Here is a 72,089-nt window from a genome sequence, read left to right on the forward strand (position 1 = left end):
ATCCCACCAACCAAGCTTTACATATTAACCTACAATAGAACAAAAGGGAAACACTACAGAGGAAGACCCCGTGTGAGATGACAAGACGACATCACAAAAACAGCGGGCCCAATTTGGCTACAAATAGTCGAAGACAGAGTCCGTTGGGATACATCAGAAGATACAGAAGATACATCAGAAGATACTCTTCGCAAAATACTGCAAACCATTTAAAAGGTCAGAAAATTTCCCTAAATGAGGGTAAGATCGACTTGAGAAACTCTTACCTTTCAACCGACATAATATATAGACACTCCCAGATGATGTGATCGGCCTGCTCCAATTTGCCACATAAGCAATTCGGAGTTTCTTTTAGGATAATATGACCTCTGTTTCTCTCCATGTAAAATTAATTAGTTTTTCTTTTAATCTTTACGCGTTGTGCCCAGCATGCACTAATTTAAAAATAAATAGTGACGACTTCTTTACGTATGTATCATATTATGTTTATTTATCTCAGATTTGCCAGATCAAAATAATAATCCATCAATTTCAAACATTACTATTTACTATGAAGTCTAGACATAATTTCGAACTACTTTGTAACAGTATGATTATAATCGTAACGACTACTATTGTTAATAATTCAAAAGATTAACGTTTCAAAAACGCAAAAGAAAATAAAAACAAAGATTGATTTAAAATGCCACTTACAATAATAACTCTCAACATGTATGGCCTTCGCAGCGACCATTTCCAGATTTGAATACACTGGGACAAGAGTGACCTAGATTTTGGTTAATTTAACCAAACATTACATAAATCCGATCGGATCAGTAAATAATTGTTGATAGGTTGTTCTCTAATAATAGCTGATAGTTACACATTGCACAAAAACACGTAATTATATTAAAATAGCCGTGGAAATTAATTGCAAGTTGATATGCAGCTTACATGACTACGTAGAATTGATTACAGCAGAGGTTTTCAAAAAAGCTCAAATAATACTGAATAGGCAGGCTGTATCAAATAAATCATAGTATCCATTCTAAATAGTAGAAGAGTAAGTTTTGATAGTATATAAGCTATTGAAATCATAATGTACAGGCAATACTTACGGTAATTAGATGAAATACTACTAAATGATAATATTACTATAGGTACTTATTTTTTGTCTGTTATATTTATTTTACGTTAATGTTATTATTATAGTATCTTTTAGTGACACCAAGCCATTATTCGAAATTACCTAGTTGTCATGGTAACAGTAATCTGGTAATCGATGGTTTTTAATAAACAATAATTTGAAAGGTAATAAAACTTCATTTACAGACCTACAAACTTATCTATGGCCACAAATGGAACTACCAACTAAAATAGGACGCCATTTTTTAAATTTCATTCGAATGTCAGATTGACTGGGTAGTTTTCGACAGTGGCTCCCCCATCCCATTCTTCAGATAAATTTGTATGTCTGTATAATAATTGGGATACTTAATATGTTTATTTTTATTATTACATTTACCTACATAGTTATAGCTAATAGATAGAAAATTAAAAACTGGAGTTTTTTTATTACTATTTATCAATATAATAACAATAATTAATTATATAAATTAGAGGAAGTTGTTTTTTCGTTAAAGATTATATTCTATAGCCATATTATAAGCAAGTATAATTATACCTAACCATATATTCTTCTAATAAATTAATATTATATTCCTTAATTTCATCGCCAATTGTCAGGTTCACGTTGTTCCCTGTAACACAAAAAAATAAGATAAATAATAATAGTTGAATTATTAGGCTTGAAAATGTTATACAAAATGACCGAAAAACCCATATATTTGTTAAATTATAATAACTGTAGGTGTACAAATAAAAAATGGTAAATTACTGATTTTACTACTAGAAGAACAATATTTGCATACATAGAGTGGAGGTTATACCTACTCCTTATTATATTTTTTGGTTGGTAGTCGAATATACAAAATAAATGTAGATTTTCCATTTGTTGAAAACGAAAAACTGCTCCGTATTACGACTTTTGTAGGAGAAATTTTTAAAGCAAGAAATATTGTTTTTGTTTCGTTTCATTTAAATATTCGATACACGTCATGTTTCACAGACTGATCTTGACTGGTTTTGTCAATTAGCAGGATATTGTCAAGTGCTGAATTGGAGTATTCAGTTTTCCAAAATTTATATATTTAATAATAAGAGCCAATCAACAATAAAAAAAAACAATTTAATCAATAAAGTCCAAAACCATTATAAATATTTTTTATAACTTTTGATGCCAATTATAAATCATATTATCATTAGCATGTTTTAAGTTACAAAGCATATTATGAGCATATTTTTTTTTATTCGATACTGACTTATTGAAAATATACAAATACTTGAAAAAAACTAACCACGTGGGACTCAAATTACACATTTTTTTTCTCTATCTGGGTGACGGGTCTCCCAATTGAGCTATCAGTCTATCTACGACTCGTGAGAATTAAATCAATTATGTTATTTTCTGAGGTTTTCAAGAGTTTTAGTGTATTTAAAGATATTGTCAATTAATGAAATATTTAAATGGATTAAAAACTCCAATCAATTTAAATGAATAAAATTTTAATTACAATGTTATTGCTGTTAATACTTTATTGCCGACATGATAAAATAAAACTAATCGATTCAAAACAAAGTTTATTGCTTTTAGAAGATAACGAATGTGTGTGATTTCAGATTTGATATTTCAAAATGTATCTACAGTAATATAGATATTTTACGACTCGAATTAAATGAATCGAGTCATGCGGTGTCAATGGTTTCTTACGCGTGGGAAGCCATGCATATTTAAGAGGAACAGGTGGTAATTTTAATACACGTAGGTAACCATATCCAACTGCAAGAAATTGGGAGGTTATAAATTCCAACAATAGATCCAAATCCTACATATTTGTTATGAAGAATTGGACATTACACCAGCCAGATTCTGTGACAGTGATTCTATCCTGTTAAAAAATAAAAAGTGTTGCGTAAAAAATCGTACATAAATATTTTTACATAAATTTAATTGTAATGTTGGTAAATCGGACGAATTAATTCATTTGTTTGTTAGTAAATATATTAAGGAGCTATAATTTTGACGCGTAATCATACAGTTCAACCTTTACGTAAAACAATAATAATTTAAATTGTGAATAATGGAAATTATGTAACAAAAAGGGCCTACTTACATAAAACGTAATCTAATGTATTTTTGTATAAGACTGTCCAATAGTTGCAAAATGATGCGTAATGCGCGGGCGACCACACGAATGTCAGAATGTATACTATTCTAAAATTCAAATGTCCAAGCCTGAAAGATCATATGGATCTCCACAGAGTGGAGGTTTGTATTAACAGATTTCTGTTTTTACGAGAAATGGATATCAGCCACTTGCTCAACCTATTTGGTCCATACAACTCATACAAAAATTGAAAAACAATATGTGCATTTGTCAGACTCAGGATTCGAACTTGGGACCCACGACCTATAGGCCTGTAGGGCTGACGCTTAAGCCGCGCAGCCATCGTGGGTATTAACATTTACCTTGTAAAATTCAAATTTATTGAATAGGTACCTCTGTATAAAGATTAAGCCTAAATGTATGAAATTGAAGCAAAGAAGGACCACTGTTCCAATGATTAAGTTAGCTACAATTAACATCGCATTGCAAGTTCATTTGCAAAGAACTTCACACCACTTCTATGATATTTATTTGGTAATTTGTAGGGCGTATAAAAACAGTGGCGCGTTTAGTGACATAAAGGACCGACGCACTGACTGATTTAGAGCCCCCCTACAATAAAAAATAACAATCTATTTTTAATTTTCCAAACAATAAATCCAAAAACTTTCGTGTGGTTTGGGTTTCACATTCAGTTTGAGGGTAATACTCATCTTTTTTTAAATTAAAAAATATTTTAATAACTTAGTGACTAGTTTTAACTTTTCGAAGGCCCCTTTATAATTTTTCTAACGAATCGGTTGCGTCAAAGAAACGCGTCGCTGTATAAAAAGATAATCCATTACGATGGGTAGATGCAGTTAATAATACTACACTTCGGCATTATTATTTAGTTGAAAAATCCTGTAAAACCATTTATAACTACACTAGAGTAACTTTACTGCTCATAATGAACATAAAAAAATAGCCGCCATATTATTATGTGAATAAGAAAATCAGAATGTTAACTGAACGATAATATTATTTTGTACTATTTATCAACTTAACCACGCTTCAGGTTATGCTAAATAATTTTAAATAACATAATATTATAAGGTTACTTCTATTTACAGCATGGGTGGCCAACCTTTTCAGCAGCCGGGCCAGATTCTAAAAATGAGATTTCCTTCCGGGCCGCACAACCGATTTTTTTATTATACAAAATAAAACATAAATGAGAATCAAACATATTTATTAGATTAGATTTTTTTAAATATTAAAAAATAAACAAAATAATATAAACATAAGAAATTTTAGTGAGAAGTTTGATTTGGTGTCGCAGAACTAAGTGCATCAATATCGATATCGAGTGAGGTTGTTCCTACATGCAAACTATGCTTCATCCGAGTACAAAGCTATTCACACGTGTAAGTATTTCCAAATAGCGAAATTATCATTATAGCATGTTTGTAAAATGCAGGATATTTCTCCTTGTCCAAATATGTTTTGTAAAACTCTTCCAAACCAACCTGATGGATTTTTCTTTTAACACAATGCTTACGGGCCCTTTTAGTTAATTTTGTAATTAACGTGTTAATTTGCATTTGAAAAGTAATTAGCAAAAACACAATTTTGTGTGGCCCATAAGCTATGGGTTAACTGTTCATCGCAATATATTTCACAAATGTCCCATTTGTAAATTTCCCGGTAATAAATTCACGTCTACGGAGAATGGCGTTGCAAATGCGGCAAAAAGCACACGGTGCTTTTTAAAATCTTGAGCCAATATTTGATCCCAATTTGCGAAATTAGCACATCTAGCGGTAGCATTTGATTTATTATTATTTTTATTTTCTCACTGCTCCACGGGCCACAAGTTGACACCCAGTGGGCCGCATGGGGCCCGCGGGCCGCGGGTTGGCCACCCATGATTTACAGTCAAAATTCTTTGGGAAAATTTCAAACTCAAGCAGTTAAAACATTTTAACACCAGCAAAAAAAGATTACCAGTAGTTAATCCGCGAGACGTTTTACGTAAAATTTGAATTTTTTGAGTCGTTGTTTTTTTGATAAAGTTCACTTTTGATTGATATAGATTGGTGTCAATATGGCCTGATTATAGTTTTATAAAACATTAGTTGAAGCGTTTTACAATGTAGGACAGTTATTCTTCTCCCTACTTCTTGTAGAGTATATGCTCCATAACTTTGCACTCCGGCTCTAGGATGAAAATATGTAATACATTCTAAAAATATTTTTTTACATATATTATTTGTCTATTTATTTATTACTACATATATTAATACACGTAAATATCATTTGATCCAATTTTATGCGAGGTAATCTGGCATAGAGTAGTATTAGTATAGTAGAGAGTGCACAAAAGTGCAAAGTTATAAAACGTATACACTACGTAGGTGGATGACATTATTCAACAAGAATGGTTGAAAAGCAATTATTTTATTGTGAAAACATAATTATTAGTTATTAATTAATTACCCAGGAGTTGACCAAGCGCTTTGTTCAGATATTGCTGCATTTTCTGATGAATTTCTGCGCGTCCACCAGATACCGGTAATAGAAAAATAAACAAATTTAACATTCATAATTTAGTTTTAGAATTATCTTAATTTTATTCTTGTCTCCAATAATTGATTCTGTTTATGTATATAACGTACAATTTTGAAGGACTGAATCCAATGCTAATGGTTATTTGATCTGAAACAATGGATAATCGATTATAATAAAATTTGACTTTCATTTATTTAGACTAGGTAGTAAGTACTTACCTACTTACGTACATTTTGAAGTGTCAATGTTACTATTGACTAGTAAGTAAAGTGTATTTTTTTTAAATATAGGTATCTGTTTCTAAGAGCCAGTGTATGTCAAGTTCAAACATAACACTTAGGATTGCAAAAACGCAATTAATGATTTTCAGGCGCTTAATGTGAATTGGTGATGACAAATAAGTAATTAACGCATTTTTGTTAAATTTAAACTTAGGAAACACTGGCTCTCAGGTATAAATATTATATAGGTGTGAAATAGACATGGTGCAAATTATTATGTGGAATATTTCTAATTAAGATACTAGTAAAAATTGACATCTTTTGATGGTTCTAACAACTAGGCTATCGACCGAAGTATCTGACATGCAAACATTTACCAATATCTACAAAATATATACTGGAGTCCAACCTAAGAGCTTTAAGATTAAAGTTTCAAACATTTTTTCTGAGATGAATTCTATATCTGAGTTATGGAAGGTCTGAATGTATGTTATACTATGTATTTGCTAATCTTATTGTTTATTATTATTTATTAAGACCATGTCTGATCCTAATAGGATCATATGGGCCTCCACAGAGTAGAGGTTTGTATTAACAGATTTTGTTTTTTACGAGAAATGGATGTCAGCCACTTGCTCAATATATTAGGTCCATACACTGGCTCACACATAAATTGAAAAACAATATGTGTACCTACTTGCCAGACCCAGGATTCGAAACTGTGACCTACGGCGTGATAGTCCAACGCTTAGGCCGCGCGGCCACCGTGGGTGTATTAATTATTTAATTGAACAGATTTTAACAAGTGAAAGTATATAGGTACGTTTCAAGTAATATTTTGACACTTCCAATTGCCATATAAGCGTCGAAGTTATGATTTGATTTTAAATTACTAAAAATGGTCGCCGATGTTAACGGGATTCAAAACAATACCTCAAATGCATAGTTGTTAGAAAATGTCCGCATGATTAATACTTGTATCGGTAGAGATCACCGCTCGGAATGCGATGCAATGATTTTTTAATAGGTATGTGCTTATGTTTCTGAATTTATTTCAAATACTGTAAGGGAAACTCGAAGAAAATAGTGTCTCGGGGTAAAACTATAATGATTATTGCAACTCCATATATAACGGAAACCTGCAGTTTAAATACTTTCATTCGACTTGATACCTAATAATAATTATTACAAATTATCCGAATGGGCGTATGAAATTATATTATGAAACATTTTTTTACTGTTTTTGTAAATAATGTAGAGAAAATATTGACTATACAGTAGGTACCTATTGATTAGTTTTTTGTAGTCCATTAAATTCCATCCGGAGTAAGTCCATATTTGACAGTCTGTCGATTAAAATAAATTTTGACATAAAAAAATCTCAATCAATATATTTTCAGTTGGCGGCTCTCGTGGTGCAGTACGTAACGCGCTTGCCTTCCACCCGAGAGTTCTGGGCTCGATTCCCGGTCAAGACACGATATTTATGTGTTTTTCTCAAAGCCTGGGTGTTTGTGATTGTTCAAATTACTAACAACCACCTTGTACGAAAAAGCAAGGACATGGTTATTCATAATTCAAAAAAAAAAAAAATATATTTTCAGTTTACTATTTAGTTGGAGATATTTTATAAATCACATCGCAGCTCATGGATTGGGAATGAGAAGCCCCTTACACTTAACCAGCCTCCACAGAACAAGAAGCAGAGATGCAGAGGACTGTGAGGGGTAGAGACTTTTAGTCGCTTACAAGATGACTGAAATTCAGGTTGGTCACGATCCTCAGCCATGAGATATTTATTATACCAAGAAGATATTTTCAGTGTATTATTTAGTTGGCGATTCTTTATAAAAGACTTCGCGACCCATATGCCCAGAACCAGTATTACAGAAAAATATCTCATATCTAATTTTGTAGATGTTTCACTAATATTATAATATCGTTAGATTTCTTACTGGTGAGAAATGGTCCTCAATAGTAGTCCACTGCGCTTGGACCTTACGGCACGGCAGGCGCGCCGCAGTTTGAGAGCCAGCGGCGCTGCACCTATCCAGATGAAAAGACACCCGCACAAGCCGAGCCAAAAACCGTTCTGAAAAATAATCGTAAATTATAACTTATCAAAACGACCTGTAAACAACTATAAAATCTAGACTGCTAATATAATTATTGCGAAATAATTTGATTTGAAACAGTTGATTTTTTTGCAATCGTAAACCACGAATTTAAATTATTGCATCTAGATTATTAATCACACCAACTAATGAGTACTGTAACAAATAAGCTATATTTAAATATTTTTTTCTTTAATTATATTTTTATGATGTATTAATTTTGTATAATATTCTAATTGTCAAAACTAAATTGTTATCAATGATTTCCATTAGCCTAGTAAAGTTTTTACACGTGATGGTCCTCCAAGGTTGTGAGCAGAAATTTGGCATGAACCTCCTTATTGACCAAATTGATTAAATTTTTCAGCAGGAGGATATTTTTTGGCGATGTTACTGGGTATTATCGAGCGTGAAGAGCTTTTGTTTAATTGTGGATTATGCTGAATGAGCTATATGGAATTAGGCTTCCACGCAAATATAGCATGTGCCTGAAACGAACCTAGTGTAGGTACTCCAGGTATGCTTATATGATGCATAGTGAGGCTTAAAAGAATTCCCATTTTGCGAGTGTGGTGAAATCATGGATAACATTAGGTATATGCCTTCCCCGAAGGAGTTTCTGCCATACGCCATACAACAGGCTAAACCGGAATCAGTTGCATGGATTGATTCTTTGGTGGTTCAACTGTGAACCATTATGGGTAGTTCTGTGATTTTGTTTTTATTTTGTTACCAATAAGTTTTACTGAACATACATAACTTTAAAACACTTCAGATATATACTTACCCATTAGAAAAAATCACATTTGAAAAAAATACGACGCCCGAAGGGATAAGTATTTCATGTAGGACCTTCTTCTACTTCTTCTTCTTCCATGGCGCTACATCCCGGGGTGGAATTTGGTCTCCTCCACAACCGCTCTCCGCTCACTCCGGTCTCTCGCCACACTTCTCCAGTTACCGGGTCTTCCTATATGAAGCCAGTCCATTTCTACGGCGTCAGCCCATCTCCTTCTTGGACGGCCTCTGGGTCTCTTCCGTTGGGGTAGCCACTTCGTCATGATCCTTGGCGCTCTCATGTACGACCTACTTTTTTCAAATGTGATTTTTTTCTAGTGGGTATATATCTGAGGTCATTTCAAGTTATGTATGTTCAATTCTCAAATCTTCTGAATTATTCGTTGAATAAAAGAAATGGTTTTTTGTAAGTTTTACTTATTTATTTTTTAACATCGCCGTATGATTAAAGTTAGTTTTAGATTATAGTTAGTATACTTAGCTTTAATTGTGTAAATGGTAATATGTTATTATACATACCAAAGAATCAATATAGTGACGGCAGACTAGGGTTCTCGCAGCATCATAAACGTCCCATACAGGCCCACAGGGGGCGGCGTGGCGTTCTACCTCATCCAACACGTGACCTCTGTACTGCTCCAGGTAACCTGACAATCTGCCGACGTACTCTCTAGTTTTCTATAATATTAAAAAAACTATGTGAGTTGTAAGTGAATCAGAAGAGAGAGAGAAACTAAGTAATATATTATCTTGTTGGCATTAGTCGAATAAACGTTATATTTTCAGGAGGTTTTTAAAAATTTTCACAATAATTTAATTTTTTTTTTTGTATTATTAATAACGATGTCCTTGCTTTTTCGTACAAGGTGGTTGTACAGCATCCAGGCTTTAATTGACCTGTCCTGACCGGGAATCGAACCCAGGAACTCTCGGGTGGAAGGCAAGCACCTTACGCACTGCACCACGAGAGCCGCCTATAATTTAATATTCCAGCCATATGATGTGACGAGTTCGTGATTACATCCTTCATCGAGAGCTGACACGTCAGCTCACAGATTGTTTATAACGCGGCTATACCGATATACCTAGGTATACCATTTTAATTTGGCGAAGACTTTGATTTTCACAGCAATGTCGGCAGTCGAGACCATGGCCCGCCCTCACAACTTGAAACGGGCCCCCAAGCCAGGATATTTGGCAGACCCTCTGCCTATCACTAAAGTTAAGGGTAGTGTCACGCTATACAGCTGTATTTCACAAGTGGAGAGGTAAATCTTTACACTAGCATTATTGTGATATCGAGTATTATTAATTGATACACAATAATTAAAAGACTGCATTGTAACCATAAGCACATGGCTTAAAATCTTAATATTTTCGAAGTAAAATAGTACCCTTTTTATACTATTAAAGCAAATCTGTGAAGTGTGTTTATCTTAGTAAACCCAGGCCGCCAGGGTAGAGCCTTATCAGCCCATCCTTATGGGGGCCATGGTTGAGACCCTACGTGCTGCATGTCTCTTACAGGAAGACGCATGGGGCATGGTGCCGGACCTAGACAAATAGCGAGACCTTTTCAGCAATGACGGATCCTTGGTTGTCAATATAATATTGAATCGTCTTCAGGTGACTTAGGGATTGGTTCATCTGCCGCTGGAAAGGCTGCATATGAAGCTCTAATTCAGTCAATTTGAAAACCAATTCGGTCCTCAACTGGTCCAGTGGTTGAATTGTACTTGTGGCGAGACGGCGGGTTCTTGCGGCTGAAATCAATGAATAGAAGATATTGGATTATATATAGAGTGCGGTCCCTATTCTAATGAATTTATTAAATTAAAACACTTTGTAGCAATTCTAAAATGTGTTTAGAAAGCCTTAGAAAAATATTAAAATTATGTAGGTTAACTCGTAGAAAATAACTGTTTTGAAATATGATTATAATGTGATTGTTCATTTAGATCTAGATATTGAATGTATAGTTTTGCACGTTTATATGTTCTTAAGATGGTTCGGATTGATTGAAAAATATTTATAAATCATGTATGTAAATGCTATTTGAACGTACACTACCATCGATAGTCTTCTGTATAATAACGCAAATATCTATACTGCGTGTACTAGCCCAAAGATATTCTGATGATAGGTCATATAGTTAGTTAACAAATTCGTTTTACGTTTTTAATACGAATGTATTCAAACGTATCACAGTGACAAATAAATATTAACGTAGAGACAATAGTATAATATATAGTACTAATGAGTTTGAAATGTTAATGGCCATACAGTTAAATTAATCACATGGTAACCTTATTAACATTCTGGATCTATCTCTGTATAACAAGCGTGTCTTAAACGCCTTTAAATAAAAGCATAACAAGTATACATAAGTACGAAATTATCGTTTTTCAAAGATGTTGCGTATATAGAAAACAGAGCCTTCTTTGGTACCCTCAGGATGCCCTCAGGTACCCTTCACAAGATAACAGCAAAATAAATGTCAGTTTATCAAATTTTCCAGTTGCTAAGCAACAAACACACCACATTGTTTTGAAATTTTAAGTGTTTTATCAAAAGGGACAAGGGCGAACTAATAATTATTGGCGAAACTATTGGCACTTTAATAAAATACATATTATAATTATTTACTATGTGTAAAGTCCAAATATACCGTAAGATGAATTCTTGTTGAGTGAAACCATTTTAATTACCATCAAATACCTCTTTATAAAATATTTGAAATTTAGATTATAATGATAATATTGTTTTGTTTGTTAATTTGAAATTGAAAAGTTTTTTTTTTAATTCAACGTCCTTATTTATTGCAAACATCATAAACAAGATGGCCAAGTTTTAATTTGTAAATTGTTTTCGTAACTTGGTGCTAATTTAATAAAGTAGAATATGTGTTCCATTTTTGTTTCAATATAATATAATATTTAGGCTTCATCACTGTAAAATAATGTTTTTTTAAAAATTCTTGTTTTTTTTACATTTAGTGGAAATGCAAAAAAATAAATAAATTATATAAATTATCATACCTAACGTTTCAATCCTCGATGAAGTTGTCAGGTCGCTTATTTGATTGGCAATACTTTCAAGTTGATTTGCGAGCGAGTTCAGATCTTTTCCTGTCAATGGCCCATTTAACTGCATTCTGCAAAAAAAAAAAACAAAACCACGTCATGTAATAAAGTGATTGTACATAAAGTAGGTGGTTGGGTGATTTATGAATGTATTTGTGGAACGAAAAAATACCATTTCCTCTCAGTCATGGCATGTCAAAACCGCATAATAATGTTTATATTTGACACTAATAAAATAAATTTATATTGGTAATTATTCGTCTGACCACTCTATTTATTAAACATCCTTCAAAATTTATTGCAACTGGATGCAAATGACCTTAACAAAGAAACCGCACGCATCATTTTAGCGCCTTATGGATTATTTCAGATCCAAAGAGAGAAAAGGTAAGTCTACATTTTCATTCTATATCGAATTCATATAAATGTAGGTCTTGAACAAAATGAACGATTTTTTTACGATGAATTATTGTTAGTAGCTGTTCGTTGAAGCCATTGGGGCGCCTTGCTCTTAATCAAGCATACATTGGATACATAAGAATAAGTGACACTATGTAGGTATTTTCTTGTTTTTGGCCATTCCCTTGTGGCTGATGATCGTAACCACCCTGAAATAGGATGCCAAATGAAATCCCGAATGCCGAAATACCGGAAAATACGTGTTTTAAATAATGTAAAAAAATGCATTCAATTACTAAGTCAAATTTTGTCGACAATTTAAAAATGGTTATCTGGATACTTACGTAATTATTAACTATTTTAGAAGTCTGTAAATAAATATTTGCTGTTTATTTTCAATAGTATTACAAAAAATGTATCCCTGATTTGAAATTGTAATCGAGTGCACTTTAGTTCTATTTGTACGGGATTTTGACATTCAGGATTTCGGTTTCGGGATTTTGGCCATTCGCGATTTTTACATTAGGGGTTTTGGGCAGTTTTCTGTTGCAAGACTAAGGCTCTCCACCCCTAACGGTAGTCTGTCTCTCTCAGGGCAGAGTAACTGCTGCCGCTGGTAAGCTTCTTCACTTGGTCGATCCATCGTGCTGACTGCCTTCCCTGCAGCCCACTCAAAACCACCAGTCTCTCCAGTAGTAATAAAATTGTATAAAAATAAATCTTAAAATATGAAAAATGTCTTTTATTATTAATTATCCGTATTACTGAATCAAAATACAACATAACAAAGAATAACATATTATTGTAATATTATTTATGCCTTGAATCAAAATGCACACTTTTGAGAATTTTTATTTTTTTTTATTTATCAATTAGATACAAAATGATGATCCTGCGATTGTATTTAGAGTTTTCCATACCTATAGTCTGTCAGATTCATGCTAGTTTTTCTGACCACTTCAAGCAGCGCTCGGTGAACCAGTGGCGCCGCTTTTGCTGCAGCTGGAGTGGGAGAAAGCGCTTCCAGCTCCCTGGAAGCTTCAGCAAAACGCGACCAGCTAAAGTGGGCGGTCTGAAAGTCCAGATCTAAGATGCGGCGAAGCCCAAAGACTGGATAAGCTGGGTGGTCGGTCTCACATTCTCTGAAATTTGTTACATGTCGTCAGTACCTATTCTCCAAAATTCGTTACTTAATGGACATACAGCATTGAACGAAGAAAATAAGTGGAAGATTTAGTGATGTAGTGCAGCAGGATGATGCTCTAAATTGTTTGGTCGGCTAAGGAAACGTATGGTTGTACTTTTAAAGAAAATGCACATGAAGGATAGGCTCTACAGTGTTTTTGGTAATTTAAGAAAATATATGTGTACATGGTAAACGAGGCAGAGGGCCAATAAACATCGATTAGGTGGAGAGACCAAGTGAACGAATTCATTGATAAACTACATACTGAACACGGCTAGCTGAGGATAAAGAAAATTGTAGAAAGCTAATGTAAAACTCCACGGTACCATTTAAAGTTTAAAGAATAATTACGACGAATGGGAATATCGCCTAAAGAAGATTGTATCGTTTTATTAATCATTGTCATTTATAATTATTTTTGGATATGTCATTCGATTTATAAATCTATTTTAATTAATTTCTTTATATCTCTTTTATAGTGTTAACTGTCAATTCGTGGTGGAACTGCATTGTGTTATTTGATTAATTATTTGTTTTATTTAATTAAGCAAATAATTAATCAAATAATAATTTCTTTATAATTATTTGGCAGCGTACCTAAGTTATAATAACAAGAATAGAGTTGAAAAGATCCTACCGTAAGACGTCCCTCATAGGCACGTCGATCGTGATGTTACCAAGGTCTTTGAAAAGTTCTTGGAAAAATCCACTGCCATCATTGTATAGGAGACCAGGTCTATCGAAAAGCTTGCCGATTGCCTTGTAGTCTGGTTTGTCGTACAATGGACGACATAGGAACACCTACAAATAAACATACTTAACTGAGTGATATATTATTCGAATTTTATATTTCTTTATTTGTAAAATACATATTCTATAATATTATAAATACAATAAACTTTAACTTAGATTATTGACCATTGTTTTGCATACCTCCCCATGTCCTCCCGCTACGAATACAACGATAGCCAACCCCCAAAGAGGAATTGAGAAAAGGCACATTAATACCACGGATCTGAAAAAGGCACAAAATTAATGTCAACGTCTATGATTCTACAATATTAGTGTGATTTCATTAAGCATACTACAGTGACATCCCGTGGGGGTAGGCAGATTGAGTGTCGATTAGGGGCGGAAGTTACTTGAAGGGCGGCAAACTGAGGATAATCATTTGGTGTATATAGAAATAGCTATCTAAACTTAGTAATACCGAAAATATTTTTACATTTAAAAATTAAGCTCACTGGTTCAGTATTTCTGATTTTTGTGTAATCTCACGCTGTATGCCTTATGGTCAAAACATGTTATACCTACTGAAAAGAGCTAAATGAAAACAAAATAATGTCGAGGACTTCTTCAAGGACGAGAAGTTTTTTGATATAAATCAATAAGTATCCCTACCTACCTAGTTCCTATTAATTTCTTGTTTAATCTTACTTCTACGTAGGTACCAAAATTATGTATTGTTAAATAATCACCAAATTTAGAATTTATATAATACATAAATTTAGATTAACAATCAACGACCCATGTCCTATTCATACCTACCATAACAACGTTTGAAAATGATCTTAAGAAAGTGCACCTAAAAATATTGTCGGGAAAGATTTATGATTTATGACTTTAACCCTTAAATTCATTCGGCTGTTTTCGGGTGTATAAAACATTGACACATAATATTATTATTGTTGTAGAGTACTTTGAAACAAGTTTGAAACATTGAATTTACCTACATAAGATTAGTTTAAACATCAACCCTCATTTAAGAGGTTGTTTAAATCGTCGCAGTGTTTATAAAACTATAAAACCTAATAACAAAAAAAAAAACTACATGCTTATTCGTCTAAATCATGGGTGGCCAACCCGCGGCCAGCGGCAGCCAGGCGCATGCGGCCCACTGGGTGTCAACTTGTGACCCGTGGAGCAGTGCGAACATAAAAATAATATCAAATGCTGCCGCAAGATGTGCTAATTTCGCAAATTGAGATTCAATATTGGCTCAAGATTTTAAAAAGCACCGTGTGCTTTTTGCTGCATTTGCAACGCCATTTTCCGTGAATTTATTACCGGGAAATTTACAAATGGAACATTGTGAAATATGTTGCGATGAACAGTTGAAGGAGAAATTCCATCAGGTTGGTTTGGAAGAGTTTTATAAAACATATTTGGACAAGGAGAAAACATATCCTTCATCCTTCACAAACATGCTCTAATGATGACTTCGCTATTTGGAAACACCTACACGTGTGAACAGCTTTTTAGTCAAATGAAGCATATCAAATCCCGAGTGAGAACACGAATCACTGATGTGCATTTGGAAAACTGTTTGCGTGTTGGAACTACCTCACTCGATATCGATATTGATGCACTTAGTTCTGCCACACAAAATCAAACTTCTCACTAAAATATATTATTTTGTTTATTCTTTATTATTTAAAAAAAGTCTAATCTAATAAATATGTTGGATTCTCATTTTTGTTTAATTTTATTAGTATATAATATATATATATGTATTTCTTTTTTGTTTTGTATAATAAAAAAAAATGTTGTGCGGCCCGGTAGGAAGTCTCATTTTTAGAATCTGGCCCAGCTGCTGAAAAGGTTGGCCACCCATGGTCTAAATCAAATAGGCACCATAATAATTGTTTTGTATGTGATCTATGGATAGCTCTGCTATCCCATTGTCTTATTTATGTGATGACATAGTTACTTACTTTGCAACATTACACTTTAGCGGTCGATAGGTATAGAATAGACCCACTGACCGGAACAATTCTGGTGTAGGTACTTACCTTACTAATTTGTACATTGACAAACAATTTCATTTATAGCAACAAAAAATGTCTGCACTAAATAAGAAACAAAACGTGGTGGAGCTAGTAGTAGTAATTCTCGTAGACAGTTTTAAAATTGGAGCAAAATGTATGGCATAATTATTGAAGCTATAATATTATTATGTGCTATGTTCTATGAGTGGTATCTAGAACATCAACATTTTAAAAATAGAATTCTTAAAAAGTGTTTTTGCCCCTATAAAAAACTGCTCGGCACGTCAGACAGTTGAACAATAATATTAGGGAAATTTTGGCACGCGTACATAAAAAGGTTCGCCAACCCTGGTATAATCGATCAGTTTAATCCCACGGCAGGTGTAACGTAATAATTCTCACAATTGAAATGATTTATATTATTAATAATTCAATTATCAAAAGGAAAAATGTTATCCGTGTATATACGATAGTGTTTCTGTATCAACACACCGCTATGATGGCGATACCGCTCATCGTCACATCGCTATTTTAAATACTATTTCTTTGCTATGTTTATCAGTCACGGTGATGTCCCGATTCACTCCCTTTACCAATTGCTTTGCACGTGTTAAAAATCAAATTAAACAACTTCTAAAATGTATAAGATTGCACCTAAACGAATAAACTAGATGCTAAAGTAAACTATTGTGCTTAATTGATTTTATTTGTTACTAATATTACAATATACAACACATTATTGTAATTTAATCAACGAACAAATGTATATTATGCTTACGATTGTAGTATAGGGCTGGCATGAATTTCAGCGCCGCAGCAACCACAGCACACAGCAAGCAGGAGTAACAATATCACCAAACAGACGATCACTACAGCGACTAGAATATAACATAATGGTGATTGTTTTAAAAACTATATTCCTTATTACAGCAATATCTGTAAGCAGATTTATTATATAATTACTATAATATAATTATTAAGAAGAAGAACATTTTTTTTTATCTCGGAGTTGGTAGCTCTGTCTAAAAATCTCTGGCAGAGAGAGAGAGAGTATTAAAATTTACTAGTAAAGATTACTGACATCGAAAACTATCCAAAGGCAAAGTTGCGTCAACAATAATACGCAGGATCAGATTTATCATAAGGCTAAAGAGGCTAATGGTCCAAGGTCTCCGAATTGGTAGGGGCCCCAGAGCCTGAAAAAAAATCTATGAAGAAATCTTGAAGAGGTCGAAGCAACAGCTACCCTCGCGCCGTCTTGAAAGAAATGTAATTTCATTAAAATATTATATTATTGAAATCAAATATTTGCTACTCAAATACTTTATAGGTACAATGCAGAAATATATCAGATGCTTCCCTTGTTAATATATCATAATAAAATCAGTAACAGCTAAAAAATACACACATTTTTTGAGTGAATAAAATATCTTTATTATTGAGGAAGGCTCGTATTGCGTTTCAGTTTGTCATTTTTGTAACGTGAGCATTCATAATAAAAACTCAGGGCATCCTCTAAATTATCGCTCCGTTTCGAAGAAAAATTAATTCGACCATCTGACCTTAATTAATACGCCATATTACAAAAAAAAACAAACTTATTTTCATAAAATATACTTTAATAATATTAGGCAACTACTAAGTTCATATATTCGGAAAAATATTTAACGCTCCTGTTTTAGTGGCAATTAAAATTATTCAACCGGAATAAGTTGAGTTTTTGGGCCCCCAATATGTGTTAGCACACGACCCTTCAAAAGTAAATCCAGCACTGACGATACGGCTGTGGAAATAGCATCGAGACCTCAGAATATTCTTGAAAAATTACAAGGTGCTCTCCATAGAAACAGAAAATGGTATGTCTGCAGGAATACCGTAATATGGAGACAGAGGTATCCAACCTCCTAAGAGCAGATGTATACTGAAGACAGTAGTGGCGAACGGTGTGGTAGGCTAATTTTTTGACTATTATTTACTATAGATTGGATTACGCAGGGTCTAATTGAATTTTAAAAACTAGCCAACATTATCTACACAATATAGTCTTAGTTCAATGAAAACATATAAGTACTTTAGTGTGCACTATTTTTGTCGAATCTTAACAGTCTACCTCCACCCTTCGGTACTGGAAGACAGATGTACACCAAGAAAAGAAAAAAAATCTTTTGTAAATTTTTAGATAATACCTATATAATTAGTCGAATAGTATTTTATTCTCTCCAATATAATATTATTATTATAACATTAATTTATAACGTAAGTATTTGTGGAATAATCACGTTGTATTAAATTTACTGTGAATTGAATATTTTTTATATAATTATGGAAATATTGTCAGTCAGTACCTACATAATAATATTATGTTGTTTCAAAATTTATAATTCAAATTATTCTAATAATACCCACCTAAAAATATCAACCAGCGCCAAAACTCTACGGCGTCAATCGCTCGAACTACGTCTTCGATGTGTCTCGATGCGCTTGAAGCAGCTGCCGTTAGATGTCTCGTAGTTTTCGAAAGTGACCGCTCTGCCATTCGCAATTCTGCCCGCTTGTCCGCTAGCGCTAGCCTGATATCTAGCGGTGGAAATCCAAACTTTTATTAACACACGATGAAAAGCGTAAATGCAATTTTGTAGGAACGATACTTTGGGCAAGTGAAAATATAATTAATAGAGGCCATTATATAGGTATTATTTAGATATATTATCTACACTATCAAACTAATTGATATTATTTTTTTGCTAAATATCAGTGTTTTCCTCAAAATAAAAAAAACACTCAATTAATATATTTACAAAGCAGTGATTTGATTTGACACAATATATGGCACAATATATTCGTCAGAAGATTTTAAAATAGGTCTTAAATGACTTAAAACTAGCCATACAATTAATAATTAGAATAAAATCTTAAAAAGATAAATATTTCTGACAAATCTGTACACAATAGTATTCAAATCATAACACAATTCGTGCAACCGACGTCAAAGTATAACATATAAACGACATAAAAAATAAAACACTAAAATATTTATTGTCATTTCACATTTGTGTCATTTTCAATAATAATTGAATATAAAAGAGACATATTCTTATTTTTACTATGTAGGTAAGTAGGCGTTGTTTGGTATTTGGAATTTATGGTTTCTATTCAATTGTTTATCGATGGTGCCCGCAAAATCAGTCAGTGCCATGTGTTTCCAAGACCCTAAGCCCACAACTCGTGGTTCTTCAAAGAATCTGTGTCTTTCGCCAATCTTCTTGTATTTTCCCAGGTTATGTACAGCATACTGTAACTTCGAGCGTTGAACGGTCACAAGAGAACAGAACTATAAGAAAAATAATATAATACCTTCGCATACCTTCAACAATGAAGCTGGTTTGATTGGCAACATACTGTGGCACCATAGCAAACTGTTCCTTGGCAATGTCTGTTGCAATGCTAAGATTTCTGGCATTCAGGACTTCGGCGAGTGGTTCTAACTTCGCTTCAGTTATCTAAAATATAATGGAGTTGTGTTAAGTAAGTAAATACTATATACTGTAGGTATCAATAAGGGAATGGGGCAACTGGATGCCAGGACAATTGGACGCCGTACTGTTCGTAGACACGTATACAGAAAGTAGACGAAGAATTTTAATCAGTTTCTATCTACTACTTAGTAGTTTTAATTCATTTTACTCTTAACATAGTGTTTTTTTTTATTACGGATTGAGAATTACCATGCCTAAATCATTATGCGTGCACATTTAAATTCTCACCAACTATTATTAAATCATAATATACTAATTTAAATATAAATAATATTATTAAATATATTTTTTAAAAGTACCTATAAGTACCTAACGTCTATTTAATTTCGAACTGGGTGGCGTCCAGTTGTCCGGCGTCAAATCGTCCTAGACCCATTAATAATGGTAACGGTAATGATGCGACACCGATTGGAGACAATCGGCATTAATTTAGCGCCATTTTAATAAGTAGATTAATAAAAAAATGGCAAAATAAGCCACTTAATACACCTTTCAATGTAGGCACTAATGTACCTACAGCATATTATTATTCTTCTATGACTATCAATTTTATTCATTCACACTAGAATCGCCATGTAAATGTAAATTGTACGTATTATACCTATCACCGTATCACAATTCGCCGTGAATAGTTGAACCGGAAAAAGATGGCTGTACCGCATTGAGATAAAGTGTTGTTGGTCAAGCATTGCAGACAGTAATGTTAAAATTAGATTCAATAAGGTCATTAATTTGATAATAATTGGTTTCAAATGTCTGATAATAACGCAGTCATTATCAAATTTGTGACAGCTGCTACGACTTGATAATTATGAGCACCTACTTGCTAACCTACGTTTGAATCATTCAGAATTATTTTAAATACATCATCATCATCAGCCTGAAGTATGAAGGCCTCTTCAAGCTGTTTCCACTTCTCTCGGTTCTGTGTAATGCGTTGCCACGTACTTCCGCAGAACTTTATCATTTCATCGATGCAGCGCCCTCTAGGTCTACCTTGCGGACGTTTTGTACCTTCTGGATACCACTGGATGACTAAATTTGTACAAATATTGTCTCTTCTTCGAGCTATGTGTCCAGCCTATCTCCATTTGAGGCTTTTAATGAGGTCTATCACATCGCAAACCCTTGTCTGCTTCCTTTTCTACTCGTTCTTCCTTTTGTCCAGCATGTACCTCTCCATACCACGTTGTGCTACTCTAAGTTTCTGAATCTCTCTTTTACTTAGAGTCCTTGTTTCACACGCATATGTGAATACGGGAAGCACACACTGGTTGAACACTTCAAAAGAACGAGTGAGTTTTAACCTAATTTTAATTAATGAGCTAGGAAAAAGCTGATAATGTAGAACGCAGAGAATGCGCTTTAGGCACAGTGGAAGGTCACTACATATTGTGAACAAAATGGTGAACTGTGATACGGCCAAGTGTATAGGTAGGTACAAATAATGTCCGGACACGAATATGATAGTTCTAGTTACACAGTACTTCAAACCCTTTCATCTCGTTATTTATTAAATAAGAATATACACAGGCTGCAAAAAGTGATAGGTGACTATGTATATAATTAGTATTATTCTGTGTTGTACGAAAAATTTATAATTCGAAACCTGACGTAAAAAATGTTGAAAACCACTGAACTAAATACTCATATGGCACATTAAACTTACAGCCTGGGAACACACAATAATTAGAGCAATGTTTTGTTAATAATTATATCGGCTAAGTATACTTTAACGATTAAATACGTTCGTATTTTGTTGAGCAATTTGTTGGTGTATATAATAATATTATTAGGAAAGTTTTGAACTGTACACTTGTCTGGTAGTTGATATCGTAAAACTTGTACTTCCTTTGAATAAACTGAAGCTTCCGGTGTAATACTAAGAGAAACTTTCGTAACGACTTCCGGTTATTTTTTATTATCTATACGTTACTCATAAACGAACGTTGTTCGACTAATAAAATAATAAAAACAGACAAAAAAATTAACGCATAATATACAATTATGTAAGTACAGTTATTAAGAATATTTTGGTGTGTTTAAATATTATTTTTCTATTTGAATACGTCAATACCCGAGTGGTAAGGAAAGTGCCTGAATCCGTGTGAAAATTGTACTAGATATTATCATTAAATCCCGGCGACTGCAATTTTGTCCCCCATTTATTTGGATAATATTAAAAAGGTGGGACCTCCGCGTGACACCGTCTAAGATACGGGCGACCCATTCAATTTGTTTACTATCTCGGTGAAATAAAATCTTTCAAGCACTCAGCGATAAGATTCAAAATGATATTTTTCGATCGGGCCAGACGGTTGGTTTAAAGGTGTCGGATCTGCAAGTGTAAAAATCCAAAGGAGCGAAATATTTAACATAGGTACTCACTTATGATTTAAATATTGAGATATAATACTATTAATGCAATTAAGAAAATGCATGCAGGTAAACTAATATATTATATTATTCATTAAACTATTTTATTTTATGTAACGAATAATTTACAATATTTAAGAATGTAACATTCTTTATACTACATAATATATAGATATGTTGTTGAAAAATCTTTGAAAAAAATACGACGTCCGACGGGACTCGAACTAGTATCCCCTAGATTCACGCCAATGTGCTTTACAAATTGAGCCACGTGTGTCTTATCTAATTATTATGAAATTTGTTAATAGTTCATACAACTGAAGCGCATCATCTGGCATCGAATTTATTTTAAAGATCGTTTCTAGTAGGTAACTTAGGTGTTTTCATATTGACTGTTGAAAGGAAAAAGGACGTAACCCTCAGTTTTTTTCAAAATAGGTTTTATTTGATAATAACATTGTACAATACTAAATACACCGTTGTATCTAAAGAATTAAACTTGCAAATGCCGATTTATTATCTAAATTTAGTGAAGTGGGAAAAAACGACTTAACCACAATTTTTGTTAGTTGTTCTTTAATATCAGATTAGGAATATAAAAACCATATTTATAACTATCATGTACTTCGCCGTTATGTCTATTTTGTATTTTGACCGAAAACCATAATAAAAACGTTTTTGTCCCTCCTGTAAAATTTGATGTGTGTGGATTACGTCCTTTTCTAAAGTCGATATTATGCATGTAACATAATATGATATTGTTTTATCGTTTTCTTGGGACACTAAAAAAAGAGTATTATTTATACTTCAATAGATTAAAATGTACGTAAAACACTTTATCAGCTGAATAGTTACATCGGTATAATATTGAAACTATTGTCGAATCCTTTTCTAATCTGTGAGGCAAACGAATCCAAAAATATTTTCCATTTCCAGGCGAACGACTACTTGCCCTTCATATGCGATTACCTTTACGCTTCGATACGAGGCCATAGGGTCGCGCCTATACTATATCTTAGACGTCTGGAAGCAGTCGTATTCAAGCCGAGCTATGAAACAAGTATTAAAGTACAAAATAATTAGATTTTAGTCGAAAAATATTTGGAAAGTGTTTTATTGTTTGAAAAACATGTAGTCATCGAATCATTTTTTTTTCCATCGAGTTGCTTAACACTAACTGTAACTTCCACGTTTGATGTTCCCAATTTCATGTCTCTTAAGGACACATTATAATATCGTGTGTGACTAACGGTTTACTGTAATTCATGATTAGAGCTTGCGATTTCTCGACTTTCAAGATTCTCGAATTCAATAATATTTGATTATCGAGAACTCAAGATCGGCTTATTGATTTCTCCTTAAAATCGAGAACTATTTTCATCTACGAATTTCACAAATTCTGTTTATAACGAGAATCCAGATCTATTTAGGTTAATTAGTTAGGTTCGGTAATTGTTTAAAAAATTCCACCCAGAATCAAAATCAGCGGCTTTTTTCAATTTTCAGCTTTACCGACGAAAGTTTTACCGACAAATTACTCTAAAACGCTGGATCATGGCAACAAGAACGCTACTTCCGGATTTTTTTTTTTAATATTCCAAGTAAAAAATTCCAAATTCTTGAGGTTAACATTGATAAATTCTCGAGAAATGAGAATAAACTTTTCGCATTATTCTTTGAGAATTCTCGAGACGTGAAATTCTCTCTAGTCATGTTGAAGCAAAAGGTAAGGATAGCAGGTAAAAAATATCCTCTTGGATACGCAACCTCCATTATATTCGTTTGATATGACTTGCCTATTATATGGAGGAGTACTGGTCGCGAATCTGATGTCAAAGTGGTGAAAGGTGCCAACAAGAAAACAAATAGAAAATTCAAATTAAAAAAAAAAACTAAAACGAAATATAATAATTATTATTGAAAGCCTCTGATTTTCCATAAAAGCCTCGAGCGCCTATTTCTCAGCGAGCTTAGTGGAGAGGCCAGATTAGAAGAGGCCTGGCGAAGGCGTCGAAGCAATTGCGTGCCCAGCTGGGGGGCTTATGAGTACAATGCCTTTAAAGCTCCCAAATCAAGCTTACGCGGTGCATCCAGAGCTTTTGTAATATTAATGCTATTAATATAGACTGTGAAACTGTTGACTTAATATTAAAAACATCATTATTTTGAAGAAAGTTGAATTGATGATTGAAATCAAAATTATATAAGTACACTTTTAATAAGAAAATAATATTACACTGTCAGAATAGGTAGTATCATTATTTATTAAAACAAACTTATACGTACTTTCAAGAATTATATTGGTACTTAAAATACATTGTTTGAAATAAACCGACATCATAGATAGGTAGGTAAAGAATTATTCTTTTTCATTCTACTGGAGGTGTAAACCATCGGGAATTATGATGCGGGAGCACGGATTTGATTTCAGGTGGCTGGTGCTATCCATTTTGTATTATCAAATCAATCGTATCTAGAAAATTCCACTGGAAGATAATAAAAATTATAATCCACTCACTTTTCATACTTTTCAATCAGCAACACGAACGGCGCGAACTTTCAAAATTATAAATATCAAAAAATCTGTTTAGGCCAAGTTATATCCTTGATACTAGTATGAATCGGTTTATAAACGTCGACAACGCACTATCATAATATTAACGGAAATGAAATTTCTATATTTAAAAAAAAAATATTGTTTTAATTTTTCTTAATTTTAATTTGAAAACTAAGCGTAGTGTTACTATAGTAATTATAATAACTCAATAAGACGCGTGATCCGATAGATGTTTGTAATAATGTTTTATTATTTATCAAAGCAGATTCAGTTTGATTTTTGTTTGAAATACGCGCCATTTTAAGAAGACGCGTAAGTATAAAGAAGAAGAATAATGCTTTTTGAGTTTGTATGCTCGAGAAACGACGTGAGTTCAGTAGTTGTTCCTAACAAGATGCAGCTTTGCAAGGCTTGTTTATTTTTAGGCCGAGAGCGCGTATTGCAATATAAAACCCCGATAATAAGTTAAAAATCAATTCTGTAACCATGTATAATTACCATTTAAATGTGCTTTGACGTAAATTAGTATCAAAATAAATATTTTGTCGGAACTGGCCATAAATGACGTCGTACCTATTGTCAATTACTTATCTCTCTAATCGAAATATATTAAGTTTCTTACTATTTCCCGTAAAGTACCATAATTTATCACAGTATATAGTACCATAATAATTTATTCGATATAGGCCAAACCCACAACACTTTCAGTGACTTCCTTTTGACTCTTCACAATATTGAAACTTCGTCATGGTAAAACTACTAACATCCACTAAATTGCCCCCCATTCAGAGATTATATCTTATATTTAAATTTATATTAAAAACTGGCTTTTGGTGGTCTTTTAACAAGGAATTAGCTGTAATATTCAAAAAAAGTTGTAAGGTGAGTAACAAACATTTTACCTGGTTCCATATTCCGAGAGATCATTGTTCAGAAATCATCGTACGGTGGGAATGGCAAATAAGGGCAGTCAGTCAGACGTGGTCATTTACTAGGACAAGTCATTCGATTTTAATTCTCAAAAAATTATCATCAATTATTTTATTGATGTTAACTGTACGCTGGCGATGTCTGTCTTTATCTATTAAATATAAACCGTTTTATCAGTTAAGTTCTTGTTTATTAGATTCACAACCCCCAACCTTAACACCAGTATCGTACTTATAAAGAAGGTCAAATGAGTCAAAGTTCAAACATTTGATAAACGGTAAATTTGATAACCCTGCCACTGTGGAGTTATTGGTAAATTAATATATACAATATAATACGATGTACGTGGTAGAGCGGCAGACTAACTACTACAATATGTCTTATTTAGAAGCGCAGCCCTGTTAAACGATATTATCAAGTCATAGAGTAAGTCAGACGATGACAGAATTTACTAAACACAATGATAAAGCCTTTCACAAATTGAATGTCGTCCACGCTTTGTGCGCACTTTGTTAAGAGAGATTGCAAGTTGCAAGATAATATTATATACTTGAGCGTCTTGTCACTCAGTCTAAATGCTTTCCGTTGTTTAAACTATTGTTATCTAAACGTGGCTTTATCTAGAGATCCACCAGAGAAGCAGGAGGGAGAGTTTTTTATTGATTAGCTTTATCAATAAAAAAACGGTAAACTACCAACTATAATCTTAGGGGTAAAAAAACCTCCGAACGTGTCCGATCCTAATAGGATCATATGGGCCTCCACAGAGTGGAGGTTTGTATTAACAGATTTTGTTTTTACGAGAAATGGATGTCAGCTACTTGCTCAACCTATTAAGACCATACTTTGATTCATACACAAATAATTGAAACACAATATGTGTACTTGCCGAACCCAGGATTCGAACCAGGGACCCACGACGCGATAGGCCGATGCTTAAGCCGCGCGGCCATCGTAGGTATAAGGGGTAAAAAACCTAAATTTAATTAGATTTAAGCTAATACTGATTTTATAGAATACCAATGTCAAATTTTAAAATGAATGTTTATGAAACTTATAAACTTTTGGCAGTAGTCCCACGATATGTGCTTCCATAGAGTACTTAGAGGTTAGATTAACATATATTTTTATGAAGACCGATTGTTAGTTTTTCGAAAATATCTTTAGGTACCTGCACTGGAAACACGTAGTCACGGGATCGAACCGTGACCTACAATTTCATAAACGGCAGCTCTACCAACTCGGTTGCGGTGGCTACAGATAAATGCCAGCTTTAGATTGAAAAATAGCATTTATTACATAAAAAACATCTTATAAGTGTACTTATAAATGTTTTGCATACCATTTTTGGATGAATGCTATAATATTTTGACACTGGGTTTTATTCATTCAAGAATTTCGTAAATGATCTTACAAACTTTTTGGTGTACAGATATTTGTTAAAGCTTCAACAATTGAACCTAAAAAAAATGGTAAGTGTCGACTAACAAACTTTTCCTATGATCACATATTGAAAAAATATATGACTACTTGCAAAAGTACGTTTCTGTGGTCGAATCTGATAAAATTAACTCAAAATACCTTAAATATCGACTTAACAATAATTGGCAGCAACCCCACCGTTTATAATGATGAAATTAGCTGTAAATATGTACTATCAAAGTATTTTATATGAGATTTCATTTTATCTGGCTGAAATAAATATGGGCAAGTCTCCTCGGCATACAAATTAAATGGTCCTATGTACAAGAGACGTGTATAATAAACGATTATGGCTTTAGAGAAATTGGATAGTAAGTTAATAGCGAGCCTTAACAAGCAAGCTCAAGACAACGTAAGCAATTGTGGCGCGAAAGCCTCGGGGGAAATAGGCTGTGAAATTATTTAGACTTGATAGTGGTAATAAAAGCTTTAAAATCCGCGTAACATAAAGTGCGAAAGGCAGGTAATTCAGAAAATTCAATTTTCTGTAACATCTTAATTACCCTGATGGGATAGTTGGGATTGGGAATTTTGCGGAATGTTTGGTGGTGTAAATTCTGCCCAATGACATAATTAAGCCGAACCAGATCTCAATTGATTACTCCATTCAGAGTGTTTTGCTAGAGAATTAATTTTATGTTTACAATTTAGCCTTTGCCAGTGACGTCCCGTGAGGGTAGGCAGATTGTTCGTCGCTTGGGGGCGGCAGTTACCCAAAGGGCGTCAAATCGAGGAGAATCATTAGGTAGATATAGAAAGCTACATAAATTTAGTAATAACGGAAATCTTTCCATTAAAAAAATCAGCTCACTAGTTGGAAACAAAATATATTAATTTAGTACTATAAAAGTTTTAACAGGACTTTATTTTTTGTCGGATTCGCGATGTCTAGTTTACTTCCGTTGTCTTTGGACGTCGCGTTCTTGGTGAACAGCAATGAAATGTGCACACTTAATTTAAAATTTATCCAAGTATGTTTGCTAGTCACTCACAAGTTTGGAAGTTGTCAGGTGTATTTTTAAATGTATCAAACTGAAACCGTAGACTCGCAATATTGTCTATTGAAACAGAGATGGCATTTAATGGTATACCTATATATTGTTAGTAATGTATCCATACAACACATTAATCAGTGGGTCTATTCTATGCTTATCGACCGCTAAAGTGATAAAGTGAAAAATATTATCACACTCAGGGTAGGTTTGTATCAAAATATTAGCACTTATTGTAACAATTACACGAAGCCGGTTTTTATTGTTGCAATAAGTGCGATATTTTAACAGCAGCAAGATAGGTGCTATATTTTAACAGCACCTATCTTGCTGCTGTTAAAATATCGCACTTATTGCAACAATAAAAACCGGCTTCGTGTAATTGTTACAATAAGTGCTAATATTTTGATACAAACCTACCCTAAGTTTGATACTATTTATCAATTTAGTGTTCGATAAGTATAGAATAGACCCACAGATATTTAAGTCATTAAAGGATGATAAAAAGTACTGTATGAAAAAATGTGGCGGCATTTTCGCACTGCCTAGGGGCGGCATTTTTTCTAGGAACATCATAGGCCTTTGCATTGGTGTTAAAACTGAAATAACAGCAAATACCAGATTTAATATATCACACAATGATTATAATATACTCATATTATTATTTTACAATTTTTCGGTTCTGTTAAAATTTAAATGTAAGTACTTACCTAAAGCCGCTAGTTTCGTATTAATGAAAACACATAATTCTAAAAAACCCAAGAAGCATAGACATCGTTACGGAGAGATTGGAGCTCAAGCTCACACACATATATATATATATAATATTAACGATGTTATTTAAAAAATAAAGATTAACACCGGAGACGCCATCTATAATTTTATTATGGTAGTTTTAATTAATAATTAATAAGTTGGCTGCCGTTCCATTGGGAGAATTTCGAAACACCTAAGATAACTTTACTCATTAGAACTAATTCACGTGACTTATAGTGGATCGGTAGCTAGCTGATAAAATAAGAGCACTAATAATTATAATTTATGGGGTTATTCAAAAATATATATTTTTATTATCACTTATTTAAATTTTGTTTATTATTATGATAATAAAATCATAATTCGAGCTTAATACAAAACGTAGACTAGGTGGAAAGGTAAAAAAATGATGTTGTTTTTCCAATGTGTGTTTCATCCAGTGCAAGGACCCACTGGGCTAAGGTAATGGCTAACAAGCATTTATCGTTAGAATAGTGAATATAATAATTTGTTTTGATGTACTTACAACACGTTTAGGAAGCGATGTAAATATTTAAAGATATCATAGTTTAAAAAATTGCAAAAATACTACCTATTGTATAAATATAATACTAATTCTACTGGTCAATATGTTCGCAAAAACACAGTATTTTGCTCCAACTCACATCTACATAATATAAAAAATTCAAAGTATGTTTGTTCAAATTACCTTTCCTGCCAATTCGAATTTTGAATTTTTGCTACAGATCAAGATGCAGTTTGAATAAATTTTGGGTTCGATTTTAATTAGATATTCACTTGTTTGACTTATGTAGCTGTCAGAATTATTTTCATTTTGACGTGTTGTATGCCCAGATGCAGATAGTTTAATGTCGAAGAATGTAATTATTATTGTTTTGTTAAATAAGATTAATAATAAATAAAATAAGAAGAAACGACTTAAGCTAGTTTAAAAAATATACAGTTAGACTCTCCAACGGAAAGAGATTTAAAATTAGTTTTTTTTTGTAACATGTAAATTTATGTAATAACGCTCTGAATATAAACCAATATAATATATAGGTCCGTTATCTATGATACGAACATATAAATATTGTTTTTTACATTGATGTAATCTATCAAAATAATATGTTGGTCACCGATTTGTAGTCCTATTATATGCGAGAGGTGTTATTTATTGAAAGATCTCCTTATAAATATTCCGGATGTTGAGCTACTTCTACGGTTACATTGCCAATACATATATCTTACATAAGTTTAACACTAGTTTTATCAATAATATTGCATCGGTTTCTCTTGATCGATGCCTCTCCGAGTATGTCTAGTGTTTTATCAAAATCATCGAATCTCAAGCTCACCGTAAAAATAAGTATTTATAGTAGCTCGGACTTATAACGAAAAAAGACGAAAACTATATATAAAAAAATAAGAAAGAATCAAAGTGAACACTCTTTTAATTTAATTTAACCTTTAATTCTTGTTTGATATTGATTGCCTTATAGCTATAACAAATTACTGACCAAAATAAATAAATAATATTGGCAATAATTTTTGCACAGAATTTATGCAAGGTCCATCCATATTTCTATTTACAATTTCATAATATTTATTGATGTTTTCTTGCTTTATATAAGATATATCATGTCACAATATGATTTTTTTCCCAGCTCATATTTCTTATAATGCGAGAAGCTACCCTTAATCGAATCCATAAATCATATGATCTAGAAGTCCGAGATTCCGTAAAAGGCACATACCATTTCCTCACAGAAATATGCTCTTCTTAAAAATAACACATCACTTCAACTAGGGTCTGCCATCCAAAACAGAAATTTCAATTCCGGGATTTCGGGAATAGCATCTTTTATTTTCATATCCTGGGATTCGTCTAAAACACAGATTAAGTTAAATAAATAGATATAGCGAGTTCATAAATTAGAACAACACAAACACGCCCTCCAAACCAAACCCGCCCCGTACCACACTCGGTCTTAATCGAGCGTATCACGCGGCACATTACGTTTGTGATGTAAGGCAGCTGTACAGTTGTTATAATAGTAATGTCTGGTTATGTCCCGGGAGCAGATACCCAAGACTGAGGTTGCCACGCTCTAAGTGAGCTTTGACTGAGTTTATCGGTGCTTCAGTGGTAAAATGCTCGCCTGCCATAAATTGGAACAGGAAATAATAATGACCCAGTGTTATTCCTCTATATACCAGCTGAATATATTATATTTAAAAATAAATACGCCCAGTTCATGATATCAGCCAATGAATGGTTTGCTTGTAATATGTTATATTATCTTCTCGGTTACGCGAAAAAAATGTGACATCATTCAAAGGGAATTCGAGTCCCACTCCGTCCAACTATTTTTCTAACACCTAGTAAGATTATTAAAATTAGTGTCGTTATAAGTATTCCTGCAAAATCAAATTTTTGTGCTACCGAATTTTTTGTAAAACATGTAGGTACACTTTTGAAATCTATCGAGATCCTGGTGTTGCAACCCCTAACTTCAACACGGAATGAGAGGGAAAAAATACTGCATTGATTCATTTTATAATGTATGGTCGCTGCGTAAATTAAAGCCCAGACTGCTTTTAAGTTTTTATTTATCGTCGCCTACTACGCACGCCTATTTCGCCTCGTTTGACCCATTTCTCTGCGAAATCTTTCCTCTCCGCGGGCTATATATTTTTCCATTTGATATTCACGCCGTATTTCCGGGCCATGGGAGTATAGAAAATATTGTATGCGAAAATCTTGCATTGAAAAGTTCTTTGCCCTCCTCGTGACGATATTTATATGAGATTATTTTTTTTCGACGAACGGAATGACTTTTGTGATAGTTTTTTTTATGGCGGGTTAAAAGTAAACATTCTTTGTCAGTATTATTGAAAAAATATTAAGACATATTTTCAATAAAAAGCATTGAAGATATTTTATGATGCTTTGTACATTACTTTTGAGTAAAAAATCACCGACGTCCCTAAGCAAAGTGTCGCCGTTAAACAGGCTTAGAATAATGTCCCTTTTCATTTTTAGTCTAAACTTTCTTACCTATTATTTTATTATTTATTTTAAGCTATCTTAAACAGAAAAATACAACAAAAATATTTAAATTGACGTACACGCAATCTACTAACTAGCGAATTTTTACGGAACCTACTCGCAAAGAGCGGTGATTTTAAATACGTAGATGTCTGAGGCGCTGAAAAGTATGGAAGCTCTCCTGTGATGTTCTAAAACTAAATTGTCGGTGCTCTAACGAAGCGACCGCACCGTCCCCTTCATGAAAAACCGCCGCTGCTTCCAAAAGCTGTAATGATAGTATTCGTTCTTTTATTTACCGCTCTTTATATTTTGCCCCCCCCCCTATGCAATGAATAACCAGCCTATCCCTACGGGATGTTACTGTGCTCTAAAATAATTATAATATATGAAATTACTTATCAATGAAGAACAAAAAGGATCAGTCGAATCGTCACCGATGAATCGGTTGATTTCATGTAGGAACTGTTTCCATACAACGTTCTCTAAAACATAATCTTCTTTTAGCTCTCATAGACTTTTCTGTTTTTATTTCAAACACAGATTGGTGTGGATTGAAGTGAACCGTTTCTAAATTTGATACTGGATAAACCTAAGTTACAAACAATACATTTATATTCATATTATAATTACAAACTTGGAGAAGCTATTTGGAGTTAAGATCAATTTGACGATTGCCATTTTTAGTGTCATCATAATGTGGCGATAGTAAGAGCTATAAGCCGGCTCGCACATCACAACTCGCCTCGTGTGCCTTACCGCCATAAATCAAATTTTCCGAGAACAGGCGGCCAGTGTTGCATGACACAACCTCGCACATCTATCTAGCGACAGTCGCGTGTAGCCTTCGAAACGTATTGATATTTCAATGCGGCGATCGGCGAGCCGGTATAGGCTCGACCAATTCGTATGTGTTTCTTTGTGACTTCGACCCTCCGACTCGGAGCCCGAGAAGGATGCAACATGTCGAATGCAACAGCCAGATGTTTTTTTCAGACGAAACAGTTGCATTCGGTCGATCTGCGAAGCTCCATTTGGCAACACGTGTTATGTTGTTTCGTTAAATAACGGTGACGTCACATCGACGTATTCGACACGTTTTTAGGCGAGACGAGTTCCAATGTGCGAGCCGACTAAAGCTCACAACATTCCTTCTCTCTATACACCGTGAATAGCATACACTCCTCCGGGAAGTTCCCACAATCGCTATGGCAGAAGGGTCAACAGACGTACTGGGGGCTGATCGCAGCGATTCTCTTTAAACCATTCTGCCGTAGCGATTGTCGGAATCACTCGGAGGAGTATGCCTGGAAAAAAATTTACAACATGATAAAAAAAGCATTCAAAAACAAAATAACATATTACTAGTCATATAACAAGTCACAAAAAATCAGAAAAGCATCAATTCACATAAAAGCCTCCGGTGCGGTTTAAGTGTAGAAAGAGAAACAAGAAAAGAGAAATAAAGAAGAGTCCAGAAACCCATCCGAGGTAAGGATAAACGTTACAAGACTCCATGATGTATTAGATGATCTGATTATTACTACACTCATAAAATTGTCACTTATAATTGGGTTCAGACATACTCTATAATATTAACGCAAAAGCCTTAAGCCAGTAAGTAATAAATAAGGTAAATGTATGAAAAAGTACACATATGTCACGACTTAAAATACCTTCGATTTTATCAATCAGTCTCGGTCGAATGTGTTCATATTATCAAATCGAATATGAATGATGGTGGGAGTATATTATTTATTACCATATCAAAGTGAATGATCAACTCGACCCCTGAAGAGTCGATGGTCTCGCAGAGAGGCCTGTCTCTCTGGGAGCAGTGTCTTCTGGCCACGTCCAGCTGTCGTCTGAGCTCCCTCAGCCTGTCCCGAGCGCTGCTTGCGAGGCTCTCTGCAGTAGATCCACTGGATGCCAAGGAAGATGCTTTAAGTGACAAGTCGACACTTACTGAAATAAAAAATGCTATTATATTGCATACTATATAATGTGTTTCGCAATGTTCCGTAATTTGTTTAGTAGATACATAATTTCCGGTTACTCGTGTAGTTATGTGCAAACTATAGGATGATAATCACATATTATTGGTGTGCCCTATATGTTTGATGAAAGGGAGAAAATACTGACGTTTGTCAAACCATGGAGCCTTATCCGGGTCGCCTACATACATATTTCATTCGTCTTTTTAATTCCTACGGCCCGGTGAACATAGGAGAAATATTTCGCGGACTGGTATTAGCCAGAAATAATAACCATTATAGATATAATCTTATTTATTAAATGTTATGTTTTAAATTTACAACTTTTGGTTAGTGCCACATCTGATGCTGCTTCTTTATAAGCAAATTTGATATACGTGGTTGCTGCATTAACATCCCATTCGATTTCTCTATTTGTTTTTTATTAGCGACGTAGATGAAAAATTCTTTTCACATACCTAAATAGGAAGTCGAAAAAATTACCAATAATCTGATCTCTATATAATTCAGAGATGGATATTCTTTATCAAGAGATATCAAAAATTCAGACAATAATTGTATTTTATGTTTGGACATCAGAATGACATCAGAAGATAGCTCGATTAGCTTTTCTTTCTCACGAGGATAAAGTTGCCCATAATTTAATATCTTCCAAAAAGGAATTATTAATTCAAAGGTTAGAGGTCCGCCTTTATGTAGATCGTAATTTTCAGAGAAATATTTATTAAAGTTTTCAGTTAACGCTTTTAAATGTTGGCTTATGATGCTGAATATGACTTTCTGGTAAATATCAGCGGCATTCAAAAATTCTCCTAGCATTCCATCTAGTGCGAATTCCCCGAATCGTGTAGCGATATTATAGTCGATTGATAGCATGGGGAAAGTTTTCCCGGACCGGCCCCCTTCCCCGGACTACCGGTTGAAGAACACTGGTCTAGACTGCAACCGTCAAATAATTTATTGTCGATGTGATTATGTCGGCGTTCACAAAACAAATGTAAATTAATGTATTGCCGCACATTGCGTGAATTTAACATTTTCGGTTAAAAAGAATCTGTTGTTGCATGCAACACATTTCAAAGCACACAATATCATGAATGTCGCTTATCTGTAGTAGTGTATTCAAAAAGTCGCATATAGTGCATACTATTTTACAGCGCATGAGTCACCTTTCAAGCTAGAACAGCAGTACACCATGATCGCCGCATGTGCATGTCAGTGTCAGATCACGAGAGAGCAAACATGTCAATAATTAATGGCGGTGTTCATAATGAAATGACATTTCAGGATAAGAAATACTCTTCAAACAATTGAATCACAGTGCGTTCGCCCATTTCTAAATGATAATGAATGTACTCAATATTTCCACTAATACAAATCACTATTTCTTTGTCGGATGTACAATGACGTTTATCTGTCTTGACGGGAGGTTGCGTCGCGTCACTCAAATCGATGTGGGTCATAGAGAAAGATAAAAAGATGGAGCGGAAGTACGATGACTTTAGAATACAATGAAATAAAACTGAATTTAATGTATAATATAATCGTTTACACTTTACAGAATTAATGTTGTAAATGTCAATAATTGCAACGTAAAACAATAATAATTATTTATTAGTTTAAAATTAGTCCATGTAAATACACATTATAGAGATGACCTAATGCAGCGATTTCCAAACTGGGGAGCGCGCCTCCCTGGAGAGGCGCGGACTGTTGCAAAGAGAGGTGCGAAAAGTTTAACACAATAATGTAGACACAGGTTTGCAGTGTGCAAATGCATAGTTTATAAAATGGCAGCTAGTTATAAACTACATAAAAAAACAGTCCTATAAAAGTTAGGTTGTTTGCAAACCTGTATGAATTATGGAGACTAATTTTACCTCATTTCTATACTATTGTGCATGGCCCCCACAAGAAGGGGGCTGACAGGGCTCCAGTCTGGGGGCCCGGTGTTGCGGATTGACCAGTTAAGTGAGATAAACACACACCACAAATTCGTTCTATTAGTAAAAAAAGTCGCCTGCGGCGTTATTTCGGTTATGGCATATTAACATTGTATAATATACCTATGTGTTTGTGTGATACCATTTGATGTGATTGTGTGGTGTGTGTGATTGATGATAATTCAGACGTAGAATTTTATTTTATAATTATTTCTGGTGTATTTCCTGACTAATAAAAATGGCTATATGGAAACAAAAACCTTTGTTCAATTTTCGTTGAATCGAACTGAAGAATAATATAATACTTTGTCAAGAAAAGCAATGCAAGTAGGAACTGCTACCATTCGTAACATAATATTTATGCGAAACGGAATTTTCTGCATTAGATGCAATGAAATCCATATATCGAGCCCGCGAAGTAGAAAAAAAGCACTTTGTGTAAAAATGTATTTAATGAAATTAAAGGGGGGAGGCGCCAAGATTAGATTGTTTTACGATTGTTCTGAATACCATACTTTCATATATAATTTTCTACTTATATTGAGAGCATTTTTGGTGATTTGTGGACGATCAGTAATTCCTAGAAGACTAAAAACAATTCATCAATCATTATTGTCGTAGTATGTGCAATCTGAACGAGATTAAAATATCACTTCAATGTTAATTATTTGAAAGAATATATGTTTTATTGAACATATATAATTCTGAAAACACTTATGAGAAAATATAGCGAATAGAAAAAGTCTTTTTCGAAAAACGTAAGACACTCGGCAGGAATCGAACCTACGTCTCTTGGGTTTTGCGCCCTGTGCATTACCACTATGCTACGATTGCCATGCTTAATTATTGAGCCAAATTTGAACTATTGTCTTTATTAATACCTGCCCATAAGCGCTCCGTAAATTGTGTTACGGTAGGCAATCGATTTTCGAGTATTAATAAGGCCAATAATTAAAATGTGTCGCAATTAAGCATGCCAATCGTAGCATAGTTGTAACACACAGGGCGCGAAACCCAAGAGACGTATGTTCGATTCGGGCCGAGTGTCTTACTTTTTTCGAAAAAGATTTTTTCTATTGGCTATATTTTCTCATAAGTTTTTTCAGAATTATGTATGGTATGTCCAATAATTAGAATGGTACATTCTTAAATCCTGTGTATTATTTGTTGAATAAAAGAAATAGTTAATTATTAAAAATAAATGTTATTATTTAGCGTTCACACGTTCCATTTTTTCTATTTTATTATTTATATTGAATTACTATGTTCGATGTTGACACGGTGTTATTTCTTTTTGCCAACAATCGACACTGACAAAAGTTTACGAGTGGCTTTTCTTTTTAGATATCAATGCTCACATACAATAAAGATATAAATGGCATATCAACACAAGGAAATTGGAGAAATAAATAGAAAATATTACGTATTAGGAATACATAATTTGGAATTACAATAAAGTATTAAAAAATAGTTTAAATTTTAAAATATATTTAGACATTAAAATGAAGAGTTTTTACCCGAAATTTCGTGAAAATTGAATTACGGTTAGGGGCTCGTTTGCTTTCTGTTTTACTACTTTTTTTTTACGAAAAATATAAAAAGTTTTTACTATAAGTAGGCAGGTATTTAAAAAAAATTATATATGGACGAAACCGATCCTGATGGTTATTATATGAATTAAAAAAAATGGCGAAGTTTTGAATAAATACGGGACTCGAACCTTCATCCTTCGGATTCCGGTTAATGTGGTTTACCAATTAAGCAATCTGTACCATAATAATCGCCTCGAAAACCAACAAATATGCGTCAGGGTTTGATTTTGTTATTAAATGATTCAAATAGTATTAATTAAATATCGCATTTCGTTTAATTGATCATCTAAATCTAAATATTGAAATAGATAATTAATTGTATAGGTTCTTACATAATTCGAAATAGGTACCATATCACACATATGTATTTGAAAAAATTATTGTTGTCGGGTGGGATTCAAACCAGCACTTTTAACGTTAATAAACTTTTAATAAGTAATTAAATATGTTTTTATTATAATAAATAATACCCAAGATTGTTATTGATCATTTTCATCGTGATATCGGCCGTAATTCGATGGATAGAGGTTTGAGTCCCATACGGCACGAGTATTTTGTCAACATATTTTTTCTAGTAGGTACCTAAGTACCTATGTTTCTGAAGATTTTTCATTGAATAAAAGTAAATATGTACGTACGTAGTTTATGTTAAATTAGGTTAGGTTACTTAAAAATATTATAATATTGATGATTGTCTGTTTTTTATATTAAATATTCACACTGGTAAATTCTGTTAGATGAGAATTATATTTATGATATTACAATATTATGCATGGTTGGGCCAATTATGGCGGCCCTAATACAATATAAACGTCTTACCCACCTGCCAGGCCTACTATTAACAGGTAGTCATATTTTTAACCTGTAAAACATTAAGACGTCATTTACGTACACTGTTAACTTTTGTTACGGGACTCAATTAACAGTAACACACGAGAGTGGTAGTGCGAGTGAGTGAGAACCAGACCACGGAGCCAGCCTAATCATTATTAAAGGTCAGTGGCATACTGGCATCCTGTCACCCCCCCCCCCCCCCCAGCATCCGAATCATTCTGTCATATTACAGTCCACTGAAAAGCGCCGCCAATGCATTATGTATAATATATTTAAATATTATGCTCTTTAAAATGTGATTTAAATATTTTCAAGATAATATGTAAAATCTTACTTGAGCCCTTACAGGTAGAGTTTTGCAAATACTTTTTTCGGATCGTTCAAGCTTATGACAGCTCCGCGTCGAAGTGAAAGTGGGGAAAGGCTCCCGCAACTTTGTTGACGACTTTATAATACTGTTCGGCCGAAGGCTCAACTCGAAAAGAATCTGTGTGGATGTGAGGAATCGACGAGGGAGGGTTTTAGTTACACAAGCTGTGATAGCGAATAAAAAGTTGGACGCAAGAATACGTACGAAGCATTCTTCGTATCATCAGCGCCATCATTCAATTGTAAATTTACTCTATAATAAAAAAAAGATAATCTAAAATCTGGAACGATGTTATATGTTGTTTTATCCGGCACAAAAACGTTTTAGCCTACTTACCGTGCAGTCAAAGACTTGAAATTTAGTGCTTAGATGCTTATCTAGTGAAAATACATATTGATAAAATTTAGAAGCAGTCCAATACTCTGAACATGTATTTTTCTATTAAGCTGAATTTTAGAATATGTCGTATTAGCACACTGGAACTGATGCAATATAATACGTTATATTAAAATGTTGGAGCTGTGGCCTTATGGTATTCAAAACCTGAAGTCTTCCTCCAATATTATCTATATTTTTGTTAACGATTCTATCAATCTTTATACTAAATTCCTCATGGGCGGTTTCCAAATAAAAAAAAAGAACAATAACTTGTATGTCGTCGATTTATTTTTGGAGATCACGGAACTTATTCATTGTATTGGTGCGCGTCGTTGTTTTGGGAGTCTTGTAGCGACAGGAAAATATTTTACAAAATATGTATATACCATACGTTTTATTATAATATGAAATACTACTAATATTAAAAAAAAAACAGTGGTTTTTAAACTTGATTGTTTAGTTAATACAGATTTTTTCACAAAGTCCTAATGATAGAAGTCGTGGGATATGGGAGCATGATGTCATTCACCATGCAACTTCTTAAATCTTGAAATTAAAATAGACTTTTATACTCAGTAACAATCCTCAAAAAGTGCTTCCCCTGAAACTCATCCATTTCTACTTAGTAAGAAGAAATTTATATATTTTCTAAATTCTGATGTTAAGTTTCCACAAACACGTTTTGTGTACCTATGCATTTTTAAAGACTTATAGAGACGGAATATGAAAAAGGAAATTTATTAACGTATTGTAAATATCAAAAACATTAAAATAATTATTATTTCTTAAAAAAACAATTAAAGAAAATTGTTATAAAATGTGCGTTTGTTGAAGGTTTTCATCATATTACTTTATTAACTAATATTAAATTATAAGTTATTTAAAAAAAATATTATATTTAAATTAAAATCGTTATATTTATATCAAAGCTCGATTCAACTTACCTATAAGAGTTAAATATATAATATTTTTCAATACAGTATTTCTAAAAAAATCACACATTGGTATGATAAGATTTAGTACTTATCAATAAGTCTTTTTAAGGTAAGTAAGTAGGTAATCTTTAAGCTGTCGTTTCTAGTATTATGATGAAATACATTAATGCATAATATATTTAAATATATAGAAAAATATTATTTGCTGAAATAGCCGACATGTAAAAATATTAAAGTGTAGTTTTTTCATAAATAATCAGAAAATGAATGTGGGTACATTAGGACTCAGTACTTTAGTTTAATTGTAAATATAATAAATAATTCACACGAATTATAGATGGATCAACAGCTTAAACGCCAAAGAAAACACTCGGAACGTGAAAGACGTGAATTCGAGTCCCGGTCCAACTTTTTCTAGAATTTTTCTAATATTTGGGGTTTTTTATAATAAAGAATCTAACATTCTCAAAATCTTATATATATAAATATCCAATATAGAATATAAAAATAATAAAAACGTACGTAAATATTTCAAAATCACAGACAGATATTTTAAGTTTAATATTAGTATAGATATATAAAAGAATGTGTGAATGTGTTCATGACGTTTTTGCTTGGTACTTATCTAATATAATCGTAATAAAAAACTGGTCTTGAAGTTTATTATGCTTATTAAGAGTGAAAAAAGAACCTACTTTAAGTCTAAATTAATACCCATTTAACTGTTTCATTCAACTTTCCTTGAGTGGTTTAGATACATTGGTTATTTCTCTGCAATCTGCAATATAAGCTATCACTAATAGTAACACTAATAATAATATATCACTGGAAATTTAATCATGTTTAATCACGTGGTTTCGGAATACATACATCGAATTGAATTCCGATATTAAAAATTCCAGGGTTGGAAACCTGACGGTTTACATTTTTCAACGCAAAGAAAATTTTCTTTTCATGTTTCTTAAACTGGCGCACATCTTACCTCTCGTTATGTCACTTAGGGCATCCAGAGCTACGTCGATTCCAGTTTCAGTCGCTAAGGCTTTTTGTATCGGCTGCCCCAGGAGAATATCAACACCTGAAAAGTACGTCGAATTTACATTAGCCGATCGAAAGTTGTTTTCGTTTCAATTTAAATAAACAGATATAAATATTTGAAAAATACTGAAAGATCTTTCCCACCTAGTAACATAATAATAATAATATCAGAAAATATTAATTGAGGTGCTGATGATTGAAAGTACCTATAAGTAGCCGATCGAAAGTTGTTTTCGTTTCAATTTAAATAAACAGATATAAATATTTTAAAAATACTGAAAGATCTTTCCCACCTAGTAACATAATAATAATAATATCAGAAAATATTAATTGAGGTGCTGATGATTGAAAGTACCTATACAAAACCGAGTGGCATAGAACGATTGTAAATGAAGTTAGTTGAGTCAATTTCCTCTATTTCAAGCTCCACCTTTTGAAAATTTTAATTACTTTTAGTTGGTACCGCATAATAAGGTTAACATAACCTTATTATGCAGTAAATACTCGACTGCCACCAGGCATATAATTAAATTCAACAATAAAACGAATACACCTGAAGTACAGGTGACCCGCCGCTCGACTGATGAACTAATTCAACCACACCATAAACAGAACAAGAGTCCTAGAGTCTCGTTATCAAAAGGTTTGTGCCTGGAATCCATCATCCTCTCCACCCTACTCGACCTTATTCAAATACATGATGTTTACAAGAGAAAAAGTCTATACCAATCAAAAAGAATACTTTGGATTTGAAGCTTTAGATTTGCATGTCTTTAATATTAATGTACTTACAACTTTATTGTTTGGCCCAAAGTATCAATTTGCAGATATGATAATTTAGCTCGGTACAATATCACTAGAATTTTACTTTCTGGTTCTGAGGAAAATTATAGTGTTCGAAAGAGGGTAAGAGATGCCAATATAATCAAATTGTATACGTTATTATGAAAATAAAAACAATATTTATTGCAAATACATAATTTTCTGCAACAGATTAGAAACAAAAGTATTAGATTTTATTTATGTATACCGAATGCGCGACATCATAACCAATGTGCGAAAATTATGTATATTTTTCATAAAAAATGTTACATTTTTAAAACTTGTACTTATATTAATTCATTCTTTCAAAACAACCATTTTCTATATGTCAATCTTGTGAAAAAATAGTACCAATTTATCTATTATAACACACATTTAAGTACCTACATCCTGTTTAGCGCATTGATAATGTAAAAACTGCTACTTATTTTGTAATCATATGTCACGTGTATTTGTTTAATTTTCAGTAGGTACTTCATTTATTGTTTTAATAAAATTATTACTATGCACGTACGGTCCAAGTCATGGTTGACAGCGGCGAAAGCCTGGTCTGCCGAGTCTAGGAGTACGTGTGAGAGTTGGGCATGTGCTGATCGTAGATACGTTGGAATATCTCTGGCTGCTGCTGACAGAGTCCCGCGAGTTAATGATACTCCGTTATAAGCAGACTCGTTTCCAATCACCATTGTTGTTATTCCACATCTGAAAATGCGCAAAAACAATTGACTTTAATTTAAAAATTAAATCCATTAGAATTTAAAAATTTAAATTATCAACTGAGGGTAGGTACTTGACTTAAATGACTCAAATGGAATATTACTAAATTTAAATCAATTAGAATTTAAAATTTAATTTATTTGCATAGTCTAATGCAATCTCCATGGGCGCGGGTTTTAATTCTGAGTCGGGCAAAATCAATTAATGTTTTCTCCCCAATTTGTGTTAGATCCAGATAGATTATCAGAATTTGGCAGATGGCTGATAACAATGCATTGTAAAAAATCTTTTAATACACCTTCACGTAACTCTATGGAGTCCCACATGTTTCGTTTAAAATAGCAATTAATCAATAATTTTGTAATATACCCTTTTAATACATTGCGTATTATATATTATGTCGTTTGTATAACTTTTAGCTTCTCTAAATGTTGGCTTTTGACAATACATTAACCAAAATCATTTTTACAGTGGGTATCTTAAAACTCCAGAAATCTGTCTGCTAACAGAAGTGGTTTATTAAATTATTAAGTACGTTATAAAAATGAAATATTTGGAGTGATCCGTGACGTTGATTAGTAATTGAGACATTTAGTTGGTGCCTTGATTTAATATACAAAAACCGATTGCCAATATTATTAACGCAAGTCGATAAACATTTCATATACAAACTACCAGTTAAAATCATCCCAATTAAGTAGAATTCCCGTAGCTTAATTGAAAAAGCACACTGGCGCGAATCCGCCAGATTCAGATACAGATACAGATTCAAGTTCAATTGGGTGCCGTATTTTTTTCTAGTGAGTATATGCATGAGATGTTTTCAAATTATGTATTTTCAATATATTTATTCATATAAGATTATAATATATTCCTAATCAACTTTGTGTGTGACAATGATCAGTTGATATTTTAAAGTATTATTTTTCTGTTTTTGCCAGCGATTCGCGAGTGTCCGTTTATGAAGTCGTTTATGATGTAATGATGTAATGTAGTGCGTAAAGATTAGGTGGCCATTCGATATGATTAACATGCTATTTAAATGTGGCAATTAAAACGTAATTACCTAGTCAGCAGTCAATGTGTTAATTAATCGAAATTCGCTAGAATCTACAGATGCAAGTATTGTACTAACAAAACATTTACTGGTAAAGTATGCTTTGGGTTCGGTAAGATAGAAACAGATCTCAAAATATCTTGGTAGGTTGAAGAAGCATTCATTCGCCTACGGAGTGGGGTGTATTCTTATTGATTAGGTACCATAATGATATCATTATGTCGGTTCACTAGAGAACCAAAGTAGACGACTGCAGACAGTATCAAACTTATACGCACCAATGTACAATTTATTTAAGCGTGGTTTCCTATGGTGTCACAAAGATGTGTATTAATAGTGTGCGGTGACTTTTGAGATGGGGGATACTTTTAAAAAAACATGTCAATAACGAAATTGACATTCGTGTCTAGTATTGTTTGGAAAATTATTATGGAGAGATACATAGTTGTACAGTGTATACAAATTGTTAATATTGAGCACAACAATAATGAATCTATTCGAGGCACGTTTCGGTCATTACGTGAAATTTACGGTCAAAATAATCGATCTACAGAGCTTATTATAGGTAATTTAATTATAAAATTCAAGTCAAATAGTAATATATTTTCTTTCTTTCTTTCGACCATGTCCGATCCTAACAAGGATACACAGAGCGGAGGTTTGTACTTACAAATTTTGTTTTTACGAGAAATGGATGTCAGCCACTTGCTCAACTTATTAGGTCTATACTATGACTCATACACAAATTGAAAAACAATATGTGTACTTGCTAGACCCAGTATTCAAACCTGGGACCCACGACGCTATAGGCCGATGCTAATGCTGCGCGGCTATCATGGGAGAAGTAATATAATATATGAGTTAAAAATCCAACCTGTCAAGAACGTAAACATAAGGGCGGTCGTGCTCAGCGTGGGTCAAAATTAAGCTTTTTTTCTATTTTCAAAGCATGATCCTGGACATACCTTAAACGTTAAACTTAAATGCCTAATTCTTGTCAAATTTGGGATCACAGAAATTATCAATATATTTTTTTATCGTAAATATTTCACTATAATAATGTCAATATAAATTATACTGATGGTTTTATAAATGCGTTTAAAAATTAATAAATGTAAAAAATTTTAACACCATTGCACAGTTATGTACTGAAATATGACTATATTCTAAAATATTAGAGCGAGAGGTTTAAAAGAATACTATTTTATGTAATAAAAATACTTTATGCAGTCATCAAATGTTTAAAATAAATATAAGGGATAATAAGGCTTCAAAATTATGTAAAGAGTGTCCAGGATCATGCTTTGAAAATAGCATAAAAGCTCCATTTTGACGTACGCTAAGCATGTCCCCACTTAAACAAAATGATTATTTGGTGGGTCGAAATTTTGAGCTTTAGAACAACTTGAAACAGATCTATTATTTCATGAAAAAATCATCTTCAGCGATAAAGCTCATTTTTGGTTAAATGGCTTCGTAAATAAGCACAATTGTCGCATTTGTAGTAACGAAAAACCTATACATCTACAAAAATGAACAGTTTTGTGTAGTTTATGGTCTGGAAGTGTAATTGGACCGTATTTTTTTGAAAACGAAAATGGCAATGCAGTTACTGTCAATCGAGAATGCTACATAAACATGTTTAAGAAATTTTTGTGGCATGAATTAGATTATCTTGATCTGGACGATATGTAGTTTCAACAAGATGGCGTAACATGCCGTATAACTCGTGACACAATCAACGTACTGAGAAAAAAGTTCAGTATATTTATGGGGATAAACAACTCAATCAATGTCAGCATATTGATCAGCGATATTAAATACATTACCGCAATTACAAATTCTTTAATATCCATTTCCCGTAGTGTCCAATTATGGCAAACTCAGTAAATAGCTGACTGCCATGATAATTTCCGCATATCCGTTTTTTCACATAGTCAGCTATATCCGATGACGTAAACTCCATATAAAATAGCTGACTTAATTATAATAATTATTTCCTAATATTATTTTCAAGATATTATTTTGATTGTGAGTACGTCAATAAATAGCGGATCGTAATTCATTGGACATGTCACTCGAATATAAGATCCCGGTCTGTTAGTGACTCAGTCTCTGTATCGGTCCGCACAACATCTCATTCAACCTAGACTCGTACCTCGGAACAATATCATAAGTATTGTAACATAACTACTGTAACATGCTCTAGTACCGACTGTTTACGCTGCAAATAAAACTCGCTCCTACATCCATCGGAGTAGCCACCAAATCTCGACTTCTTCCTCCACAACACCACGACTCCCACATTATATATTATAATATATATCTCTTATTTGAACCTTTTAGTAATACTAAGCTGTAAGGTTTCATTATGTACAATTTCTATTTAAAAAAAAACTTCAAGGCAACCGTGTTTTATTTAGGTATAATAAATGTGTGCACTTGACTGGAGTTTACAAAATATCAAAAATAAGACGTACAGAGCATTACGCTGTATGCAAATATTTTTAATATGGTATAATAAACCGCCATCCATTACTCACATTGAAATCAGGAGCAAAAGCTGCATGAAAAATAGCAGGACCCGCTTCTCGCAGGCGCCCCCACCCCCGCGGCCTTCGTACGTCAGCCCAGGGGGAGGCGGTGATGACGCTCCATCATTTCCACCCTCGTATCGTCTTCCCAGAGCAGCCAGAATTCCACGGCACGTGCCGTATGCTGGGACAGCGAGAGCGCATATAATTGCGATCACTATCGCCGATATGAAGCCGACCTCTACTCGAATAGACTGAAACAATTAATTTATTTGACAAATCACGTAATTATTTGTTTAGAAAAAGAGTATTACGGCATTACAGCGATTGGCCAATGCGCCATAATACATAATACATACAAAATTATAAAACTGTCTAATTACAAATAACAACTAATATAACAAGAAAGTAGAAAAGACAACATATATTTATGTAAATATTAAAGAAACATGATATATACAATTATAAATTTAACCTATTTAACACGTCCACAAACATTATAATTATAGTTAATAAAAAATAAATCAACCTTTATGGTGCCATCAAATAAGTTAATCTCACGATACACAGCATCATGAAACATAACATCTGTTCTGCGACGAGGTATCATGATGACCGTAGAGTTACGAGTGATATTGGTGGGAGCATGAAAATTAATATTTGCCAGTATATACGGATTGTAAATGAACCCACGAAGAAATAAAAAGAAATGCTTTAAAAGAGCAATCACTCTTCGGGTGGACAGGCATTGCATTGATAGCATACCTAGAAGAAAACGAGTCGGACAATATTTTATTATCATTATCATAAGGAAAGAACTCGTATGTTCAAATTAAAAATTCTATTGTGGACTCGATCGAACTTAATGATGGACCTATTAGGACTCCAAATAATGCTGGTATATTCAAGAATACTCAATACAAATGATAAAAAACAAGTTTTCAAAAATACTTATTTTGTAAAGTGAAGAAAATGTAATAAAATAGAAAGATTTTGAACTAAACATAAACATTGATAATTATTGAACCAATAGTCGTATTAGTACCTAAAATAAAGATTAAGGCACATTTTAAATGGAAATACGCCGTATTGATAGATATAGCCTTTTATTTGTGCATTCAATCAGTTGTTGTCTTAACCCTTAACGTAATAAATGAAGTTGTGTAATTTAATTTAATGAAACTTTATCAAAATACCCTAAGCGGAAAATGAAAAATAGTCATGAGAAATTTATAGATTCATTAAACTTCCAGGTTTAAGAGCATAATTTATTAAACAATTTGAAGTAGTAGAATGCTCCCAATTTGAAAAATTCAACAATAGGTACATATAAATATATTATATTATACTATGTACAAAAGGCACGAGTTACAAAACGTGGTATAGAAAGGAGCATGTTGGGAATAACGCGGATAAACCATTAAATAAACCAATGGATAAAGCAGAAGACAGGAGTATGTGATGTGATAAAAGTCGCTAAGCAAATGAAATGGCAATCGGCTAGCGATGTCGTTTGGCGATTGGGCAACCGCTGGATAAATAGCGTCATTCAATGGTAGGTACCTAGGGGACACTAAGTGACCATAAAGATGCCCACAGAAAGTTCGGTCGATTTACGTGGTAGCGAATAACTAGGGAGTGAGAAGATTATAATGAGCTATGGGGAGGTCTTCATCCAGCAGCGGATCGACCCCGGCTTATGATTACATACTCCAAGTGAAGTTAACATAATAGATGCTTTATAGGTGCACATATTCGCCGTCGATAATAGTCAACAATAAAATGAAATGTATAATGTTGTATAAAAAAGAAGTAGTAAACCATGGTATTTAACAGGCTTATTTCTGATTACCTATAGATAATCGTGTGATGTACAGGAATGGTAAATTTAATTTAATTGTAATACCTAGTAGCCTAAAGTGTAACAACTTTTTAAGAACTTATAAAGCTACATTTAAATATTCCCCGATGACATTGTACAAAGTTATCTTTTACACGTTTACGGCGTGTTGAGTCTCATCCATTCGCAATAATTAGCCTGCGCTGTCAGCGCATTAAGCCAGGCGTCGCGACGCTTAGCGAGAGAGCGTCGAAAATGTAGCGCCGCGTCGAAAGTTTAAAGACGGCGAGTGCCACTCAACGCTGCAATTCAAAACAATCATTAATATGGCCGCAGAGAATGTTGAAGTCTCCCCCTAGTCCCCACATGCCTTCCCACTATTGATTAATAATATAACTTGTAAAGGTTATTATATTACGTCATAATACCATTATAATAACGAACGCCGGGTGCGATGGTATAACATTTTCAAACAATGCATTAAAAATGTTACAAACTTTGTAATAAGAATCAAAGAATCGAGAAATATTAAAATTTGAATTGATACATTGGATTTTGTAAAAAGCGTGATGAATAGACGTCTAATTGTAGAGGTACGTAAAACTGCGCCACAAGGGTGGGCAATAATTGATTTAGATTTTGTATTGTTCCATTAATCGTTTTAAGTCACACGGATTTTCCTTTTCAGCATATTCAGGCACTATTGTCGAAGAAGAACTTCTTGTCCACGTATTAAAACTGTGAATTAATAATTCCCTTCAGTGCTGCTAATCGCACTTCCGTTTTCAATTAAGGAACGCCCCCGAATTTATCATTTCAATTTACGCTCCCATGGTGTATAGATAGGCTGCCAATTTACATAATTTGAAACTTTTTGCATAATAAAAATATGTCTAAAACGATCAGGAGTGAAGTTAGAATAATTATTATTAGTAAACTTTTAGTTTATTTCAAAGAGAATCACATCTAAAAGAAGAGCCGATACCAACCCATAGGTCAGAATGGGCCTAGTGGGGTCTTGTTTATGTTATTTTGGCTTTACTTAATGAAAGCCTTAATCTGAAGTGTCTCTATAAATCGTAATAAGATTTGTTTGTTAGAGTAATTCTTCTAGTAAAATTCATAACGTATAATGTGAAACTAATCTCAAAGCTCCAAGTTGTCAAAATTACTCATCAAATTTCGGTAATATAATATCAAAATGCAATTTGCAGTACCGCATGCATCAAAAGTTTATATACATAATTAATAATAAACATTCATGCAGAAAAGTTTCGCTTCTGTAGTGACAGTCAGTTTATAATTTGCTAAATTTCTCTTAAGCGTTTTGAAAGTAAATCACCCTAAACATCTTTGGGGTAATGAATCTGAAGACAAATTAATGTTTGTTTCAAACAATATGACTATGCAGTGTGCAGTTTTCATTATACAGCACGGTTCGTCATTTTAAAGTGAGGCTTCTATTTTGAAATTCTACAATTCAATATTTTTGTAAACTATTTTTTTAACCAACAACATTTTTTGTTGAACATAAATAATTTAAAAATGCCAGTATATAAACACTAGAAAAAAACTTTATGAAAAAAATACGACACCCGGCGTGTTCGAATGCGCGCTCCATGGAATTTGCGTCTATGTGCCTGACCACTAAGCTATGTGTATCATATTATTATGTGATTGTGACGAAATTAACTTAGTATTTTTGTGTTTTAATCGTAATTGGTTAGTTTTCCTTATCGCATTATATTTTTAAAATAGAACATTATACCAATTATTATGAGGCGATAAAGAAATAATCAACGTATAATTGGACATATCGCCATTTATTTGTACTGTTCGCAGAAAAGGTAAATCAAACTGTCATATTATACTTATCTTTCGAGTACTCACGTAATCCTGCTGTATAGTGGTATTGGTGTAATCCACTGACAAATACATATTTAAGAACTTTATTGACCGATTTTGTCATTATATATATTATATACATGTATGGTGTTATAATACTAATTATGAGAATTGAATAAAATTTTTAGCTAAAAGATAGTACTGACAACCCCGATAGATGTGTGGTGTCACAAGCCTCCTGGCCAACACACGCAGATTAGACACTCACGCACACAAATCTAAAATAACCTTTATTTACATAATAAAATCAAATAATCGGAAGTCAAAAGTGTTTCACTGACAACTTACCTACAACCAAATCCCACAATGGTGACCCCGACGTGATCTGGGTGATTGTGGGATTGCTGATATTTGGTGATTAGGGAAACATGTGTGAATACATTTGATTCGGTTAAATTTAATAACGATGTTAATTATTTAGTCTTGTGTACGTGATTGTTTAATGCACGTGTGTTGCGCCCCGGGAGCCTATAATGGACTGAGCCATTACTGAGTTGAGCAAGGCGTCGGAGATGTTTTAATTTGCAATATATATATGTATGTATTTTTTTAACATAGCATGTTCGGAAAACATACTTCAAAATATATAAGAAAAGGCAGTAAAATGTAATGTAACATATAATTTACTTACATAAAGATAGAGAGTATACTTTAGTCAACTAGAGTGTTTTAATTAATAAATATGTATCTCATAACATTACAAAAAAAGGGTTTTTATAATCGAATAGGATACATGTCGTAGCAAGTAAGAGTCTGCATTTGCCCCTCTTGACAAATGTCTTCGTTACGACCTTCACTTGTTTGGCCTGATGTATGGGGCCGTTAGTGAGAAAAGCTCTACGCTATACTATTACTACTACAGTAATAACGGTTAGCACAGTGTTGAAATGTGCACACTTTATTTCAAACCAACATGCACACAGTAGTATCTGGTAAAATCTGTAACTCAAAACCAGTGAGTCTTTGTTTTATTTCGTTCAAAATAAATTAAGGGCTATATATCTAAATTATCATACCTTTCACGTTTTGAGTATATTTGTACGTAATAGAAATAAGAATTAAATAGTTACAAGATAAAAAATACTTTTTATATACAACGTTTTTAAATTTTCTCTTGAATTATTATGCTCAATATGCTCAAACCTGTACTTGATATGAAGTAAATAAAAAACAAACAAAAAAACAAATATACAATACTGAAATGTCATTTTGACATTTCATTTTCATTTCCATAGTAACGCACGTATATATTAATAATATAGTTGCTCGGACCACCCCCTTAGCAATCAATAATTTACTTTTTACGGATTTTTCTGAAATAACTTTTTATACAAAACAGAATTAACTGAAAATGAATTCAATTCTGCTTAAAGATAGCTAAAAGTGTTAAAAGAATGCATTGGCATCGTTTTCTGATATATTATAAAAGTTTCAAATGTCTAGATAGGCGGGAAGTTAGTTAAAAATCGATTGCAAGATTTATACTGGACAAACAACCACCAGACAAACGAGAATACGAGCTAAGAAAAACATTGTAATAAAAAACCATACAACTACAAATCCATAAACAATAAACAACTGAACAATCTTAAATCGTGTTTTGCCTAGTGTTCTTTTTGGATAGATACGCTGGTTCTCATATTATCATCAGCCAAAGTCGATGGATGCTAATTAAGGTATTCCCATAGCTCTTTTCAATCTTTTTGAGCTCTTTGATGACACATACATCCGTCGAATTTAATAAGTTCATTGATCCAGTGGGTTTTAGGGTTCTCTATTGTTATTTAGTGCCATTGGAGTAGCATTTGTATGATTGCATTTGACCAGCGTATGTCCACTCATCGAGCAACATGCTCGCCCCAATGATATGTATATTGTAAATAAATGGTTTTACTTGAGTGTATAATTTTGTTCATTCATATGACGGCCGTTTAAATATAACGTAGTAAACAAAAACACTTTGGTGAAAATACTGTCGCACACAGGGTCAACATACGAAGTGCTAGGTACTCTTTTTGGTTTTGTCACTTAGGTATACTGTGTATTACTACGTACACGAGAAGAATAAAAGATACTCTTTAGTCTCACTGGAGTGTCCGTGTGTATTTGAAGCTTTTTATATTGTTAATTATTACATAAATTGACTTCTTGGTTTGAAAATTATGTCAGCGTCTTACAAGAATAATTGATTAAAACAAGACGAGTAAATTTAAAGACATACAACCTTTGTTACGGTAACATATGGACTTTTTTAACGGGCGTGGAAACATAATAATCAGTAGGAGAAAGGCTGGATCCTAATATTTATCAAATTAAAAAAAATCAGGGTGACTAATTTTTAGGTTGATTGAAAAAGTTGTTAACCAAAATACCTAATATTATGTGTAAATTTATTATTTATTTATATTGTTGAGCTATGTTGGCAACGTTTTCTATTACTAACTTTGTCTACAAACAGGAAAAAATGAATATTATGATTGCGTCGACCCGTGTTGTCGATTTTAATATGTAGTCAAGTCGATTCAGGTTAATAGTACTTAATACTGTATACACGCAGAAACTTGTATTTTAGATTTTGTGTTAATGTAATTCAATAGGTAGGTACGCTTTTGACACAGCTATAAAACCATGTCTGCAATATAGATATAATGTAGATCAAACAAGAATGATATATACAAATAAAACAAAATCCCACGAAAATGTTGTTTCTGCAGTAAAAACAGCAATAAGGTTGTGCAGTAAAAGCAACGTGCTGCATTATAATATAATCGTATGAATGTGCGTGAGTATAAAAAGAATAGTTAGGTATTCAATATGTTGAAAGGTTGCCAACTGTTTAAGTACCTAAGCAGAAAAAAGATGTATATCTTGTCCAGTCAAATATTTACCAAAACATAGAATATACGCCGTTTAAAATGAAATATTAATTCAACTTCATATTTTTGTGAACATCATTTTAATTTAACCTAGACTCTATGTATATGTACATATGTATAAAATATATCTTTTACTCTAAACTCTCCCCTTTGTATTTATAATTTAATACTTTAAATGCCATAACTTTATAACGTATTTATACTGACGAAATTTACAATTTAATCCGCATCTATAGCGATGTTTATTTATGACGTGTATACCATTATTTTATAATATATATGGACCGATCAGGGACGGCACCAATTGGAGGAGAAGATATAATGCTGAGCTCTACGGGCTGTACGAAGATTGCAGCGCAGTTCAATCAATTAAGATTGGGAGACTGCGATGGCTAGGTCATGTACACCGGCAAAGAGAGTGATGTCCAGCAATCCAATAGGGCGTAGAAGAAGAGGCAGGCCAAAGATTCGCTGGTTGGATGGAGCTGCCAGTGACTGCCGTATTCTGGGGGTACCGAATTGGAAAGCGGCCACACTGGATAGGGACAGGTGGAGGGAGCTGTTGGAGGAGGCCAGGACCCACACGGGTTGTCGCGCCCCTGATGATGATGATGATATGTCGCTTGTACAGCCAAAAACTTGTGCAATATAGCGACATATAAATGTTTGAATTTATATACTGTATACTTGTGCAAGTGCATGGATACTTGCCAGGCGTAACTGAATGTGTGTGGCAGATTTTTCATACCATGTTCATTCGTACGAAGATTATATTGGCCTCCTCACAGAGTGGAGGTTGTATTAACAAATTTTGCATTAACACTAACAACATGTGAATTTGCCATACCTTGGATTAGAACCTGGGACCAACGATATTATAAGCCTGGCGCGTAACCGCTCGACCATCGTTCGCAATGCACTTATACTTGTGCAAAAACAAATGCGTAAGTATACTCTTCAAGTATGTAGTTATGTCTGCAACTGGCTTTAGCTTAAAAACTTTAACGTTTTGATTCCTAAATCACAATTTAAATAAAGTTTTGAAAGATTTTTTTTATTTATATATAATTAATAATGAATAAAGGTGCTGGGCATTACACAAGTATTATAATATGTGATATATAATTTTCACATATTATTTATGCGTGAAATATTGAAATTAATATTTTAATAAAATATAATACTAACCAATCAGACTATACTTATATAAATTTTATTTATTTTAAATTTATTTTACTGCCCATATACTTTGTAATAGTCAGTGGCGAAGGGTGACTTTTGGAAAGTGGGAAGCTGTGGAGATTAGAGAAAAAGAGCATACTTGTCAGGTAACTTACGGGAAATAAAAAGATAATACTTACGATATTACTACTGATGAATAGGTGCACACTAATGACAACGACACACTGGTCATAGGTTTCACCGCTGAATTTGTCACATTATTTAAATCACTTATAGCAGTAGAATTCTACGCAGACTTTTCTTTAGCAAACAATACGCATCGCCAACAAAAAAGTTTGTTTAATGTATAACTGCCAGTTAAAAACAAATATTTATCATATAAATTGTTGTGAAAATGTCTAATATAATTTTTTTTGCTGTATTCAAATCTAAATGAACCCTTGGAAGGTCAAGATTTGATAATTTTTAATTTTTTAAGAAACGTCAAACTCGGGAATGATTTTTTTTAAATGCAATCGTTCGCACATCTTCGATCGGGACACTACACAATTTAATAAATACTTATATATTTAAAGCACTGGCGAATGATTTCGGTACAATATGAGATAATTTATCCACATTCAAAACACAGTAACACCACTGGATTTTGTATTATAAAATAAAACTTAACACCGCTTTGAAATGTCATGTATGAAGTTGGCAACTGAATAATTGCGGTAGAAAGTTCGGCTTCGATTATGTTCGACATAATTCTAAAATTTATTTTTGATTCAAAACTTGACTAAATTAAACGCTCTACTTCTAAATACCGACGATAGATGACAATCAATGTTTTTATTATAACCTAGTCCTAGACAATATAGATATTTATTTATTTAAATTAAATACTTGAAAATAGAAGGTAAGCTTTAAATAATCGCTTAGTATGGAGCCTTCGCCACTGGCAATAGTATATATAATATTAAACCTAGATAATATCATACTAATCTTATGTGTAGTTTAGAGTGGCGAAAGAAAACATCTTATTTACTAGAGTGTCTTGAATTATTATTCTATTTAATTTTCCAGTTCGTTTATTCAAAGTTTGAATCTGATCGAAATCAGAGCGATATATTGTAATATTCTAAAAAAATAATTTAGGGATTAACAAGAAAATATTACACAGAAAAATTCATAGATAATGGATTCGCCTATTAATTTAACGACAGATAATATTTACAAACAAACATATTATTGTTCTATATTCAAAATTAAAACACAAATAGTCCTCTATTTTCAAATCATTGCTAAGTTAAATATTTATATATGCGTGTGTTTACATAATATGTTATAACAAGTTAAAAGTTTCAATAAGTAAATTTTATAATATTAAAATAAAACTATAGAGCGTAATATTACCTGCAGAATAAGTTGTGGAACTGACAGGGTATTCCACAAGACATCTCGGAGCAGTTCTATAACAAAATGAATACGCGATTATGACAAAAAATATCACAATAAAATATTTTCACCCGCCACAGTTCCATTTCACATACAAAGCGTTTTTACCAACAGAAATGTACAAAATCTATGTTTCACATGAAAAATGGAAAGAAAAAGTAGATAGATAAATGCATTGAAGAAGTATAGACCGACTCATATTGTTAATTACCTAATTGATTTTTAAGCACACAATTCTCTACTCGCGCCTCATCTCATATATATGTTACAAGTGCGCTATTTTCATTTTGTTAGTTTGCTTAGTTGGTTTTTAGATGTTCAGAATCTAGTCTCGAGTGATATTGTTTAAAGCGTTGTTATATTTCTGCCAAAATTAGATACTTCACCATGTTCGATCATGAGAGGATCATAATATAGGCTTCTTCTTGATGGAGGTTGTATTAACAGATGTTTTTAACGAGAAAAATGGATGTTAGCCACTTGCTCAACCTATCAGGCTCATACTCTGACTCCAAACATAGATTGCAAAATAATATGTGTATTTGTCAGACCCAGGATTTGAACCGGAGATTCACAACATTATAAACCGACACCTAAGCCGCTGAACCATCGTTGATAATCTAAGCGTTTACTAGTTATTTTTTTATTATTACATTACAACACAACAAGAAAGACAATAAAATAAATATCAAACAAATGCTTCAGAAACATACATACATATGAAAAAGTCATATAAATTTTGAACTAATGAAATCGTATTTTATTTCGCTTGCCTGGTGACTGATAACCACTGATCTATACCAAATAATGAATATGGCTGCCAACTTTGTAATTTAAATCAAAACAATATCATTTTTACATAGCGCCAAGAATGCTTAAAATTTTAACATTGGAGATTTCTTGCCAATAATTTGTAGTCAGATTGGTAAATGTGCCGCAGAGGTGGACATGAGATTTTACAACATTCTTTTTAGACCAAACGTAACCTAACATAACCTAACCAAATCTAACCTACCCCAACCTAATATTTCCTCATAATTATAATCTTAGTTTGTGATAATGTATCAAAATGTATGAAAATTTCAAATTTTCAATTAACGATTATTGGATCGAAAAGCCGATGCGCCGACAGAAAAAGATATTTATTATATTTATACATTGCCTACATGGAATAAACTGTTCGTAATTTTTTTTTTATAAAAGCTCGTGTCCACCTCTGTGGCACAATTACCGTCAGATTTTTTAAAAGGTTTTTATGAATGGTTTAAGAAATTGTTCTATAATTATGTATTTAAAATTAAGAATGCTACATTTTTAAATCTTATGTATAAATGGTATTAAATGGAAAATAATTAAACTACATTAAAAAAATTATATGTTATATTTGTTGAAGTAACAATGTTTATGTATCAACTAATTCCAATTTATTTTGCAGGTAAGTCTACACCAGAAAGCGCTTTGAATGTCAATGCTAAGACGTATTCTCTCTAGTGTGCCATTGAATAAAAAGTCTACATATTCTACAAAACTATTTATAACACTCGCTAACTTACCGGCCGGAAAATCAAACGGGTGTAGAAAGGTGAAAAAGCCAGACAGAAATCTGAAAATAAATGTTCCGTCAGAGAGCTTTAAAGTAGGCACTATGTATCTCTCTCTCGGAGGCCCAGTGCTGAATCGGATAACTGTATCTCCTTCTCTGTCTCTACCGTGCCACGCGAACCATTTTTCATCTTTATCCGGTAGTTTAGTCTCATTCAATCGCGTTACCGGTGTAATAATGACATCTCCATCTAAGTCTAAATCATCATCGTCTTCAGGCGTCATATTAAAGTCATAATCTTCATCTATTAAATCTTCGTTATCTTCTTCGATATCTTCGTCTCTGTTTATATTTGGTTTTTTTTTATAAAAATCAAATGCTGAACTATTATTTCCTGAAATTGTTCGATTTTTATATAGTCGAGTGAAGTTAACATTGTCAAAGACGTAATCGATTGGGACTGAACTGTCAAATCGATCATTCCTATAACTTTCATTTGTTTTCAACTCTTGCGAATATTCTTTTTTCAAACCAACGTCTGACTGACTTTCGATTGTTTCTTCTTTTGTCTTTGAATCATCTGTCAAACTTTTTATATGATCATTAGCCCTGTCTTCAGATATATGTCTCCTTTCTTTATCATAGCTATGTATATGAGATATACCTATTGCTTTTTTTAACAGCGTATCTGATAAAAGACTCACCGCTTTTCGATTTACGATAATTTGCTTGTCTTTAAATTCCATATCACGGTCTTCAATATCTTTCCGATTGTTTAATATATTTGTTTTCATTTCATTACAATTGTCAGATATTAATGCTGATGGTAAATTAGCCCACGGAAGTGTACTACTTTTATCATTAACGGTTTTATCTGTTGTAATAAATTCAAGATAACTTTCAATTTTTGGGTGTTTAAATATTGTATTCTTCATTAATTTTTTAAAACTATTTTCTGTAGATTTTTTAACAAATGGCTGACCATTTGAATTATAATCATTTTCATTTTCAAAAGTCTCTTCCGAATTAATACTCGTAATTTCTTTTTCGAAGCCCCGAGCGTTGCGTTGCAAATGGTCATTTTTCACCGCACCTATCTCTAGCTTCCTGGCTACGGCTTCAGTAGTAATGTCTGCTAATTGTCTTCCGGAGATAAAATTCCTTTTTTCCTTTTGCCCATCTCCATTAGAAGAACTCACGAAGAACCTTGAAGCACTTGAAGTACCATTTATTGATCTTATTACTATAGGAAAAGATTTTGAGATAATAGTATAATTATTGTCACTAATTATGTTCTCATTGTAATAACGATGATTCGATATTAGTGATGTCGTATTACTAAATACATTTTTATCACTGTTATTAGAGTTTAGTTTAAATGTATTATTTAAAATTTGTAAAGGAACTCTTTTTGAATATTCGTTATTAAGTTCTTTCGTCGCAGGCTCGTTTGTTGTATTGCCAATAATATCTTCACCCTTTGTTTGATGCACGCACAATAAAAATACTGCGAAGACAGAAAATGCGGCGGTTAAAAAAATGTCTCTACAATAATTTCTTTGGCTTCTGGCCGCGGCGCCACGGTCGCGTTTTTTATCGGCCATTTTGTTTCGTCTCGTGGTTTATTGTTTCGAATGCGCGGCTGGAGTTTTATTGTAGTTTTCCATGCTTTTGTGAAACGGCTCCCTGTTTGAATATACTTGACCGGAAAATAAATAACTTTTCACAGTTACGCGATGCATCCGACGTTAATGGTTTTTTTTTGCTTTCGACTGGCTTCGCGATGTCAAACAACGACACAAATATAACACATAAAAAGTTAAATGATTTTATTACATTCGAAAAAATAGTTATTATATTATTATACATCACAAAACTCAACAGAGCATTATGACAAAAATTATGTAGATACAAAAATCATATATATTACATAACAGCTCTAATCCATTTAATTATTTTTTGAAAACAAGTAAGTTTATTTCACCTCACAAACTTGCCACTTTCCTATTTACTTCAGTGGATTCATATTAGTTGATAAAACCTATGTTTACATCATGATTTCACCGAATCATATTAAATATTTCTTTTTATATATTAATTATAAAATAATACACAAAAATATTACACAAAAACGTATTTAATGTTATTAAGAAAATCGAACTGAAAAAAACGTACAATATTATAATATATTAAAGCATTGTAGTTTTAAATGTATTAATTATAAATTATATTAAGTTTATTAGTATTTTTAAATAAAATTGTAATCGTAAAAAATGAACACTTTATTTAAATCAGTCTGATTTGATTAGGCAGTTGTAATTATTGGTTTTTTTATGAACACAGATGGGAAATAGTTTTCTGTTAGACTATTTACTAACGACTGACTTGTCGTATAATAAGGATTTGTGACCAAGTAGGTAAATACCTCTGCCGACACTGAGCTTCTCAACAATACAGCCGGAATATTATTTGAAACACTTTTACCATAATATAGAAATATAATATATTATATAATATGAAATAATGGAACAATTTAAATTCACCTATACTCATGGTAGATACTGATTACCCAGTCTATCCCGCTAATTCACAAGTCAATCATGGTATGCTTAATTTGTAGTATTTTTTAAACATACTGTCAATCAAACAATTAAGAAATATTCGACTTCTTTACATCTAAATAGAACGCCCTCGGACGAACAAAATTTATTACGTCTTTACAGTTAAACTAGTATATAATTATTATGTAAAACAAAATAACGGTGCATAAAATTAGACGTGATAATTCGATTGTACGATTTCGGTGGGCAGGACACGTGTAACAAATGCATGACTGCGAGCCGTACGAGCAGGATTTTTGCTAAAGCATTAATAGAAGTCCCTATAAGAAAATGTTTCACTCCTAAATATTCTGTAATTGTTCATTAAAATAACATGTCTATAGACCATAATCCAATTAAAATTTTTCTTAATTTATCTGTCTATCTATAATGTAACTCAAAAGCTATCTATCTCTGACGTGCATACATTTGAATACGAAAGATAAATAGTAAAATAGGTATTTATATTGAGCTCGGCTTTTGAGCTTTGAGAATCGATATCTCCGCCGATTCTTAGGGATACATTGGTACGACCGCGTTACAAACACCCGAGTTTGTGAGCAGACACAACAGCCTTCGGTGATTGAAGTTATCACGAAGAGACGCTTTACGTGGCTGGGACACGCATTCCGGATGCCGCCAAAGAGTGCGGCACTTCGTACTTGAGGCTGTGCCACAAGGGTTCCGTCGCGTGGCCGGTCCTCCATCACCCTGCAGTGGTGCTACAAGAGCGACCTACGTGCTGCAGGTCTGACATGGCGGGAGACGCAAGAGTTGGCGATGGACCGAGGGAACTGGCGCCAACTTGTGCTTTCCCTATGCCCCAATGTTGGATCGTGACAGGGTGGAAGAAGAAGAAGAAGAACAATAATTTTGATAGGTGGCGCTGCCACCTGGCATTTTTTTTAGTTTTATGAATTGAATGTTTATTATTTTTTATATATAATGGTTAGATGTTTGAATCTTCATCAAAACATAATTAGAAATATGGTGGTGTGCAACCCACTCCTAAATCATTTTTTACATAATATATCTCTGTATATCAGCAAGGTATAGGTAAAATTATAAAGATAATCAAATAAAATCATAGTAACAAACAGGCAACATGCTCAGCGGTTTGAATTTCACCGCACTCGCCATTGAATCAATCACCAGATGGGAATTTCTTACCCCAGATTCCTGCCATTCATGTACCAGACTTCTGCAGGGTCGTCATTCCTTTGAATTAGCTCCCCTCTTTCTATCGAGAAAAGCTTTTCAGATTTTAGTCGCCATATGGGTTGGGAGATTAAATCTATATATATAAAACAAAGTCGGGTTAGTTACACCATTTATAACTCAAGAACGGCTGGACCGATTTTTATAATCTTTGATTTGTTGGATTTGTCTCCGCCCGGAATAGCAGAATAACTATTAAAATATCGAATAAATCACGGGAAAAAAAATTATGAAGACAATTCATTTTCTCATACATTTTGACATTTTGAACAATGAATCTCGCGCATTCGAAAATAAAAGAAAATCACAAAAAATTTAAATCCATATACAACGCCATCTCTGATACATGACAGAAAGAATAAACAAGAAACAAACAAACAAATGAAAGGCGTTGTGTGCATTATCTATCCTTTGACAGTTGATTCAGTTCAGCCTCAGATCCCAAAAGACTTTGTTGTAGACTCCGGCGAATTTTGGAGTAAGTTGTCCTGTCTGAATCTTTTTTACTTCTTCGACAGTATAACAGACAACATTGACCAGTTTCTTTTCGATTTGCCAAAGCGATCCGTTTGCACGAACGTTATTCTACTCTGAGATGCCACGTTATTACACTTGGAACGCTTCATCGAAGAAATGTCAACGTCGGAAGCAAGGCGATGCGGTTCCTGATCATCCGGATATGCATTCTACTGATGCTCTTGGTCGTATTTACACAGTTCATCCGAAGAATGGCGAATGATTCAACTTGCGGTTGTTGCTGGTAAATGTTCGTGGGCCGACATCATTTGAATCACTTCGAACTGTCAAGTGTAGTGTACCCAACATTTCGTACTGCATGTCAAAAGCTCAATTTGCTTGAAAATGATACTCATTGGGACATGACAATCGCTAAAGCATTTGTTTCTGCATCTCCAAGTCAGATACGCACATTATTTGCTATCATTATTTCGACATGCTTCCCATCGAATCCACCTGAACTGTAGAACAACTACAAGGATGACATGTCAGAAGACATTTTACATCGAATTCGTGTCATTTCAGGGAATCCCGATCTCGAGGTGAATAAGGAGATACATAACCAGGTTTTCCTTTTGATCGAAGACATGTGTTACCTCATGTGCGGCAGTTTGTTAGTCAAGTCAGGAATGCCAATGCCACATCGTGGAGTAAATTACGCTTCCAATCTAGAATTGGAACGTGAACGTGAATATGATCGAGATGCATTGAACTAATTAGTTCGAACGAATGTACCAATGTTGAACCCCCAACAGAAGGTAGTGGACGATACGTTAATGAAGGCAATTGGTGATGGAAATGGTGGCTTATTTTTCCTCGATGCGCTCAGTGGAACTGGGAAAACATTCCTCATGTCATTGATTTTGGCCACTGTTCGTGCGAGATCCGAAATTGCTGTAGCAGTTGCTTCTTCTGAGATAGCGGTCACGTTGCTAGAAGGATACCGAACGGCTCATTCAGCGTTGAAATTGCCGGTAAACCTTCAAACGACTGAAAAACCGACATGCAATATTGCGAAACATTCAGCAATGGCCAAAGTTTTGGTAGCAAGTAAAATCATCACCTGGGATGAATGTAGAATGGCGCACAAACGCGCATTGTGAGAGATGTTTTGGAGGCGCAATGATTCTACTATCTGGCGATTTCCGCCAAACACTACCAGTCATTCCAAGATCGACCGCTGCCGATGAAATAAACGCTTGCCCCAAATCATTGACTCTGTGACGCTATGTGAAGAACCTTCAGCTGACGACAAACATGCGAGTTACATTGCTAAACGATCCATATGCCGAAGTTTTCTCTAAGCAATTTCTGACTATCGGTAACGGCCGTGTTCCTGTCGACGAATCGAACGGATTGATTTCGTTTCCGCTAAATTTTTGCATATTCGTGTCAACAATTGGTTGAGTGAACGAGCAATTCTTGCGGCAAAGAACAAAGATGTGGATCACTTAAACTTCACAATTCAAAATCAAATCGTTGGTCTACTGCATTCCTTCAAATCTATCGACTGTGTAAGTGCTCGGCCGTAGTAATTTGGCGGGCGCGGTGCGGCGGCGTCTTGCGAAACTCAAACGTATAACCGTGTGTATTATGCCCAAAAAAAGACACTGTCTACGAACATTTTACACATGGTTATACGTTTGAGTTTCGCAAGATGCCGGCGCGCCACCCCCGCGCGACCACTACCTTCTTGCACTAACAAACGAAGACGAAGCAACCAACTAGCCAACTGAATTTTTAAACTCATTGGATCTTCCTGGCTTGCCACCGCACAATTTACAACTGAAGGTTGGCTCGGTAGTCATCATGCTTCGAAATCTGAACCAACCAAAACTATGTAATCCATTTCATTTTTATTTGATTTTTGTACATTTATTGAACTTAATTCATTTTGAGTTTTCATTTTAACTTAATAAAAAAAAATGAATTTAATTCAGCTAATAAGTTAACACAAGATTATTGATTCTGAGGCGGTACGAAGTTCGCCGGGTCAGCTAGTTTACTTATAAATTATATTGTTTCTTTAAATGTGGTTTAAAGTAAAAGTTATTGTAGACGTTATTTTACTTTCATATAGTCGCTGTGTCCCGACTGAGTTTTGATACAACGATATATGAAAGTACCTACCTTTACTCACAATGGTGTGGTAAAGGAGAGTTTTCCGTTTTTTTTTTTACAATATCGCTATTATTAATAATTTTAATATGTACCTATTCGATAATCAAATTTACACAATGTTGTGCGTTAGAACAATAATTCTTTTGTTTCAAATTTCTTAAGAAATTAAATTTAATTACGAAACAAAATAAAATTTTCTTTTGAGCGCAATCAATCAACCATAACAATAGACTAAAACGTTTTCGCATCTATGTAGGCCATAATAATTAAGAAACTACATCAAATTATTTAATGGAAACAAAATATATGTTGGTTTAGTAGTTAAGTGTGATAGAGATTGATGAATGCTTATGATTGCAAAAAATCTGAAAGACCAATATATTATTATTGTGAATGTTGTTTATTAGATAGATACTTAAACAAATCTGAAAACTGAAATCGACCATTAGTGGAAAAGGCAGATGTGAAGCAGAGATAAGAAAGTGCATACAGATTGCGAAAAATGACATATCTTAGATATGCCGATATATAACGATCGGCAAATTTCAATTGCCACAAAAATGATGCTTTTGCAAATATTAGTGTTTTCCATATTTTTATACATTATTGTAGACCCTGAAGGCAAGGAAGCGGAAGGCAATTGTTGCCTTCTAGACGTGGTGTTGGCTCCTAATATTTTGTATTTCTTATACAGAGCACAGGACGAAGTCAATCATTCAGAAACTGCAGATAAAGGAACCGATCTCGAAGCTGGTTAGCTTTAAGAGATTATTTTATAACACAATGTAATTGGATACCAAATATTTGCAAATAAATAAAAGCGATGATCGTTTGCTTTTTTATAACTGCTATATGTATTGTAGTAATATTTAAGTACTTAAAGTTCCCATCACCACCCGTCATATATGCACAGCCGCTTTCTATGACGCTTTAAACGTATCTGAAAAAAGTGATTTTAAGTGCTCATTCCGTCCCGAGGCGGAGCCGCACGGGACTGATGCTGCAACCATGCACCGTAGTGCTTAAAGAAGAAAGTTAAGAAATATTTTTTTTTGTTTTTTTGGACTCTCTCTGCTGTCCGCTGACGTTAAGCGCTTTGTGTACCCGCATACTGAGTGTCACGAATTGAAATAGATGAGTCCACAGAAGAGTCAGGACGTTGCAAATTTCTCGAAAGCCGCAAAGTTGGCCTCAGTTGCTATCAGATCTCCATGACCAATTGGGCCCGTGTTGCTTTTTGATTTACTTTGAAGTTCGACAAATATTGTGGCAAATGCCGGGATTATTTACAATTAAAATATTACTCCGCAAGGCATCTGTCCAATCGTATGTCAGGTTCATTAGATGTATGGAGCATCACTAAATAGCATAAGGTTGATTCCGCGGCAGAAATTTTCACGTGCCGGATAGTAATTTTAAACACAAAATTACGAAATTATGATTCTTTTAAGAACATAAATTGCTATATGTAATACGATTCAAGGGATTTAAACCACAATCAGAGCGTCATTCGTTCGCCTTAGTTTGATCCATGGTATTTACCCAATAAGGATTGCCAACGACCATTACACGTAAAACATCTGTTAAAATAACTTATATTTTTCGGAAGCCTATTTAGATGATGTATTTAGAAGGAAATTTGGTAAATAAATTATTCTATGATAATCTAACTACCTCTATATAATTATTATATTATTATTGCACGTATTTCTAATTAGTATATTATAGTATAAAATAGACACGATGTTTTTTATGTTTTTCAAATTTATGGAAAACTTAATCATCAAGGTATAATATAAAATATATTATGTATTTCTTTAATACTATACAAATTTAAAGATGTCTTTTATAAGAAGGAAGACATTCTATTATAATATAGACTCATTAAAGAATAATTCCTCTTTTGTCATACGATCGTTGAATATTTTGTAAGAATGGTGTTCAGTAGTTTTTGTTTCGTTGTCATTGTAAAAAGGCGATGACATCGTTTGTAGCCGTAGAAATAATTCCTAGTTTTGTAACCGTTATGGCTTCCTTACATATCAAACTCTACTTATTATTAGAGGTGTATTATACAGGTGAGCATGTAAACGTACTTATGTAGTCTATACACATATAGGAGAACATATTAATATTATTAATTCTATTGTAAGTCAATATACTGAAGGAGTTCTTAAACATTTTTTAATTTGAAAAATATATAATATTTTCATTCAATATTGGGGTTGATTCACTACTGAATTAAGGTATCTCTTAGCTTCTTTCACTCGTTAGTTATTTACTACTACGTATATCCACGGAATATTGTGGGTTCATCTATTCAGCGGGTTTTAGGACCATTCATGTGGCTGTTTAGTGCTCCTTAGTTACCCAAACTTTCAGTGCACAATTCGCATTAAGTATTGAAAAAATAGTTATTAATTAAATTATACGTGAATATTATACCGATGGTTTAGTGCACATATTATATTGTATGTCCAGATTAGTATGTTTTGAGAAAATTGACGCTTAAAATTTGAGATGCATGAGAAATGGACATATTGTATATTTGAATGATACAGTATCTTCTAAAATATCCTATTTGCATGTACAATATTTTTACAGCATACAAATAAATGATGCAGACGAACATTTTGTGTATGTTAACTCAATTTCGATAAAAACTGGACATACAATATCTTTCTACATCTATATCTGTCTATTTACAGTATATTATACATATATACAAATAGTTGTACCTTAAATAATCAGGAAAGTTTTAGAAGATATTGCAGTCATTTGGATGACTTCATTAGTAATAATTAATTGTGGAAATAATAGTTTCTTATCGTGGGTTGCTGCCAAAAGTTTGTAAGTCGATAATACTTAAACAACGGATTATGTGTATTATGATAGAAAACGTCATCCGATATATAGAATATGCACATAAAGCATAGAGAAATTAGCATTATGCCTGATTTTAAAGGGAATGTTAAACTTAAAATTGCAATAACTCCATAACATTATTTCAAAACTTGCCAACTCTAAGCAGTAACCCTACGAAGTTATATATAACAAATTTTTCTCTGCAGTGATAGGAAAATGATCAAGGTATTAGGTATCAACTTTATAGGTTGACTTAAAAGAATATTTTATATTATTTCACACGAGGCAGTTTCTAAATCATAGAGATGGCCAATATAAAGTTTCAAATTATTAACAAGAATTAAGTTTTTGTTCGTATATACTTGGATGGGTTTTTCATCTTGTATAATATATATTTTAACACTATAATACGAATTAATAGGCCACGAGATTCAATTAAAGTTGTGAATCAATCACAGGAACATCCGGGATTATAAAAATTATGTAATATGTAGGTGTATTATGATCTCTTCGAAAATCCGGTAAAAATAAACCAGTGCCTTGTGAATAATTGGACTACGCGAGTCGCAAAATATGAACTGAAAGAAGATGGCGTAAAGATACAGAGCCAGAAGATTACCTTGTTTGCCTCCGATCATATGACCCGAGCCATTTTTTGATCGATTCACTAATTTTTACGCAATATTCGTTACTCTCATGAAGAGGTTTGATTACGACCGGAGGGATTTTGGGAGGGATTATTTATTGGTATTGTTCATGTTTCAGAGCGAAATTATTGAAATAATAATAAAAATAATATTAAACTTCGTTTTTTTCCTAACTTAAAAAAAGTATATACTTAGATACATAATTTCGGGAATGAATCTGTTTCGTGAATAACTTACGGAATCCGTAATATTAATTTAAACAAAAAAGAAAACTCGATTCAAAAGGCCGGCCACATTGCAAGAAATTTGTTTTCTTCTCCGCTTCAAAATGCGGAATTACCCGACGAGAACTTTGGTAATATAATTTTAATAATGTCGTTCTGCGCCAGCAAAACTATGTGGAAATGAAATAAGCTCTTCTGAATTCAATGTTCAACATTTATGATTGCAAAAGTTGTTCAAAAACTACGAAGAAAACCAGAAACGCAACCTTCTTTTAAAGCTTTTCAAAGCTTTGTACAGTGTCAATGTTCTTCTGTCAACATGAATCTCTGCTTTCTTTAGACCTACAGGAAAATATTATACACAGAAGTTTAATTAAACAAACTCATTTTTTAAAAAAAAGCTTAATTTATCATTTTTTTAAAAAACTAATTGCAATTAGTAATAATTATAACATTTTTCATATCTATCTTTAGAGACAATGATGCGAATTTGTCAGATTTCCTCTTCTTCTTCTTCATCTTCTCACTTCAATAATTTTCTGTGATATCTACTGCTATGGAATATGTTACCGGCCATAATATTATCATCATCAGCTGGGGTCGATCCACTGCTGGATGCAGGCCTCCCTTAGTTCCCTCCACTATTCTCGGTCCCTAGTTCTTTGCTATCACGCACATCCACCGAATTTTATCAGATCGTTTATCGAGTGGGTTTTAGGGCATCAATGTGTGATACCACTGTATGATGGTATTTGTCCAGCGGTTGTCCACTCGTCGATTGACATGTCCAGTCCATTGCCATTTCATTTACTAAGTGACGTCTATCACATCGCGTACTTTTGTTTGTTTCCTTCTATTATTTAGTTCTAACTGTTAAATATCAGTGGGAAAAACTCGATAGAAAATCTGTACCAATCGTTAAGAAGTAGGTAACCACACGAGAAGCAAGTTTTCAGGAGAGCGGTTTAAGTTTTATTATTATTACCACGTTTTTCTTAGCTCGTATTCTTGTTTGTCCGGTGGTTGTTTATCCAGTACAAATCTTGCAATCGATGTTTAACTAACTTTCCGACTAGCTAGACATTTGAAACTTTTAGAATATATCAGAACACGATGCCAATGCATTCTTTTAATACTTTTAGCCATCTTTAAGTAGAATTGAATTCACTTTCAGTTAATTCTGTTGTGTATGAAAAGTTATTTCGGAAGAAATCCGTAATCCAATCCACTATTATTGGTTTCTAAGGGAGTGCTTCTAGCAACTAAATTATTAATATATACGTGCGTTACTATGGAAATCAAAATGACATTTCAGTATTCTATATTTGTTTGTTTGTCGCAAAATAGCAAAAAAATGATTTGTTGACTGTCCTAAATTATTAATACATATAATTGTCAAGTTTATATGATTCAACGGAAAATTTAAAAACGTGGTAGCTATATAAAAAGTTCTTTTTATCTTGTAATTATTTTATATGTATTTAATTATACGATAATCTCTTTCTTTATTTATACATACAAACTTTAATGATATAGTTTACCTATTTTGTTAAATAACTAATAACTTATTTAATTTAGAAGTTATGGCTTATGATAATCTGGATACAAGACTTAGGTACCTTCTTATTCTCGGTTGGTAGATAAATGTTTTTTTAACCTTGTATTACACATAGCGACATAATATAATGTAATATCAGTAGATTATTATAAACATATTAATTGACAAGTAAAATGCATTGGAGATGGAAATATAGGTTACATATAAATTGTACGTAAAATATTTCACCGTGGGACAGTTCGCCGTGAGCTTTCTTATCGGAAAGAGATGACCATATGGCATATACTATATGGTCACCAATTTTATTAGATTCAATATGAACATTAATTCAATTTTAATAGCTGATTTTGGCAAAATTCATGAATTCAAGAATTAAAAACTAACCTAACCTAATGAATAATCCAGTATATCGGCTATTTTCAAAATTTGTTGGCTGCTGGCTTCCTGTAAAGTGTAACCCGACAAGAACCGTGTTTTATTTAGAGACGAATCTTATGTTAGTACTATACGACCCAAAGAGGTTGGACGGTCTTTAATACTTTGGACGCTGAAGACGCACCTGGCGCGTAATGACCAGGCAGCCGATCGATGTAATTAACGCGCATTTTAAAGGTGGTAATTAAAAAATCATTATCCAGTCAGCAGCTAATGTGTTAATATACGGCCATATATTTCCAATACAACATTTTACGGTGAAGTGTGATACGGCGAACGGCAGCTAATGGACAGCTAGCAGCATTACTAGAAAAAAAAACAAAACTGTATGTTTGCAAATGGAGAATCAAATGAAAATAATTGTCTACTGATAATGGTAAATGCCGCTTAATCAACGCGTGTATTCTGACGGTGTTGCTTTACGGTAGTGCATCAGGGCACTTTACGAAGACTGTATACAGGTAAACAGTATACTGAGCTTCGAGAATTTTTGCGACGGATACTGGGTATGTGTTGGGGTGGTATGACTTTATGAGAAATGAGGAGATAAGAGAACGCACCAAGCGACATCTCATTACGCTGGGAGCGAAGAGGCAATGTAGGACCTGGCTTGGTCACGTACTGCGTATTATTATATTTATATATATAATTAGTATATTACGTAATGCAACTGTTCACATACAAAACAGATACATGTAAACAATTGTTTATTAATATGTTTATCTCTTACATGCCTGTAACAGGCACTCTTCGCAATTGGCACGAATACTGTATTACAGAAACTAAAATGCTCAAGTATTTTTCCATGTTTCGAGAGTTGAAATCCCGCTGCTTGTTCATAAAAAATATACAATTAATATATGTGTGTTTTGACTCACCGCGTACACCCAACGGATAGAAAGATTGTCCAATAATCAGTTCATACTAGAGATAGGAAAACTGGTAGATTTTGAAGACTAAGTATACTTACTACCAGTATAAAAAAATACTTAGTATAGAAACTTGTTCCAAAGTACTTACTAGTATTTGGAATACTATATAGAGCGTTTGGGGTGCGTATGCGACAAAAGTTTCATACTCAACTGAAACTAAAACCAACTCCATATTAGTATTTGAAATACGCATCGGCTCAGGGAAACTCAGACTGTGTATAGGCTTCAATAGAATAGCTAAAAATACGCTGAGCTCCGCTTCTCGAAAAGTCTCATTTATTATAAAATTTTAAACACATTTTAAATTTATGAGCTGTTTTTCTATAAGGTTACAATATTCTTGTTAACAAAAATGAATAACAGTGATTTTTTAAAAAAAATTAAACATGTTTTGAGCGGTCATATTACAAGCCTGTGCGTCATCTCACCACTGTGCTGCGACACAAAATTTATGACCTATTATTCATACATTCAAACGCAATAGACTAATAAATTAAAATATACGTATATTCAAGTGCTATCTCGTTCGCGCGCATTTAATGTCGATAGTGTTGAAAGTCTACCAACTGGCGAGTGCACAGAACAGCGACTCTCGATGATGTCATCACAGGTTTTTTGGAATTGGGCCACACATACTGAGTATGGGTAGTATCATCCGAAGCTTGAGTACATAAACTGGTGACAGTATTTCCAACTCACCTCTAGTTCATACCAAACATTTATTGTTATACTTCCTCACTGTGGATGTATGATTTATCTTGGATACATAATTAATACTCATCCAACTTTGGCATATTGACGATGGTTTGATGATAATTATTGAATAACCGTGTCGCTATTGTTGTATTTTAATCAGAAAATATTTTTATTCAATTTTGTATTTTGCGTTGTATATTATTTTAATTAGAAAAGTAACTTTTATGGTTAAATGCTATTTTTTAAAATAAGAATCTATAGCAGTTAGATGGATTAAGACTAGCCTAGTTTATCGTATTTAATACGGATTATTCGCGAAATCGTTGGATACATCTCGTATTATAAAATAAGGCCACTTCATTAATTATATTACTGTCTCATACGAATCATTATATATCCACTACCTATCCACATAAATTACTGCAACAGGCGCGTGGTTTTAGTTTTATTATTTATTATATCATTTATTTATTTTACTAAATAGGTTAACACAATATGATTTTATTTGACACATATAATATTTTAGATTTTTTTAATATCTTTTTGGTACCACTGGACGATGATATTTATTTAGCGGCGATCTATTCTTTAATCTTTATAGTTATAGTTTTTATTATGTCTAAGTCTAATACCTTTGTTTGCTCCACTACTCATGTCTTTTTTGATCTCTGTGCGTTATGACCGACATCAATTCATACAGAGATGCGCGAATCTCAGTTTTTGAATTCCTTTTCGATTTAAGGTTCATATTTAGCATCCATATGTTAGGACTGAAAGAAAATGTTCTTAAATACTTGATGTTACAGAAATAGTGATAGGTCACTCTTGAATTTTGTTCAAATGCCCAATTGTACTTCATTCCAGCTTAGAACCGAAGTGGCGGAGCATACTGCAAAAAGCCGTCCGATTCTCGCACGACACAGGGGGCTGAATGTCACTTGCTATGCACACTACGATGTGTGCAAAGGAAGTGCTTCTTACGCCTGTCATAGTCGAGTGGCCATGCGCGCATCGCACAGCCACTCAAAGTGTGCTTTGTCGCTTAGACACACGACATTGCGAGTTGCAGCAAATTGTCAACACACGGCGCTGCAAATTACCTTGTTGGTACGGATAATTCAATTTACCTCCTGCCATTAGGTCTCCGGACGATTCATTCAGAAAAATCTGATTTGGTAGTCTCCTTCTGTTGGTGCCGTCTTCTATCGAATGTATTGTAATACACCTCCCTATCCCTTGGCCAGTCGTATACAGCTTTAATACCTTGGACA

The 72,089-nt window shown here is 33.3% G+C and overlaps 1 protein-coding gene across 1 annotated transcript; it reads right to left on the reverse strand.

Moving 5' to 3' along the window:
• Positions 1-7,928: 7,928 nt before the first annotated feature.
• On the reverse strand, positions 7,929-57,290 carry prom (prominin). The gene is made up of 15 exons (XM_085942368.1): positions 57,017-57,290; positions 55,422-55,477; positions 46,230-46,474; positions 42,427-42,614; positions 41,035-41,130; positions 33,769-33,971; positions 19,690-19,825; positions 17,104-17,203; positions 14,491-14,572; positions 14,195-14,358; positions 13,292-13,513; positions 11,928-12,043; positions 10,462-10,652; positions 9,409-9,567; positions 7,929-8,069 (listed from the first exon to the last, which is right to left on the reverse strand). Exons 1-15 carry the CDS (start codon positions 57,288-57,290, stop codon positions 7,929-7,931), a joined length of 2,373 nt encoding a protein of 790 aa, XP_085798494.1.
• Between the last annotated feature and the right edge of the window lie 14,799 nt (positions 57,291-72,089).

Source organism: Rhyacophila brunnea, unplaced genomic scaffold, assembly GCF_057557595.1.
Source record: "Rhyacophila brunnea isolate RB1 unplaced genomic scaffold, BYU_Rbru_1.0 scaffold_14, whole genome shotgun sequence".
NCBI lineage: Eukaryota > Metazoa > Arthropoda > Insecta > Trichoptera > Rhyacophilidae > Rhyacophila > Rhyacophila brunnea.

What these genes read in the sequence shown, in the direction of transcription:
- prom (XM_085942368.1), bottom strand. Translation starts at nt 57,290, where the DNA reads ATGACGCCTGAAGACGATGATGATTTAGACTTAGATGGAGATGTCATT. An exon ending in GCCAGCCCTATACTACAATC is followed by an intron (nt 14,573 to 17,103) that starts GTAAGCATAATA and finishes TGCCTTTTTCAG; the next exon opens with ATCCGTGGTATTAATGTGCC. An exon ending in TAGCGGGAGGACATGGGGAG is followed by an intron (nt 14,359 to 14,490) that starts GTATGCAAAACA and finishes GTTTATTTGTAG; the next exon opens with GTGTTCCTATGTCGTCCATT.